General features: G+C 43.1%; 3 protein-coding genes, 1 long non-coding RNA gene, 2 other non-coding genes and 1 pseudogene across 7 annotated transcripts in view; 2 read left to right on the top strand and 5 right to left on the bottom strand.

Moving 5' to 3' along the window:
* The window catches only part of LOC140583064 (transmembrane protein 271-like), a 2,744-nt gene extending 744 nt beyond the window's left edge, over positions 1-2,000 (bottom strand). The window contains exon 1 of the mRNA XM_072707644.1: positions 1-2,000. This exon is cut by the window's left edge and continues 744 nt beyond it. Coding sequence (XP_072563745.1) covers positions 557-1,348 — 792 coding nt within the window. The 5' untranslated portion in view covers positions 1,349-2,000 and the 3' untranslated portion in view covers positions 1-556.
* A 26,150-nt stretch (positions 2,001-28,150) lies between these two features.
* Positions 28,151-32,729, bottom strand: LOC111832808 (glutathione S-transferase P-like; annotated as a pseudogene).
* Positions 32,730-36,694: 3,965 nt separating this feature from the next.
* LOC111832815 (glutathione S-transferase P-like) lies at positions 36,695-43,306 on the bottom strand. The gene is made up of 7 exons (XM_023790524.2): positions 43,152-43,306; positions 42,348-42,383; positions 40,807-40,913; positions 40,521-40,608; positions 40,206-40,309; positions 38,193-38,294; positions 36,695-37,105 (listed from the first exon to the last, which is right to left on the bottom strand). Coding segments are annotated over exons 1-7 (627 nt in total). The 5' UTR covers positions 43,153-43,306; the 3' UTR covers positions 36,695-36,916.
* LOC111832816 (uncharacterized) lies at positions 42,178-65,187 on the top strand. The gene is made up of 6 exons (XR_002835597.2): positions 42,178-42,499; positions 59,214-59,421; positions 59,765-59,867; positions 61,121-61,252; positions 62,968-63,027; positions 63,164-65,187. It is a non-coding gene; the product is annotated as an uncharacterized lncRNA (long non-coding RNA).
* On the bottom strand, positions 45,282-45,353 carry trnap-ugg (transfer RNA proline (anticodon UGG)). Its single transcript has one exon. It is a non-coding gene; the product is annotated as a tRNA-Pro (tRNA).
* On the top strand, positions 45,699-45,770 carry trnaa-ugc (transfer RNA alanine (anticodon UGC)). Its single transcript has one exon. It is a non-coding gene; the product is annotated as a tRNA-Ala (tRNA).
* LOC111832814 (short transient receptor potential channel 3) lies at positions 47,827-71,724 on the bottom strand. 2 transcript variants are annotated; one of them, XM_023790522.2, is made up of 13 exons: positions 71,380-71,724; positions 65,091-65,856; positions 64,724-64,774; positions 61,202-61,387; positions 59,269-59,433; positions 58,644-58,860; positions 53,868-54,101; positions 52,869-53,133; positions 51,693-51,888; positions 50,960-51,166; positions 50,193-50,276; positions 50,033-50,108; positions 47,827-49,520 (listed from the first exon to the last, which is right to left on the bottom strand). In XM_023790522.2, exons 1-13 carry the CDS (start codon positions 71,529-71,531, stop codon positions 49,378-49,380), a joined length of 2,742 nt encoding a protein of 913 aa, XP_023646290.1. In that variant the 5' UTR covers positions 71,532-71,724; the 3' UTR covers positions 47,827-49,377. The 2 variants fall into 2 exon arrangements, with proteins under 2 accessions (XP_023646290.1, XP_023646291.1); XM_023790523.2 differs by lacking the exon at positions 64,724-64,774.
* Between the last annotated feature and the right edge of the window lie 365 nt (positions 71,725-72,089).

Below are 72,089 nucleotides of genomic sequence, written 5' to 3'. Positions count from 1 at the left end.
TCCAGAAGTGACACATGGCTTGGATATGAAATGTTGCTCATCGCTTCAGTTGCACATATTTGAAATTCATTTCTGGTTACAGGGCAATTCTTCGTGCTTTGTTTTACACGAGTTTTGCATATCTGTGGTCGATCTGAGTTTCTGTTTTTATATTATATTATGAGACAGATCATCTATGAATAACGTGATTTTTAAAGCATGAATTTAAGATATATGCATTTTTTTACACTAGGCGTGCGTACATTTATTACTACTGTATGTTATACTTGGGCAGCATTAAATGTCCAGTGATTTATTACCATTTAGAGTAAATGTGCACTTTAAAGATAGTTAACGTATTTTGTTTATATTTGCTGAAATCAATTTGACTAAATTTAGTAAAGATAAAATATGTACCTTCTGTGGGTTTTGGTGGAAGGAGGATATTTCCGTTTTGGGAAGATGGGGGCAAAGACTTTTGTAGCCTCGGTATTGATGGCTAAAGTTAAGTGAATTTTAACAGCAATCCGTGATTGTCAGTGCGCACCTTAGAGAACCACGTCCCAACTTTTACCGACTATTTGTTGCTCGCTTGTCCTGGGAAAACGTCTTCATACGCAGGCGGCAGCTCGTTTGGAAGTGGGTACGAAAACGGATAACAGTGATTTATTTCGGGGTCTGCGGTCGAATATCCCGGGAGGTCGATCGACGGGTGGCCTCCGCTTTGTACTTCCCCACCTGCCTCATCATACACGGGAAACACTCCCAAATTAATATAAGAAACCGGTTGAAATTCTGACAAGTTCAGGTCCTGCTCCTCGCTGTAAACGATCGCCCCGACGCTTTGCCGATGAGTGAGTCTCCGCCGGTAAAACTGCGCCGTTTTATACCTTTTGATGATCACCAAGTTCAATAAGCCTAACAGGCACTCCAGCGTGTTAAGGACTGTCGATATGACCAAACTCCGCTGGTAATCCTTCAAGCGCTCGCAGATGGGATCCTGCTCCAGCGAGTCCAGGCAATAGTGGGAATATTTGCGTTCCACCAGGGACACGGTATCGCCGTCCACCACGGCGCCGGAGAAGGCGGTCAGCACTCCCAGCATGAACACCAGGATACCCAGGAGGAAGAAATTCCGCCTTCTTGGCATGCCTTTGCAGCAGAGCCAGGCGAAACCCAGAAACGACTGCCCGAGTCCAACCAGTATCCCCGAGTAAAAAGCTCCGGCCGCCGTGCCCAGGTGGAAATGCACTTTTACTTCGGAGCCCAGGGAAATGCATCTGAATCCCACCGCTGCTGCGCCCAGGGCGCACAAGAAGAGAAGGCTGCTTGAGACGATAGCACACAGTCCTTTCCCACTCAACTTCATTATATACCTCCTCTACCTCTCCCGCTCCCTTTCCCACCTTCATCCTCCTTTGTCTTCCTCATCAGACCTTCTCGGCGAGCTTTCAGATAGTGACATGATGTGCCGACGACTGCTGGCAAAACGGCGATCTCCGGAGCTGCGCTCTCTCTCACCCTTGCCCGCCGCTCCAGGGACGGATTAATTATTGATAGCAAGAGACGCTGGTTGCTTCTGCAGTAACATCTCCCGAAATCAGACCTATAGGTGATGATACCGCTCATGACCTCCAACCTCCAGTCCACGCCGCTAAGTGCGCACTCGCATCGCAAAAACGGAGGGCAAAGCACATTGATGAAAGCAAGTGTCGACTTCCGACTGCCATGATCGATCATTTCCTTATATACCACATAGGCTATGAAGCAGGCTGCTGACGGGAGTAGCGTCCCTCTACTCGGAGTAACTTATTAAGATGTAAAAAAAAAAAAAAAAACCCCGATAAAGCTGCCATCGTTTCTGAATCATCCAGGCGTTACTCTCGCATGACGACAAAAGCCGCAGATAAATATCACACTGTCCACATCAAGTCAGTCAAACTGTCACGCCGATTGCAGCTGAAATATTTGAAGTTAGTCGTGTTGCACTTTTCCGATGTGCAAACGCGCCTTTAAATTTATCCGATGATTTATACACGTCATAAAAAGAGAAAAATATAGGCTAAGTTATTTTTCTCTTTCTGAAATCATATTAAACCGTTATCCGCTTATAATTATGAGGGAAGAGTGTATTTATCTTGGCCATATTTAAATTGTTTTACGTTACCCATGTATAAGACACCCGGGACATTAGCTTACTCTGAACTTTTTCCTGCAAAATGAGATTCATTAAGAAACGTATACTGTAGCCTATTGTCCTTTATTATGAGTTGTAACTATATTACTAGGGCAATTATTATGGGTATAGCATGGATTAAAAGTACTGTCCGTTTTGCATTTGAAAGGCCTACTATCAATTTTATTAAAATGTTTTTGGATTCCTAGAAGCTGCTAGCCAGGCCTAGTAAGTTATTTGTTCACGTCTACTTCAACTAACTTTATAAAATGATAATTTAACACATGGAAAGAGGGAGATATAGATTATCTTTCGGGATCATTCGGGAATTTCTTGTTAGTGACATTAACAATCTGGGCTAAGCGCTGTAGGTCCATGGGCAGGTTAGCTGGGGAGGGGGGAGCGAAAATCCCGCCAGGTAGATACGCGGTCCAGTCCCACCCTCCGGTGCTGAAGGTTAAACATTAAATTGACAAATTATGGGTTAAAAAAAGTTATTACTCTAAATTTATTAAATTATATTTATGGCAATTACTAGCGAACATACATACATACACACACACACACATATATATAGCGCCTATATATCGTGTGCTCTGCGATGGGCTGACCCCCCGTCCAGGGTTGCTCCCTGCCTTGTGCTCGTTGCTTCCGGGATATATAAAGTATTAGTCCCGCGTTATGTTTTATATATAGGCTAGGTCTATATAGTTTGGCCGATTTCAGTGACAAGCTGTTCATAAATAAATTTATGCGTCAAAATAGCTGAGATAGCTGATTTGTTTAACAAAAAAGCTAACCTACAATTATTATTTGAAGGCAACGTACTTCATATGCTTTGAATCCGGAAATTAATCACAGCTCATAATAGCAATCATACATCTCTGGGCTATTAACCAGTAACACTTAGTTCAATAAAGATATGAGTCATATTAAAGCTTGGGCTGAGAGAAGATGACGCATCCCTAAACCTGCATCGATTCCCAGCGAATGTAGGTGAAATTAAGCCATCAGTGAGTTTGTTCCACTGGTGAACCGGGGGTGTGAAAACTTTCCCTGAAGACGTTTGTGGCTCGAGGAAAAGGGAATAGGCCTTCCTAGACAATATTTAGCTAATAAATAGTGCGTCGTCCTGTACAACACTGATTTTTGGTATTAAGCGCTTAATGTTAATATTGTTATGACTGCGTGCCGGCGAGCGAGCAGGGAAACATGTAAGAGAGCCGTAAATGCGGGTAACGCGGTTTTATTCCGGGCTGACAGGACGACTGGGGCGCACACGGCAAAACACATCAATGACAGACCTGGGGAAACAGACTTGAACGCGGACTAAATACACAAGACAAGCAGAAAACAACAGGCAACAGGTGATCACAATCGGGGTAGCACGCGCAGGTAATGAGGGGGCGTGGCACACACGAGGCAGGTCATGACAAATATAATGGTTTGGGTAAATTTATTAAGTACTCTATAAAGTGATTCAAACAGGTTAAATGGTATTTATTCGTTCCCCCCGCCCCTCCTCTTATCTGCCACATTGCAGGTAAATTTGTTGGCTGCTCTCTATGCGGACGGTGCTACACTTGTCTCCCACGGACCTGCTGCACTTTGCGCAGGTAGCCAGTGCTTTATAACAGCTGCATCTGGAAACTCGCCAAGTTCCACTCTTGCTGTATCTCGGCGAGGTTTCTAACGGTTTTGAATTAGTATAGAGTTTTATACGACCAAATTGACCTATCAGAATCGAGAAGCAAAAAACTGGCTGAATAGTAATAGGAGGAGTAATAGGAAGGGAACATAGAATGTGCCTCCTAGATACAGCCATGGGCTGACTTGCAGCACTGTAAAATGCAGTTGTGCTGCTCATTCTAGAATTGCCAAAGGAACTTCCTCTATTAAATAGCTTATGTACTCCCTGCAGAGAAGGATTGTGTGTGTAACTCTGGATGGATGGGCAAATTAATGTTTGCAACTGGCAGTTGTCTCCTATGTTTATACATTGTTTTATCCAATTCTCAGTCTCGCAGAACGATGAAACCTGTCTGGCTCCGACTTTCTGGGCTTTTTTGCTGTTTGCTAGGGAGGAGAAACCGATGCCCTGAGTGAGAGGTACAGGTATTCTCTTAGAAATCACCGATGCCCTGCGTGAGAGGTACAGGTATTCTCTTAGAAATCACAGATGCCCTGCGTGAGAGGTACAGGTATTCTCTTAGAAATCACCGATGCCCTGCGTGAGAGGTACAGGTATTCTCTTAGAAATCACAGATGCCCTGCGTGAGAGGTACAGGTATTCTCTTAGAAATCACAGATGCCCTGCGTGAGAGGTACAGGTATTCTCTTACAAATCACAGATGCCCTGCGTGAGAGGTACAGGTATTCTTTTAGAAATCACAGATGCCCTTTGACAGTGTCATGTAAGTTATTATGGAGTGGCCTTGAAGCACTATCATTTCATTACAGAGTAACTATCATCACTGCATGACTACAGTCTGACTCACCACACACACTCCCCAAGCTGCTCATGTACTCTCAGGACCATATGCATCTGGGGGGGACTTTCAGGGGGTCACATAATCATACACTTGTGTCATCGATGTCCCATGAATATGTATAAGTTCATTGTAGCACCTTTAAAGAACGCTGACATTTGGCTTTACCTCTGTGGAGTAAGGGCCAACATTTTTCCAGTGTTAATATAGTGTAAAAGCAGATGACAAATGATCATTTTATCAAATTTTCAAGGGCCATATTGACAAACATTTTCATTAGTGTTAATATTGTGTAAAATCAGATGACAAATTATCATGAATGAAGCTACACAGGACACAAAAGTTTCATTTGTTTGTTTGTTTCCATCAATCTTTTCTTGAATGAGAGAAATTCCTATATATGTTTATATGGCAGTTGTTATTTATAAATAATTAGATTTCTGATAATGCAGGGCTGCTAATGACCTTCGTGAATATGATACCCTCTTACCTAAACGTCTGAGAAGCCATGACTGCGGTTTGGGGGTGGGGCCTAATGACAGACCAGAGAGACAGAGCATTTCATTGGACAGTGATCAGGCCATGATCCCCAGGCGTGTGAGAGAGAGAGCATTTCATTGGACAGTGATCAGGCCATGATCCCCAGGCGTGTGAGAGAGAGAGCATTTCATTGGACAGTGATCAGGCCGTGATCCCCAGGCTTGTGAGAGAGAGAGCATTTCATTGGACAGTGATCAGGCCGTGATCCCCAGGCTTGTGAGAGAGAGAGCATTTCATTGGACAGTGATCAGGCCGTGATCCCCAGGCTTGTGAGAGAGAGAGAGCATTTCATTGGACAGTGATCAGGCCATGATCCCCAGGTGTACGGGACTCCTGGTCTTTCTCCTCAGCCTCCACATGACCTGACAGGAGGTCCATCTCTGAGGACCCTGCCTCACAGGACTGTGCCACCCTCGATTCAGTCGACACACAGTTTAGAATGAAAGGAGGAATGAGGAATGCCTGGTGTCCCTGTCACCAGTGCACTTAGACTGACTTAGTCCTGTAAAAACCAAGCCTCAAAGAAGGTTAATCCCTATAAATAAAACCACCCGAACAATGAACAATGATGGCCCAGTACATTTATCACCCCCCAGCTTGTCTAGACACAGCAGGTGAATAACTCCAGGGCTGATTTCAGCAGGAATTCTGCATTCTTTGGAGGCTCATGTGTCAGTCTATGTGCCGGATTTGTTGATTGATCACAAGCTTCATTTTCTTTATTTTTCTCCTGCTGTTCATTTAGTCTTTATGGCAAACACTGTAAAGTGGGCGGAGAAGAGGGTGAGACTAAAACAGGGTTTCTCTTCCTCACCAACCACGCGGCCTGGCTGTGCGTCATTTACGATGTCGGTGCCCCCGGCGGATCTTGCTAAATTTTGTTGGTGTTTTGCTGATATCATGATAAAATGTTTTGCAGAAAATAACTGTTTCATATTAGTCGCCAACAATACTTATAAGAATGTAACTCGCATCATTTGCATACTTGGGGGGTTTATTTTTGCTGAAAATTCCCATTAAATTCATAACATGAAAACGGTGACAAATCGAATAGTCTGCAAACTGAAATTTAAATATTTTAATTTTAATAAATAAATCATACAAAATGGGGTGGCACAGTTGTCTCCCACCTCTGGGACCCAGGTTCGAGTCTCTGCCATGGCTCCGCGTGTGTGGAGTTTGCATGTTCTCCCCGTGTCGCTGTGGGGTTTCCTCTGGGTTCCTCCAGTGTCCCCCCACAGTCCAGAAACATGCTGAGGCTAATTGCATTTACCAAATTACCCATAGGTCTGAATGGTGTGTGAGTGTATTCTGCGATGGGTTGGTTCCCCATCCTGGGTTTTTTCCTGCCTTCTACCCATAGGCTCCAGACCCCCCTGAACAGGACAAGCAGTAACAGAAAATGGATGGATGGAAATCACACAAAACTAAACTTTTTTTATCATAGGATGTAACACTAGAAAACATTGACAGTACGGTTTGTTGATGGGTTTTTTCTCTAACTGCCTCTCTGCTTGTTCCAGGGAATGAGTTGCCACCCATCCAGTACCGAAAAAGAAAACACAATGTTCCACTTTAAAACAATAAGGAATGTAATTTACCCCGAGTTTCTTCAGGTTGAAAGCAGAAACCCTAATTGCTGGTGTTTGTGACGGTATGCACTTCTCTATGACGGTATGCACTTCTCTATGACGGTATGCACTTTTGTTCTTCTTGCTCTAATGGATGGCAGGACTTCAAGTGGTGAAATAACTAATAAGCATTTCCAGGTTAATTCCTGACACAGTTTATGATGCTCGGCACCAGTCTGTTACAGTATGTGTCCTACTTTAAACTGCAAAACGTACCACCAACCGCCAGTGTTTTTTTTTAACCCTGTTTACCAACAACATCCCCTTTTTTAATGGTGTTGTGGCAGCTGAGCTCTTCCCTTCTTCACCGTCACTTTGAGTTTCATCTCAGGAAGCTCATCATTGCCAAAGCAGTAGCATATCGCAACCTCGTTGTTCACTCGCTGGGGCTGTCTCTTCTTAAAGGAATACCATATGATTGGTTGGAATTGTGTTTGTTTCTGTGATTTGTGATCTCAAGAACGCTTGTCATTTGCTTATCATTTAAGTTTTATATGATGTCCATACTGTGGTGGACTGGTGGCCTGCCCGGGGTGGACCCCGCCTCTCGCCCCAATGATGCTGGGATTGGCTCTGGGTTCCCCGTGACCCAGATGGATTACGCGGTATAGATGATGGATGGATGGATGGATGGATGATGTCCATACTGTGGTGGACTGGTGGCCTGCCCGGGGTGGACCCCGCCTCTCGCCCGATGATGCTGGGATTGGCTCCGGCTTCCCCGTGACCCAGATGGATTACGCGGTATAGATAATGGATGGATGGATGGATGATGTCCATACTGTGTCCATGCAGCCACCCATCATGGACTGAACCTTGTTTTCCTGCCATACTAGTGGTTGAGAAACCACTGATGGAGGGATTGACATGCTTTGTGGATAAATGAGTCGATGTGTTTCTTGGCAGCCCGCTCTGTGTGAAGGTACAGGTGTCGTGCATTAGTGAGCCTCAGGCAAATATAATAGATAATAGATAAAGATAATGAGCTGTGCGGCTGTCAGATCGGCTCGTCAGGTCTGACACATGCCTGTCCTTGATGTCTGCCATCTTTATCAGGGGATGTCATCGAGAACCTGCTGACCGTACTTTCCACGTCTCCTACGTCTCCTTTGCTGGAGTAAGCCAGACGGGAATTGCTTTTGTAGTATGCTGGGGTGGGGGGTGTGTTGTACCACTTGAAATTTTTTTTCAGGTAGTGCCCTCTGATTGGTTCAGATGTAGTTCAGTATCAGTTGTGGTTTCCCCAGCTGATGTAGAATCTGGAGAAAGCCCTCCCCCCAAAAAAAAGGCCCAGTAGTGTCACTGGCTGTAGGACCTTCATACTTTAGTGCATGTGGAGAGCTGCTCCTGGGTGATTGGTGATGCCCTTCCAGACTAGTGCAATCTATTAAAATCAAAGGAATAGCAAGTGAAAAGTGATGGGGATCCATCAGAGTATGTTGAGGAAGACACACTCTCCCGGTCACAGTGACACAAGACTGACAGCAGGTCAGTGAGGGTCAGTCTGATCTCATTTCCATCCAAAGAGAAAATGGTCTTCAGATACAATGACTATATTTTGTTACGGTCCTGCCAGAATAATCTATCTAGCCAGATGCAAGTAAAGGAGACTTAATACCAATATGCTGGCGCATAGCATAGACATCAGTTACACTCTTAGTTGGATATTTTTATTGAACTAAAATTACCCTGCTGACACATACAACCTTACTGATGTATTTGGTATTCAGAGTCACTCTAACATCTATTATGGTGTTTTCGTTGCTCAACCACTATTCTCTGTTATTCTATCTAAATTCTTCTCCGAGGATGAAAAGGGTAAGGAGAGAGGGCAGACAGTATAATGTCAGCACATTACACACAAACATCATTTCAGCAAAACCCTGGATGATTTCATAGATAAAAAAAACCACATTAATTTATTTAGCAGTCTGTCCAAAGCAACACGAGGAAAGCTTTGGGTCAGACTGTAGGCAGCCACTGTCCCTGGATCAGATGCGGTTCAGGGCCTTCCTCAAGGGCCTGGCATTGATATGGCTGGACATTACCTAAATCTACTGAGCTTCACACCAATTCCTTTTACCTTTGCTATGGTGGTTGGTTTGAGTGCTCAGTCATCAGAATATCGTTCATGCTGTCATGGTGAAGGGCGCTGTCATGGTGAGGGGGCTGTCATGGTGAAGGGCGCTGTCATGGTGAGGGGGCTGTCATGGTGAGGGGGCTGTCATGGTGAGGGCGTTGTCATGGTGAGGGGGCTGTCATGGTGAAGGGCGCTGTCATGGTGAAGGGCGCTGTCATGGTGAGGGGGCTGTCATGGTGAGGGCGTTGTCATGGTGAAGGGCGTTGTCATGGTGAAGGGCGTTGTCATGGTGAGGGGGCTGTCATGGTGAAGGGCGTTGTCATGGTGAGGGGGCTGTCATGGTGAGGGGCGCTGTCATGGTGAGGGGCGCTGTCATGGTGAAGGGCGTTGTCATGGTGAGGGGGCTGTCATGGTGAGGGGCGCTGTCATGGTGAGGGGGCTGTCATGGTGAAGGGCGTTGCCATGGTGAGGGGGCTGTCATGGTGAAGGGCGTTGTCATGGTGAGGGGGCTGTCATGGTGAGGGGGCTGTCATGGTGAGGGGCGCTGTCATGGTGAGGGGCGCTGTCATGGTGAAGGGCGTTGTCATGGTGAGGGGGCTGTCATGGTGAGGGGCGCTGTCATGGTGAGGGGGCTGTCATGGTGAAGGGCGTTGCCATGGTGAGGGGGCTGTCATGGTGAAGGGCATTGTCATGGTGAGGGGGCTGTCATGGTGAGGGGCGCTGTCATGGTGAGGGGCGCTGTCATGGTGAGGGGGCTGTCATGGTGAGGGGCGCTGTCATGGTGAGGGGCGTTGTCATGGTGAGGGGCGTTGTCATGGTGAGGGGCGTTGTCATGGTGAAGGGCATTGTCATGGTGAGGGGGCTGTCATGGTGAGGGGGCTGTGTCTGTGTGTGGTCCTCAGGATGTGGTTTCAAAGGAGTTGTGTTTATACTGGCTGGTCTAAAAGACGTGCTCTTGTTGCATGTGAGCAGATGTTGAATGATGCTTTCCCTCCCAGTAAAGAGCATCTGGCGATTAGATCACATCTGTTTGCCGCCTTTGAAGTGACGACACATGGTCAATGACTCGAATCTCATTCTACTGTAACAAACGCCACCACCTTCCCACCAAATAGAGAAAAGATACTCATCACACTCATCTGATAAGGCAATAACAAAAGAGACATTCCAAAGGGTGGCCGGCAATCCTGAACACAAGTCAGGGGTGAAATCAGTTGAAACCTACCTAACAGTTTTTCTGTTATTGACATGTGTGCTTGATTCTCCACCCTCTTTTCTCTCTCAGCCAGGCATCACACAACATTTATACATTACCTCACTGCCAGTTGCATTATATGATAAGGCTTTTAGTTGCCATTCCGACAGGTACATTAGTATTCTTATTGCCGACCCCATAGCTTGGGGGGGGAGACAGCACAGGGTCAGCCAGCATGCAGTACCCATGGAGCTGGGGGGGTTTAGGGCCTGGCTGAAGGGCACCCAGACATGTGACTATTCTACCAAGGCCAGGGCTCAAACCAGCGACCTTCTGATCACAGACACAGAGACTTAGCGTGCTGAGCCACTCAACTACACGTATGACTGCTTTGACTATTTGTACATCCATTCCTGATGCACCCTTATTATAGCATATTTATTGTTTCCATCCCCATAAAACACTGCTGCTTATCCAGTATTGCACTGTTGTTGTCGTCTTATTGTCCCTCCATGCGCCAGGTCCCTCCCCTGCAACACTGGCATAAGAATTCCCTTGGAACACATGTTCCAATAAAACTTCTATTAATTTTGATAGACCAGCTAGGAAAACAAAGATAAGAAGACTGCACAGGTTTGGCAAACGTTTACTCAATGAGACCAAGAGAAGGCTTTAAATACGGCAGCTGACTGTCAGAAACGGTGCTAAGGAAGGAGGACAGCAGTACCTTGAGATTAATATGGGTTTCCTGGGGTTATACGTCCTCTGAGGAGATAACAGAGTGGTGCAGTCATGGCAATAACATGAAATGAGAAGTACTGAGGAACGTAAGTGGAGTAGCCTTCCTTGGTGGTTAAATCGATTCCCAGAGCTTCCAAGAGCCATGTTCGTTATCTCCTCTTCTGGGCTGGGACTGGGAGTGGTGTACTGAGCGAGAAGACTGCTTTCAGGGTCTCCGGTTCAACCCGCTACACTGACCAGGTCTGATATCTTAATTGATTTAACTTCCAAACAAGCCTCGTTCACAGCATCACCCACGCAGCCGCCAGAAGGTGCCTAGTGGAGAAGAAAAATAATGACTTATCACCTTTAGACTGTAGACATTATCACCTTTAAACTTTGACAGAAGAAACAGCGTAAAGAGAGCGATTATCTGGTAGGAATATTCAGTGTCACAGAAATGCTAAAGCCAGTCAGAAATCTAGGCCTTCGTTTAGGCATTGTTTTTAATGTTAGTTTGTACAATCCAGCCAACGCTAATTGCCACTTCTTAATTGGTTTTAAAAGAGTTAGAATTCACCCAAATTACCTTTTTTAGGGTTAATTTAATTTTAGCCCCTTTAAGTCGTGTAGAGAAACCATTTAGAAAATAAATTATACCAGTGTCTTCGTTTGAAGCCAACTATGAGAAAACAAGTTTCGATTTTTCATAAATGACTGGTTCTTTATGAACTCAGATTCTGACAGAGTAGAATTTAAGCCACTAAAAATGGACGATGAAATTTCATTAAATTGATTACCATTTAGATATACCCCATTATTTCTTGCTAAATTATTTAAATTGATCTGTCCTGTCTTCATCTGCATCTCTGGATGAGATTTGTTGCAAATGCAGTTGTCTGTCCATGATTTGTTGCTCCAATGCATTTGTTAGAAAAAAACACTTCATTTAGCTGATCAATGACAGGGAGTAAATCAAAGAAGAGATTTAAAATTCTTTTATTTTGGACTATTTGCATTTTCCCTGCAACTTCATTTATACTCAGTCCACAAGAACAGGGGTGAAAAAAGCTGGATTTTGTGGCACCAGAAAACCCATACGGCACGGTGTTAGTGCACTCGCTCCAGAGATCACCCGCTCTGTGACAGCAATACGTCAAAATATAGGTTCACACTCTGTCACACTCTGCGCTCCTTCCTGATTAATATGGGGTCAGGCAGCTCAGCTTAAGCTCAGCGAGAGACGACCCATTAAAGTCGAAAGACTTTGGAGAAGACAGGAAAATCTGCGGCCCAAACGGCTGAGAGAACTTTCCGGAAGACCTAAAGAAAAGAGGCCAGGATATCATCACTGAGGAGCAAACTGTAGATCCAGGGAAACAAGGATAATAGGATTCAAGCTGCTTAGCATAATAATTGGCTATGTGGATCAGTTACCTTTCACTCAGTTTCCGGATACTTGACATGTCCATATACCTGGTATCTATCATAAGAGCACAGGTCACATGAATTGAACACAGCCTGGGATTCATTCATTATTCAGCTGATTCACTGCATCCTCAGAAGTCACCTGCAGTGACATAATGTACCTTCCACACTGTGAAATGTCATACCCACAGGGAACGTGTTCTCAGCGCTTGATATGAGGGATGAGGGGACCCTTGCTGGCCAATCTGCCATTTGTAGGACGTCCTGCAGGAATGACTGCCTTCATCAGACCGCCTTGAGTTGTCACTGATTGAGACTGGAAGCTGCAGACTATTGAGGCAAATGCTGGCATCACTTGGCAGAGAACGACACGCATCGGCTGGCCCGTCAGGTGCCGGCGGCTCGACGGCTCTGGGCCGAGGAACGGGATGAATCGTCAGAGCTGCAGTTGGCTTAGCTGCCCCATGTGGCTTTTGGTGAGAATAAGAGCAGAAAATAAGTGGTCTGGTTTCCATGGAAGCACTGTGGAGACTCAGCTGTCCATGTCCATATATTCTACCCCAGCTGTCTTCATTTAATAGCTCCTCCTTTTTTAGCCAGCTTTTGGAAAACTAAGGCTTCAAAACCAACAGTGAATCGTATTCCTGTGTTCTGCCAATCAACCTGCTCCTCACTGGTTACTTCACTGGCTCCCATTAGGTTAAATGAAGAAGCGACTTGCAGTATAGAATCATCCGTGGGATCTGATTTCTCCCATAACTATTTCTGTGAACTTCCTGCAAGTACAAGATTTGAAATTTTTCATAATATAGCAGAGAAAATGTGCTTGTGTTTCAAGTGAGAAATGCTTGGTGTGACCGGTGCATGATGTCGACAAGCCTGCGACTCTCCGGGTCAATCCTGAGATAACAAAGCTATTAACCGAGCGGAAAACACCTGAGCAGCGCCTGAGATGTGACAGGAATCGCGGATCCGATCTGCCAGAGCGGCGCTCGTCACCCAGCACTTCTGATTTACAAAGGTGGTCGGTGGCCGAAGTAGCAGATTAAAGCAGAAATGCTGAAGCCATGAACTGGGATGTCGCGCATCTCCTCAGATCTCCAAGTGATTAATTGCAATTTCAATTTCCGGCCCTTTGTTCCTCTGGATGGGCTGCAAAGGAGGTTGCCAGGTCACATCAAGACTTGCATCCTGCTACTGTTGCTATTCAGATCTGGTAGCAGAAGCAAAGTGGAAATTTGACTCCTGGCCCAGTTGTTCCAAAGGGAAAATCATAATATCATGTATAATATCCTGGGAGGACGGGGGATTCTGGGCTGATTTGGTCCCCACCATGAAAGGGAAAACCATAATATCATGTATAATATCCTGGTAGGATGGGGGATTCTGGGCTGATTTGGTCCCCACCATGTTGAAACGGAACCTACGGCCTTGGTGTCTCCATTCAAATTGTGATACCTTTACTTTTACGTTCCCTGGGTCTGGATAAGTACCACGCGGGGAAGTGTGGCTCAGTGGGCTATGTCCCTATACCTGCACCGGAAGGTTAGATGTTCGATGCCAGCTTTGGCAAAATAGTCGCATGTGTGATCCCTTGAGGAAGACCCTTAGCCCCAGCAGCATGGGTAACACTGGTGGGGGGAGCCAAGCCAGCTCTCCCCTCCATATGTATCTCCGATTCATCAAGATGGGTAGATGAAAAGAGAATTTCCCTGTGGGCATCAATAAAGTGTCATTATTATTATTCTGTACAGTCAGGTGCAAAACGGATAGTTCCATATCTTACTTCCTGTAAATGACAGCTTTACAGAAACGTGTGCTTTGTGTTAGTCTTCTGCAGGAACATGTGAATCCTGCCAGAGCTTTTGGCTGGTACAGATGAATCTGTTCCAGGGACCTGACCTTTCTATATATCAGACCTTGTACGTCAGAAGAAGGCCGCCTCAAAAAGCATCCATCTGCTACTGAGGACATGTGACTGGATGCAGCTGCACCTTAGAAACAGGAAATCCACGCTGGGGCTCCCTCACTGCCCGTGATGTCATTTGTTCAGGTGGTAGAAGCTTCTGGTCACTCGCTTCTTGGTCTCCACCTTAAAGCTGTTCCCACCACAAGTACAAATCTTGGTGCTTTAGCCTTCTCACAATTTATAGTCTCCCTGCCAGTCAGCCACAGGTGACTTTCCAAAGCAGCTGCGATGGTGGATGTCACACTTTAGACTTCATTAGCGGGATCACCGTCTGCTGTCAGTCACAGCCTGGATTAGACCAGCGGGTACTGATGAGGTGACCAAAGGGAGAATGAAACCAGAGAATTAGCCCAACCATTCCGGTTCTGAAGATTACGTTTTAGGGCACAGAAGATCCCTGACTGCTGGTCGTGAATGTCTGCAGCAACGTGCAGCTGCATGTTACTATCGTGATAAGGTGCCTGGTGAAATACTGCACCGTTAACTTAAGACGAGGTTTTTGTTGGACAAAAGCACAATCACTTGCCGCTACCTCAAATTAGCACCTCTAAATAGAGCCGGTAGATTTAGTATTTTTTTCTGTACGTGGTATTTTTACTGTTAGTATGTGGCTGGGTTCGCCATGGGAACTGCATACGGCTGGCACCCCGGATCGATGAGTTGTCGCCACGGCAATGATGGAATCCAGTCTCCTGGTGTGCATCCTCTTCCAGGGTCACCTCCCTGGCAACAGAGGCGGGGGGGTTGGGGGTGGGAATAATGACAACAGCCGGTCTCCTCTGAACAATGTCCGGCATTCCCACCAGTGGCCGCGACCCGGGTGTCGTTAAAGATACTGGATCCCCATCCCAGACCATTCCTAATATATTCCAAATTTTTAAGGCCCCTTGGAATCATCCTAATGTCCCCCCTCCCACCCCCCAGTAAACATCTGAACCTCATCACTTCCCAGTTTCTATTTTTAGGTTTGCTATCTAATTCTCAGCGATATAAATAACATCACCATATAAAATGTGGAATTGTTCCCTTTTCAAAACGCCGAATGTTGTATTATCTGTCAGATCGCCCCACCCAAATACTTGGAACATGAATGAACATGAATATCTTTTTATATCAGTTGTGCATTTTCCTTATTTTTAATGAGTCAAAACGAAACAAAGTTAGAGCTTCTGTTCCCATAACTACCATATATTGATTGCTGCTGCATATCTCACTTCATCGGGATTCCAATGATTTCTTGAGGTAGACAGCCAGCAGGCCTATATCAAAGCAGCATGGTACCAGCAGGCCTATATCAAAGCAGCACGGTACCAGCAGGCCTATATCAAAGCAGCACGGTAGCGCTTATGCTCAGATTTCGGAACCTAAGTACAAAGTGGTGTCCCAGGTCTGCCTCTTCACATTGACGCTGGTGATATTTATTCTTCAGGCTTAAACTGTGACTCACTCAGTTTGTTATATGTACCATCCATTGCCATCCTGCATTTATTATGGAACCTTAACAAACTGTGACTCATTCAGTTATATGTACCGTCCATTGCCATCCTGCATTTATTATGGAACCTTAACAAACTGTGACTCATTCAGTTATATGTACCGTCCATTGCCATCCTGCATTTATTATGGAACCTTAACAAACTGTGACTCATTCAGTTATATGTACCGTCCATTGCCATCCTGCATTTATTATGGAACCTTAACAAACTGTGACTCATTCAGTTATATGTACCATCCATTGCCATCCTGCATTTATTATGGAACCTTAACAAACTGTGACTCATTCAGTTATATGTACCGTCCATTGCCATCCTGCATTTATTATGGAACCTTAACAAACTGTGACTCACTCAGTTATATGTACCATCCATTGCCATCCTGCATTTATTATGGAACCTTAACAAACTGTGACTCATTCAGTTATATGTACCGTCCATTGCCATCCTGCATTTATTATGGAACCTTAACAAACTGTGACTCACTCAGTTATATGTACCGTCCATTGCCATCCTGCATTTATTATGGAACCTTAACAAACTGTGACTCACTCAGTTATATGTACCGTCCATTGCCATCCTGCATTTATTATGGAATCTGGCTATTTTCCATTGTCTTTTCTTGTATGTTCTTTGTATGAGTTCTTGGGCAAAATCTCTCTTTTGCAATATTCAGCCTCATGAATTGCACAGCTCTGTTCTGGAATACTCTAGGATAGTATTACTATAAAACACACCAGTACCACAATGCATGTGGATATTAACCTTCTTTTATTTGTGCACCAAAATGCATGTTGTTTGATGGTCACCCATGGAAACCGTTTCACTTCTTCAGCAGATGTGATGAAATCTGGGTGGACATATTTATGTAGGTGGTTGATGTTAACAAAGCACAATGGAATTGCCAGTAATATTTCCAGTTTTAGCTCACAGTGGGCTTGATCTGGTGCCCACGTGTGTTGCTTGATGGAAAATGATGAATATACTATTCAGTTCAGATCTTGTGGGGACAAATTAGAAATGAATGCATCGGCGTCAATTTGCCAAAGAGGACAGTAATCAATAAGGCAAATAAAAGGTTTGAGACCATCATTAAAAATCATTATCTCAATACTTCAAAGAGTATACCGTAATGCAATTAGTATATGGGTATATGAAAAACGTCATCAACGAAGAGCTTTCTCTCCCTTTCGACCGAGGCGTTTCAAGTTACTCTGTTGCAGCTGTCAGGTTTTTCACTTTGTAAATATTTGCATGTATTAAATATTCGTACGCTGTTAACCACGTACTGTTTGTGCGCCTTACTCATTTCGGTTACACCGTCAAAGCCTATCGTAGGGTTACAAGACTAGTAATTAATGTTAAGACAGACCCTGGGAAGTTAGGAAATATTAAAAAAATTTAAAAAAAAAACTTTACTCGACGTCCGATTCCTAGATTCTCTCCAGATAACTTTCGAATATTGATGTACATGGAATTACGTGCTGGGGAACATATTATTATACCCCTAGAGGTGAATTTATATCACCTTTATTTTGATCTTTTACACCATCAAAAATAGAGTGAACGCCTTGTGAACTGTCGTCCAGTGAAGCTGACTTCCGCGTTAATGTTTAATATTTAATCGAGAAAATTCTTTGTTAGAGTGACCCAGGTGATGCGGGTTGGGAAAAGTTCGAGAAAAGACGAGAAAATCCCCAAAACTCTAGTAATAATTCACGTTACAGGAAATAATGATTTTGACGTTTTAGCAATGGATTTTATGGAAATACATAGTGTGTTAGTGTTCTAAAAACTGTTTTCTGGGTATGACTTAGATTGAAATAAAAACTTTTGATTCACAGCTTTTGACGTTTTTATTTGTGCGACCCGTTTAATTGCCAGATCTTATTTTAAATGGAAAATGGGGTAGACAGTAATGCAAGGCGTAGTCAACTTGATACGTCTGTTCTTTTTTCAAATGAACAAATCTGGCCATCATTTAATCTGAAACAGCATTTCAGCTTTGCTCCGAAAATTGGTGTTTCAAATGAGATTTTTTTTTGCTTTGATTTCGTTTTTATGCGGTTTTGTTATTTACATAATTTCAGTGTGCTCCCCGGAGTGTTTTACTGCACAACGAGCATGTTTTTCCCGTGTCCGATAGCAGTGGTACCGAATTACTAACAATCGCTATAACAGCCTTTATAACCACATAAACCTATGCTTTTCAGTGCCGGTTAATGCAGGAGCGGACAAAAGCAGAGTACAAAAAAATCAAAGGTTAATCCTAATAAATTACGAGGTGTTTTAACTGTTATTATTTGACTGTTTGTTTGTTTGCTTGCGTGTTTGCTTGTTTATCCATCCATCTGTTTGTTTTATTTATTCAAATATTTATTTTTAGTTTTTGCGAACTAGAAAAGGATGGATATGACCGTTATTCTTTCATTGCTCGGTTTTCCATCCACACCGGCATGAATCACATCGCTGTCGTTCCATTCCTGATGTGACCCAAACCGGACCGGTGATCAGGCACGTAACGGCCACGGGATGACAGTTATTACACGGAAAACGCTTCATCCTCAATAGCTGAACGCGAGCTACATAAATGCATAAATTGCAGTGCCATTTACTGCATTTGGTTGAAAGATTTCAGTAACACTAATAACCCATGAAACTCCGCTGATCCGAGATGACAAGAATATAAAAACGCACCAAGACATTTTTGGAGCAGCGTTCATTGGGGTAATTCATCAGGGTCCTGAATATTTCACTGAATAGTGTTTTTTTCTCACTTGGGTATTTCTCTCTTTTTGCATTCATTCACATCACCATTCTAAACAATGAGCTGTTGCCATGCTAACAAGCCCGGCTTCTCTTCACCGTCAGTCTCTCACGTCCGCGGAGGCGGCTGGTCGGGGGGGGGGGGGGTGCATCCGCAAGGTCTCAGACTTTATAACAGACGTGGGGCCCACGGCACCAGGTACGGATAGGCAAGAAGCAGGATTTGTCTGCTTAGGGTTTCCGGTCCCAGGAGAGGTCTGCTGTACCATGCATCCCCAGACAAGGAGCCTCAGTTTTTGGAGTGAAATGTCCAGCAGTGTCAATTGATATTGTCAGTAAACAATGTATGTAGTGTCGGATTTTCTGAAACAAGCAAAACAACTTAAATTATTAATATGATTACAGGAGCCCTGTGTTCATGCATGTGGGTTCTAGTTTGGATTTGGTTTCCTTTGGTGTATCTGGGGGAGGCACTAATGAAATGGTACATCTTTAATTAATATGTGTTTATTTGTAGAGTGTTCCTCAGAAGAACTAGGGAAGAAACATCTGTGTGAGTCCCTTCAGCAACGGAATAACCCAGCCAAAGGGCCGACAGCTACCAGGACACATTCAAATAAAAACGGCTCATCGCAAGCGAAAGACTGATGGATGGGTCGTGTCCAACACACTATAAAAAGTCTCTGTGGGTGACAGACATTTCGGAGTCTCTCTGGGTTTCAGACTGAAGTCCTGCTTATGAAGCTGTAGAGCTTTGCAACCTCATGGTGGAAATATGTCAGAGTGTAGAAAATCAGTGTTAAAACAAAGTAGAGGTCGACACCCCTAGGCTGCCGATCTTTGCCTTTACCAGAAAAAACACAGACTAAGTATATTGTATTATGATACGTCTGAAATGCACCACAGACTCTCCAGTGGATTTTTTTACACACCATTACTCAAAACTGACTCTCCGCTGTGGCTCCTACACAGACGTGAAATGCGACGTGTGGTTTCGCAAGCGACTGCGATAGAGGCGGTAAAGACCACGGCACTGCCTGACGAGGGAGATCGCGCCTGTGCTGACAATCTGCATGGGCAGCGTGACGATGTCACACCCTCGCTTTCACCACCACGTAAACGCATTGTCTCTGGGCCTCTCGCTAGTGCCGGGGGCTTAGCTAAAGGGGGCGAGTCTTTATGGATGGTTTGTCGTGATTCGAGTAACTTTGCAGGATTCCAGCCTCATAATTACAACCATAGAAATAGCAAAATAGTTTCCATTCTATTAGACTAAGACAATAAGCCATCCTAAAAAAGTCCCTAATGTGTTAATGGCTTAGTGTGTTAGTGTGTTCTCTTACTGGAAAAGAAGTCTTGAAAGATCAATGGATGGATGGATGATGTTCAAGGGATTTAAAACCTAGTAAAAGGTGTCAGCTGTAAACTTTTGGATAATCAGTTGCGCATATTTACTTTTCACCAGCAGGCTCCAGGACAGTGTCAAGCAGGCTGTACTGCGATATGAGGGCCAGAACCAGCAGGCTACAGGACAGTGTCAGGCAGACAGTACTGCAGTATGAGGGCCCGAACCAGCAGGTTCCAGGACAGTGTCAGGCAGATGGTACTGCAGTATGAGGGCCTGAACCAGCAGGTTCCAGGACAGTGTCAGGCAGATGGTACTGCAGTATGAGGGCCCAAACCATCAGGTTCCAGGACAGTGTCAGGCAGATGGTACTGCAGTATGAGGGCCCGAACCATCAGGTTCCAGGACAGTGTCAGGCAGATGGTACTGCAGTATGAGGGCCCGAACCAGCAGGTTCCAGCACAGTGTCAGGCAGACGGTACTGCAGTATGAGGACCTGAACCAGCAGGCTACAGGACAGTGTCAGGCAGACAGTACTGTGATATGAAGGCCTGAACCAGCAGGCTACAGGACAATGTCAGGCAGACAGTACTGTAGTATGAGGGCCTGAATCAGCAGGCTAGAGGACAGTGTCAGGCAGACAGTACTGCAGTATGAGGGCCTGAACCAGCAGGCTACAGGACAGTGTCAGGCAGACAGTACTGTAGTATGAGGGCCTGAACCAGCAGGCTACAGGACAGTGTCAGGCAGACAGTACTGTAGTATGAGGGCCTGAACCAGAAGGTTCCAGGGCAGTGTCAGGCAGACAGTACTGTAGTATGAGGGCCTGAACCAGCAGGCTACAGGACAGTGTCAGGCAGGCAGTACTGTGATATGAGGGCCTGAACCAGCAGGCTACAGGACAGTGTCAGGCAGACAGTACTGTAGTATGAGGGCCTGAACCAGCAGGCTACAGGACAGTGTCAGGCAGACAGTACTGTAGTATGAGGGCCTGAACCAGCAGGCTACAGGACAGTGTCAGGCAGACAGTACTGTAGTATGAGGGCCTGAACCAGAAGGTTCCAGGACAGTGTCAGGCAGACAGTACTGTAGTATGAGGGCCTGAACCAGCAGGCTACAGGACAGTGTCAGGCAGACAGTACTGTAGTATAAGGGCCTGAACCAGAAGGTTCCAGGACAGTGTCAGGCAGACAGTACTGTAGTATGAGGGCCTGAACCAGCAGGCTACAGGACAGTGTCAGGCAGACAGTACTGTAGTATGAGGGCCTGAACCATTAGGCTACTGGACAATGTCAGGCTCTTTGTCGTCAGAGATCACATGATTTAAATCTGAGGGTTGAAGGTGAACATTCTGGAAGCATTTTGATATTGTAAGTGGCCATACAGTGCGTGAGGAACATCTGCATTTTCCCCCTTATTCGTAAGTGCTCTGTGATTTGCAAGGATTTAGTTGCCAACGTAAGCGTGCAAGATCTGACAAAAGATAGATCTCAGCGTTTTGGAGCAGCATGGTCAACAGACCCTAATAGTAAAATCACAGTTCATTTATACATTACATTTTTGCATCTCAAAGAAAAAAATGCCATTAGCACAGAGTTTATTTTCATTTTTAAATCCTTTAAAATCCACCTGTCTATGTAAGATAATTAACCTACTTTTAAAGGCATTTGTTTACCTACTAAATGAAGGGAGGAAAAATCACTGAAAAGGTGAGCAATAGGACCCAAACTAACCTGTTTTTTTTTTCTTTTTTTTCTAATAAGGGCTGCCCTTAAATCCACAAGGAAAACTGTACACAGGAACCAATGTATCTTCGCCATTCATTTAGTGGTAGAAGGTACTGTACACACCCGTAAGCTAGACCCAGCGCTGATGCCTTGATAGCTGGTAATGAGACGTATTTTTAAAGCTGCCAAGTTCAGGGGTGGGACGACTGGGTAAAACAACATGCAGGTCACGTGTCTGTGCCCTTAACCGCACCACTTGAGAAAACTATTTAGAGTGCTTGCCGGAGGAAATTATTCCGCGGTTGTAAATGGATAGTAATAGTATTAATAATAACGTTCTGCCACTAGAGGGCACCCCTATTCCACAAGCCGCATTGATGTCCCAATGCAAGGTGGTGAGACGTAACACTCGCATGCATGAGAATTGTGACGAATTAACAGTAATGAGTATATGAATCACGCAAAGAGCCACTGCAGTATACAGTAATGAGTATATGAATCACGCAAAGAGCCACTGCAGTATACAGTAATGAGTATATGAATCACGCAAATAGCCACTGCAGTATACAGTAAAGAGTATATATGAATCACGCAAAGAGCCACTGCAGTATACAGTAATGAGTAGCCTATATGAATCACGCAAAGAGCCACTGCAGTATACAGTAGTGGTATCACAGTGTATGTCATAATAATTTAAGTTGCAATTAAAGGTTATTCTCTTTTCAGATTTTACCAGTATTCACGTACAGAAAGATTTTATTCATGTGGGGAAGCCTTCAGTCCCACCGAATAGACAGAACTGGAATTCAGTCAGAGATGATGTTTTCACATAAAGAATTGTTACTAAGGTAGGGTTATTGTGGGCTCTCTGCTGGATAAGAATTATGATTTTATGACAGAGGTGTCCAGATGTGTCTAGGTTCCAAAGAGCGCTGGGTCAGATGTCCTTAAACAGCACTCCTCTTTTACCAGAACAGCAGTTATCTGTTAGCAATTAGCCTCTAGCAGACCTGTTGTAACCAGTAATTAATCATGACAGGCTTGAGTTTGAAAGAAGAGAAATAATGAATGTCTTACCATTACATATTAATACTGATGTATTAAACACTGTTTATTCCTTGAGGAGGATCATAAGTACAGTGCAGTATGGAGGGTAAAGATCTTTAAGGGGCAGACGTCACATAAAATGTATACATCAAGACATATGAGAACAATGAGGAACTCAATTCTCTGGTGATGGGGTAACAACAACAACAACAACAACAACAACAACCCAGGTAAGTGAATGGTGTGTCTGCAATGGGATGGGTTGGCGCCCCTCCCTGGATTATTCCTGCCATGTGCCCATAGCTTCCAGGACAGGCTCCAGACCCCCATTACCCAGCAAAGTACAAGCAGATATAGAAAATGGATGTATGGATGGATGGATGGATGGATGATAATAAAACTGTATTTGAACCAGTTGCTTTCATTTATTAATGTAGAATAATCTGTGTTGTCCTCTTGCTGTTTGAAGTGATACAGGTGATGCTATCATTAAAAATTAAAGCTATTATTTTTGCTCTGTCAGCATCCCTTAATCCACTTGACCACCTCAGTCTCCTGCCATAGCTCGTCCCATCGGTGGGGCTATCTGTCCTTCACTATTCCGAATAAACTGTTGTTGTTACTACTAAATCATATCCCGGTGTCACGCATGACTTTAGTAACCGTGACTGTTCTGAAACTTTCCCTCTAGGATTAAATCTGCAGTGATTTTAATGGTTCCCATATTCTCTAAGATATTGTTAGACCGATCACCCTCGCCAGTCCACTGCTAGAAATCCCAACCTATTTGACAAATCTTATGTGACGACTGGTCATTTCTTATTTTCAGAAAAAAAAATAAAATCTGCCCAAAATGCCCAACAGCCAAGATTTCTAACTGTCAAGCTGAAGTAAAAAATGCCACAATATGTAACGTTAAAGTTGTTTTAAATTTACTATGACATATTCTGCACACAAAATGTAAGCCACCTTATAATCTATCTTCCAGCAGCTCATCCTGATCAGAGTCGTGGGGGGAGGGGGGGCCGTGGGATGCCACTCCATCGCAGGGCACATGCACAGAACCGGGAGGCTGGGTTCAGGCTGAACACCCTGTGCTGACCATGTAGCCACCCTGTAGCTCAATCCTTTTTATTTATGGAGTTTTATATATAATTTAGATGTTGAAGAACTTCCTGTGAATTCAATCTAATGTGATGCCAAGAGTGGAAAGAGACTGAAGCTTGTTAGAACAGTCTAGAAGAGTCCGGCCACGTCTGCGGGGGCCAGTGGGTCATCGCTGCACGCAAACATCACTTCCAGCTGACAGCGGTGAATGTTGATCTGAGCCTTGCAAAATAAGCACATTTACAAGAACGTCCGTAGGTAATTAAGACCACGTATCATAAACGGTAAGACACACACGAAAAGCACTGCCAAGATCTTTTATTTTTTGTGAATTTTAGACAGGATTCCAAACATAATGAAAAATGAAAGTCTACCATCTAGTGGCCACGAGTGAAATGTCACTTTGTGAGACTTCTTGTTCTTCCTTCCACAAAGTAAGACTTGAGTTTAAAAGAGTATTTGACTAAATCATGTTCATTAACCTAACCGTTTTGGAAGATGTCGGTGATCCATACTAACCAGTACACTTAAGGATAATATTGCTCTCCATTGCCGAATGGGATCACCCCGCAGTAAACTTCTACTTTGATGAAGGCAGGTAAGCAATGATATGTGGAAAGGACAAGTCAATCTAACCAAATTTAGTTGTGATTTTATTAGGCAGTGAGGAATACTTTGGGTAATATAAACTTTATTTAACCATCTTTTTAGTGTATTTAAAGACTAAAATTTACTTTTTAAAAGCGTCATCCAGCCTCTGGCAGTTTGCTGAAATGCTATATAGTGGGGGGGTGCTAGTTATGATGAATAGATGGGGGGGCTGAGTGTTTACTGGGGAGGGGGCAATGGTAAACTATTCATGACTTAAGCCAATAATTACACATTTATTTGGAGGGGCTAAAAAACATTTTAGGGGGTGATAATCCCCCCCGCCTAAAATCGGCGTAATGAGACCCCGGATAGCAAGCTTCCCAGTGCCCATGTTACTCACCAACTCGGTCCCTTAACTACTGCCTGCTGTTCCCCAAAGTGTCTCTTCAGGAAAGACACATCCAGAGCTTAAACACCTCATTTCGGGAAAGAGCAAATCAGCTTGTCAGCGTGTAATGCGTGCGATCTGCTTTCAGCAACAGCATCGATACCAGCAACGTGTTTACGAGCCACGTGTCTGGATTGCAAACAGTTTGCGAGACCTGATCCAATTACGAAGTTTCGGAAATCTGTGCCGTCAAAAATGTTATGTAGTCCATGCACATTAAGCACGCTGCCAAAGCAGGAGCAGAGATATAGCAAATCTGCTTTCGTGTCCTCTTCTCCAAATCCGATAATTCATTTGACAGAGGTCACCGGGCCCAGTCACCCTGTCTCGGCTCCTACAATACCGCCTGTCAATCAACCGGAGCCCTCGTTAACTTAAGGTTTTACAATGCACTCCCAGCTTATATTAAACAATGCTGCAAGCAAGGGGCTGCAAAGACTAATTTGCACATCTTACTTCAAATCTGTGGGCGGAGAGTGGATGGAGAGAGATGATTGGCTCTGATGTTCTGCACAACATACCTTGATTAGGCCATTCAGATCGGAAATAAGATAAAGGGAGCAGCCTTTAGGAAACTACCCAAAGCGGTAGTAAAAAAAAAATTAAAAAGTAATAATCATAATAAGTTAGAATAATATGTTCAGGCTGCATAAGTCACTGGATTGGTGTGGGCGGCTGTTACCTAAAACTGTAATAGGCTACTGGTGAGCTACATGCAGTGAGTACAAAATCGGAAATTAACTGAAACACTTTTTCTTAAAATTAGTTCCTAGGTTGCAGCTGTTTTGCTTCATAGCTACCTTACACGGCAGGGCTGTTCAACCCAGGCCCTCGACTCCAAATCCAGGCCTTGTTTTCAGTTCTCCCAGGTAACTAGCTTAATAATCACTGATTCTGATTGGTCAGAGGCTTCACACCTGGCTCACAGATAAAGGAAGGCTGGCAAATCAGCAGGGCTCGGACCTTGAGCACCGTGAGTTGCATAGTCTTCTTCTAGGTAGGCCGATATTCCTTAACAAATAACATACTCCTTTGATTAAGCAGGCAGGAGACAATCTGAAAGAAATTTGTAGTGTGTATATTTGTGTGGAAATCGTGCTTCCTTTTTGATACAGTTTAAAGATAAATAATATCATGGTGATTTTCCCCAAGTGGCGATTGGGTTCGCTTCTGTTTGGCAGCTCATTACGGACCGAACCTCATTTCTTTGACAGCTCTGCACCCCACTACAGCCACAGAACTGGATGTGCTGGCTCGCCCTGGGCCCCCCCCCGATGTGCTGGCTCGCCCCCCCGGATGTGCTGGCTCGCCCTGGGCCCCGCCCCTCCTCAGCCACTGGCCTAATGCTAGAATCCCAGTGCATCTTATGCTACGTTCACATTGCGAGCGGCGAGAGTGTCAAAGCGACCGGAAGTCATTCATTCTCTATGGGAGGGAGTGTCGGGAGGCGTCGAGGAGCGGCGCGGCGCGTCGCGATCTGGGCGGCGGGAGCGTCAGACAGAAGTTGAATCCCAGTCAACTTTATGGTAATGAGCTGTGACGCGGTTGGGCGGCAACCAATGGGAATGTAGAGATGCTCCGCTAAAGAGAGCGCCGCAGAACATAAGCGTGGAAACTTTTGTTCCGACCCAACCGTTCCTAGGCACAATGGAGGAGAGACTTATTATTGCTGTGGCCGGGTACCCAGTTATATATGATGTGTCTCTGTTTGCATACAGGGACTTATATAAAAAAAAATGGGGCATGGGCCAGAGTGTCCGAAACAATCGGTGTTCCAGGTGAGATGGTGAAGTGCATAATATATTTTTTTGATCAGTAGTAATTTACGCGCCATAGCAGAGAAAACAGTGCAAATTGTTGGTAATGTTAAACCTATTTATAGCATTAGTGTTTGTCAAAACATAATTATGTGTTTTAGTAGAACTGTCGTGATACATTTTAAGTACTATTTATGTTAACTAAATAAACATAAAGCACAAGCAGCTACTTGGCGATCATCCATTGTGAGAAGGTAAATTTGAAAAGAAGCGCTACACTATTTATAGGTAACATTTTCCCTCCAGAACGCTTGATTTTAAGCGGGAATGCAAATAACTGGCTCACAACAATATTTATTTGACAAATTATGTCCTATCAGGAGTCGGTGCAAAGATATAAGCTACACGTTTGTTTGTTTTGCGGCCCCTTTAAAAAGTTCTCAGAGCCTGGCATTCTGAGCGGCCTTGTCCCCGCCCACTCTGTGACGTCAGAGAGCGTCTCCGGCATTGGCTAGCGTTGCGTTCAGGGCGGCGGGAGCAACGGCTGGCGTCTTTGACGCTCGCGGTGTAAACGTAGCATTAGGCTACCTAACTGCATATGTTTCTCTCATCTACTGCTATGAAGTCATGACCCAGGGTAGTGTTTTGCACTTAACAGAACACAAATTCCCACCTGTTGTAAGTAAAGCTGATATTTTCGTACATTCCGCTGCAGCCTCCTCAAACACCCCTTTCCGCCTATCGTTGCTTTATAGCCCCACCGTTCTCCAGTCTTTTCAGTTTGCTGTCCATCCAAAATGCAGTTCAGTGGAGATGTGCGACTCTATACTGAAATATTGATTCTTTCAATCATGTTTTCATTTTGAAAATCATTTCAATAGTAAAAGTTTTGAGCCTTACCTGGTTTAAATGTTCATATTACTATAGTGAGCAGGACATGAGCTACTGCCAGACAGGGTCCCCTTAAGGGAGCAGAAAGAGGAAGGGGCCCAGACAATTGGGAAATGGAATAATACCCCCCAGCAAAAGTGTTTTATTGTTATGCAATTGATTGGGTTGTGCTGGCACTGAATCGTGGTATTGAGATCGATATCAGCAATACCAAACTTGGCTGCATCGCACATCCCTACAGTTCAGTGTCTCGGCAAGCCAGCTTTGTGAGTTTAAATGTTTTATTTTTGGAGGGGAACCGATTTTTCTCTGCAATGGGTACAAAGTTCAGTTGTACTACTTGGAGAGGAGGATCTTTTCATCAATTTAATGCTTTTATGTGTATTTATTTATGAGAATTTGAAATGCTGTGCAACCAGCCTGGAAATCTATATAAAGTCAGTATCCATACAGTCCCATAATCCTGCACAATGAGACTTTTCCTGTCAGCACCTGATCTGTATACACATGTAAGACAGTCCCTGCCAACAGGGCGCCGCTCTTTTCCTATTTCTTACTGCCGCACTATGAGCCCAGCTCCTCCTAAACCCTCTTCCTCCATTCCCAGAGCAACATCGTTCTCTCTGCCATCCTGACCAAGAGAATGTTTTGTGATGTGCAAGAAAAACATCAACAACACCTAGTAGTAAACAACTCATTTATTCACCTATTTACGTTAAACTGAAAGCTGAGACAACTGTCAGGGAAAATGTTGGACACAAAAAGAACAAACTGACACAGTGACTTCACACATCAGAAGCATCAGCTTCTGCTCGCATGAGGTGCTAATGATTGTAGCTAGTAGCCCTGGTGACAGGAAGTACCCCAACAGTGCTCCACCCCAGGAGTGCATCACTGTTTGCCATTGCCATTGATGGGCAGTTTCTTATAGGAATCAGACTCCATGAATGCTTTGATTTTAGGACGGACAGCTATCTTGTCAACGTAGCTCTTCAAGGCGGAGAAGCTGTCTAGGCAGGGAGGGCTGAGCACCTTCTGGTTAAGCAGGAAGTCAAACAGGTTGTAGTCTGCGTAGGACATCTACAGAAAGACAGAAAAATGGTCTGTTCAAACAATCGTATTGGCCAATCGCTGCCGATCCAATGTTGCGTGTAAGTATCGTGAACTGCTGTTCTTCCTCAGGGATATGAACCTGCAGCTTTTAGTATGCAGGTTCAGATGCTTAAATCACATTGCTGCCCAGAGACATATTATCAAAAGATGGATTAAATCACTTATTGTCAGTAAGCCCCATTTGGCTTACAATAGTCATCGTTTTTCATTATTTACCGTCCTCCTCCCATTATCCTCTATTAATGCACCCAAAAAGCCTTCCTAGGCACCATAACGAAGCCGGGTCGTCATGCAAACAGGGTCAGCAGGTATTTGCCCGTTTAAAGGGGGGGTGCTGTAAGTGTCGCTGCACGTCTTACGGATGGCAAGCCGCCACTCGCATTTCACTGCACGCTCAAATTGCTTTTCATAAAGGAAGGCGACTTAACCTGGAGATTAAACATTCCAAAGTCTCAATTAGAAGCAGAGTCTGGCTTGCAGGCAGGGTATGTTCCCTGAATGCTATTAGTGTTGTACTTTCTGCAGTCTGAACATTTGTCTTATTAGGTTGTTGTAGCTCTTGCTATAATACTGCTTACACTTGCCAGCCTAGCTGCACCTATGCACTATTTAGACAAAAGTATTGGGGCACACCTCTTAATCATTGAATTCAGGTGTTTCATTCATACCCATTGAAATCAAGCACCCAGTCATGCAGTCAGGTTTACAAATGTTTGTGAAAGAATGGATCGTTCTGAAGGGCTCAGTGAGTTCAAGTGGAGTACTGTGATAGTACTGCATCAGATGGAGTGGTGTGAAGCACACCGCCACTGGACTCTGGAGCAGTGGAAACGTGTTCTGTGGAGTGACAAACCACGCTTCTCTGTCTGGCAGTCTGATGGACGAATCTGGGTTTGGCAGATGCCAGGAGAACGTTACCTGTCTGACTGCATTGTGCCAACTGTAAAGTTTGGTGGAGGAGGGATAATGGTATGGGGTTGTTTATCAAGGACTAGGCTTGCCCCCTTAGTTTCAGTGAAGGGAACTCTTAATGCTTCAGCATATCAAGACATTTTGGAGAATTCTGTGCTTCCGCCTTTGTGGGAACAGTTTGGGGAAGGCCCTTTTTGGTTCCAGCATGACTGTGCCCCAGTGAACAAAGCAAGGTCCATAACGACACAGTTGGATGAGTTTAGTGTGTAAGAACTTGACTGGCTCACACAGAGCCCTGACCTCAACCCCATCGGGCACCTTTGGGATGAACCAGAACAGAGATTGCAAGCCAGGCTTTCATGTCCAACATCAGTACCTGACCTCACAAATGTTCTTCTGGATGAATGGACAAAGATCCCACTGACACTCTCCAAAATCTCATGGAAAGCCTCCCCAGAAGAGTGGCAGCTGTTATAGCTGCAAAGGGGGACCCTTTGGGGGGCCCTTTGGGGGACCCTGTCGGCATAATGGCCAGGAGTCCAAATAATTTTGTTCACATAGTGTAAATGTGAAATGATAGAAACTGGAGGAAGACAAAGCAAGAAACAGAAACCTGGTTCTAAATCCTATCCAGGGATATACTAAAGAATCTACATACAGCTGAGCTAGATGGGTGGGGTGGGGGTTTTCATGTTTCCACAAGTTACCTTGTCCCCTACAAGGTAAGGAATCCTGTTGGGCTAGTGGCTCATTTTTTCAAAGTCCTTTATCTGGTCTGGGAGCTCTTTGATGTAACATCTTTGCCATTTTCCTGGGTAGAACAGTCAAGCATCAATACAGTGACTTTTAGCTTTCAGATGTTGCCTAACAATTAACAGTAACACTTAACCTGAAGGGGCGCAAGTAATATAGTATTATGCTATTACTTATGTATTAATTAACCACAATCTAAGTCTTAGTTACATACTGATCTCATGTTAATTCATCATTAATGAATTGTGACGTGTGTTTTATGAAGCAACTACAACATTTGTTATTATATCTGTTAATTCTGTAAACTATTGTAAACTACTGAAGGAACTACTGAATTAACAAGTAATGTATAACACAAGTGAAATACTGATCTCACTTTTGTTCATCATTAATGAATTTTTTATCTGTTAGCTTCTATATTTGTTCATAATTTCTTGATGATTTGTACTTCAGTAGTAACAGAGTTACCATGTGATCGATGACCTACTGTAGACTCCAGAAATACTGGTATGAGGACTTGACATAAAAATCTAGCTACTCATTAGCGTTTAGCATAACTGCCATTCCTAAGGTTTTGTTCAATGCATAGAACTGGACGTTACGTAGTCATAGTAAATCATGCGGATGTATTTAACTCACAGGTCTTTCAAACTATCATTCATCATGTCGATGAGTGAAGCCTCAGAAGGTCCATTATCCCTCCTCCACCAAACTTTACAGTTGGCACAATGCAGTCAGGCAGGTAACGTTCTCCTGGCATCTGCCAAACCCAGACTCGTCCATCAGACTGCCAGACAGAGAAGCGTGGTTTGTCACTCCACAGAACACGTTTCCACTGCTCCAGAGTGCAGTGGCGGTGTGCTTCACACCACTCCATCTGATGCAGTAGAAGAAGGCTAAAACCGTAACAGAAAATGTGAGTGCATGAAATTCATATTGGCTATCACTGTCTGAAGATTACAAAAAACTACACTAATGTGCTAAAGACTTAGGTGGTCGAAGAAAATGTTTAAAGCTATTTTTCTCCATAGAAAGTATATATTTGCTACAGATTATCATATATGCAATTGAGCAATAAAAAATAAGAATTTCTTCTGGCTTCCAAAAACTCAGTGATATCTTGATGGATGACTCCACTGAAGTTCCCAAACCTCTCCTCAGGGGCACCCGAGTCATCCCATGTATTTGTTCAATTTCATCACCAGCTCAATCAATTAATTAACATAATTAGTTTTTTGCCTTGACAGGGTAGCGATTAGCACAAGAAGGCTTTGAAATGGGTAATCTAACACAAACAAAGATCATTTAAACATATTTTTCCTTGACTGCCTAAGACTTTTGCATAGTACTGTATGCCACCTGATGGAGCAGTAAGAGACTGAGACGTGGCTACATTGTTCTGGAGATGAGCACTTTAGCTGGTTACGATGTAGCATCAGCAGATAGAGGCAAGTTCACAGTAAGTACCATGTATGCAGCCAAAGTATCTCAGTATGGCGTTGGACTGGAACAGGACCAAGCTGCCGTCCTCAAATTTCGGAAGCTGGACAAAGAGCTAATAGGTAAAAAAGTTCATTGCTTTAGTTATGAAAGAGTCATTTTCCATGCTGCCTACAAACAGCACTACATTTTCCTTTTCAAATTCCAACTATATCTGAAAAAGTAAAACCGCCAAATAGGAATCTGGAAGATTTATGAGAATTCACCATACAATATATAAAGTAAGACCACCATACAACTCTCTGGAAAATGTATGAGGCTCCACAGAATTCACCTTATAATTTTAAATAAATTTTGTTATATCAAAATTAAATCGGCCATGAACAAAGCAGTTGTACTGTGTTTTCATATACTTATACATATCATTATAAGACATTTCTGTTAATCCGTGGAGAATTACATGTATACACCCCCCAAATCGACAGAATCTCCTTCGGTCAGCATGTGCTTAATTTCCTATGATGACATTCCTTAGTGATGATGCTTGCACAGAAATATGTGCATCATGGCACAGGTGGTAGAAAGGTGATTATCCACTTAAGACAAAGGGGTTTATTAAACAAAACAGAACAAAAAAAAACTCGAGAAATCATAAATTGAGCAAGACCAGAAGTGGGACTAAGAAAGCAGACCTACAAGCAGAGTAACATTCAAAATGGCAGACTGTGGAGCAGGACAACAGCAGGCACTTAAATACACAAATAATGAGGACTAACAAAAGGCAGGTGTGAATCATCAAGACAATTAAGTAATCAAAGAAAAAACAGGACAACGAGCAACAGGTGAAGCTGATTAACAGAACTATAAGCTTATCAGACATCAAAACTAGGAGACCTAAATTAGACACTAGTACTACATGCCAGGAAAGAAACAGTAGGAAGATTGACTCACAGCTGAGGACTAACACTCCAACAGATTACAGCCTTGGTGCCACATGCTCAACCCACTGAGTTATGTGGCAGCCCAGTGAACGAGGAAAACACACAGAATGGCCAGCAACACCTGCTGGCCAAACAGGGACCGAACGCGCAGGACAGGGATGGATGGGCACCGACCCTGATACTCTCATCATCAGTAGACCTTTCCCAGTCCTCACTTTTCCATGCCACTTTGCTGAACTTAAAGTATTTCCCATGAGCAAAATACAGAAAATTGTGTGAAACTGCAAATATTAACCATTTTTTTAAATTCTGAAATTCTTTCTGAAGACACGACATAAAAATAATGTATACAATTCCTCCTGTAGTAATTATTGCCTTCCAGTGTAACTTCAATGGCAATGGAAGATTTAGAGAAACAAATTTTAGGGTGCTTGAATGCAAAATACAAGCTAACCTTAAACGTGTGGCTTGAATGTAAGGTGTGTCACATGCAGGTCAAATTAGCACCAATTCATTGGAAGTGAGGCTTATGTACCTTTATTGCAAGATGGCAAACAGAACCATGTGACCTAGGAACTTTATCGGTGGATGGGAGTGGAGGCAGGTTTAACAAAGGCAGCAGTAGGAATGTAAATAATACAGCTGCCAGTGTCAGTGGGGGGGAAAGTGCTGAATGGGTTACAGGTCATGGAATGGGTTACAGGTCATGGAATGGGTTACAGGTGAGGTCAGGTATCTGGGATTGTGCACGTTTGCAGCCAAGAACACACACACATCTTGTTCAAGCCTTGGTCCAATGTCATCATAACAGAATATGACCAACTACACCGAAGCCAGCAGCTCCTACTGGCTTGCTCACTTGTGTTTTTGGATTGTGATTTACTCTGATTTGCCTACTTGTGTATGACCTCTGTTTGTTGCATGGTAACTCGCGTTTTGCTTTGCCACTGATACTATCGCTAACCTCTGCTTGATTTTCTGTGTACCGACTTTCTAGCTTTGCATTCCGACTATGATTAAGCCCAGCCCTCGGCTTTGATGCTTTCAGAGAGTGATTGTGATAGACTCTATGTAAGGAGTGACTGCCGTTTGTTTTTGGTCTGTTTATTCTATGCATTGGCTAGGGAGATTAGCAGAAGTGATTGTACTTTTGTTTTTGTTCAGGAAAGGTATATTAGATTTGTGGCATTAGCTTGTTTGGTTTGTTTTGCCGTGGGTCACTCCGAGTCCTGTAAATACATTGTTGTGCCATCAATTTTTGTAAATACTGCTGTACTACGGGACTCGTTTGTTCTGTTCTGAACAAGCACACACACACACCGACACACACACACACCCATTCTGTTACACCCCAAACACCTAGACTGGGGGATCGTAACAGAATTTGGGGGCTTGTCCGGGCTACTAAGATCCATCTGGACCTTTGTGTATCATGTATTTGTACCATGGCCCGTTTTGACTTGGTGGGGTTTACTTTGAATCCCACCCTAGAGCAGTTCTACCGCTGCCAGAAAGATGACCTGCTGGTGATAGTGGGGTTCTTTAACGTGGTGGTCCCTAGCGGTGCCACCAAACAGCTGATTAGGAAGGTCCTGCAGGAGGAGCTGGTCCACCTGGGGATCCTGCCTGAGCTTGGGGATTCTTTGGGGGCTGGGGTGGCTGAATCGTTCCCAATGGCCTCAGGGGTCGATTCTGATGACATTTCTGAGCCAGAAGTCTGTGGGGACTTTGCCAATGTCAGCTCACCTAGGGAGGACATCCTGCTTACCATCCATCTCCACAAGTTGGAGCTGGAAGTAAAGAAGCAGGAGCATCAGGCCCAGCTCCTGTGCCTGTAAGCTTTGGAGGTTGAGGCGGACAAGGAGATTACCCTAAAACACCTCAGTTTGGAGCAGTAGAATCTGGTGCTGCTTCCATGCAAGGTGAGCTCCTCTATCATGGCTTCTCGATCTCTAGACCGGTTAGACCCCAACGCCATTAAAGTGTCTGTGGAAAGCCCTCGCTAGCGTTCTACAGGTAGTTCCTCCACACCTCAAAGTATGAGATTCTATCTTAGCCGTTATATTGGCCTAGTCCCTGTGTTCTAGGAGAACGAGGTAGATGTGTATTTCCCGATCTTTGAGCACAATATCACCAACCTGGAACGGCCGATAAAATTTTAGTCGCTGTTGTGGCAATGGAAGCTTGTGGGAAAGGCTGAGGAGATTTGTTCACCTTTGGCTCTCAAGCAGAGCATGGATTATGAGTTCTTGAAGGTAACTCTACTGAGAGGATACAAGCTCCTGCCAGAGATTTACCGGTAGAACTTCCAGCAGCTCCATAAGACCACCAGCAAGACTTACTTGGAGTTTACTCGTGAAAAGGTGGTGTTATTTGATAAATCGTGTACTGTTAGTGGGGTTACTGACCTTGAGCAACTTAAAGAACTCGTGTTGCTGGAGGAGTTCAAAAATTGTGGTCAACTACTTAAATGAGCAAAAGGTGACCTCTCAAGGAAGCAGCTACACTTGCTTTTGAATTTGACTTACTGTGGAAGTGATGTATTGGTGCAAGGAATTAGTCTTTGGGTTGATGCCATCCCCTTGCATGTGTATCTTGGGACGGACAATTTTTCACGGTACGTAAGGGTAGCTGTCCAGCCGCAACTTCATGGAGTTACTTTTATCCTGGGGAATGACATGGCACGAGGCAAGGTTGTGCCTTTGCCTAAGGTTGTTCCCAAACCCGAGCTGTGCCCTATGATGTCACTTAAGAATACCCCACGTTGTTTCCAGCTTGTGTCATGACCCGTGCTCAACACCGCAAGCTTGCTGACATTGACTTGTTGGGTACCTTTATGATCAACCCCTCCTCTGTGAAGTCCCATCCCCTTACTCCCCTTGACTTTGATGGTAAGGACCCTTGGGCTGTACCCTACAGTCGAGAAGCTTTAATTGTCACTTAGGAAGCCGATGCACACATGTGGATGCCATAACTAAACTGGGCACATTTCCCCTCCCCAGGACTGAGGATTGCGTTGGCCATATCAGACCCGCTCGCTGTGTCACCAAGCTGGACCTCCTAAAAGGTTATTGGCAGGTGCCCCTAATGCACTGGGCATGCAAGACATCTGCCTTTGTCACGTCAGACACCTTCCTCCAGTATGCTGTCATGCCCTTCGGTTTACGTAATGCGCCAGTCCCGAATTGTGAGGCATACCTCGCTGATGTTATTTATTCTGATACGTGGAATGAGCACCTAGACACTCTGAAACAAGCGTTCCTCCTGTGACTACAGTAAGCTGCGCTGGTCTTGGAAAAATGTCATTTTGGGTAAGGTACTGCCACATACAGTATCTCAGAAAGTTAGTGGTTCAGGGGACTGTAAGACCACTCAATGCCAAAGTTCAGGCTATTGAAGCTTTTTCAGTGCTTACAACCAAATGGGAGCTTAAACGTTTCCTGGAATAGCCATTTATTATAGATATTTCTATCGCATTTTTTTCTGATGTTGTTTTACCTCAGTAGTGTGTCAGTGTAACGGGACTGAATATTCTCGGGCTCTTAATTGGAAGCTTCAAGCTTTCAGATTCGCTCTAACCCAGTTGGCTGGCCATGATGATTTGATCAAAGTCACTCAGGTCTTTACCCCGTGCTCAATTCTTCTGTATTCAACATGTCATCTACAAGTACCGAATGTTAGCTTCTCGTCTCATATACTCTAGACCCTGACATGTATCGTTCTTGCAAGAAAGTTAACATTTTTCACATTAAATGGGCATGGTCATGTTGTTTTGACTCATCTGTATATATCACGACATGTTAACTCATATAAATAGTCAGAATCAATTAACTGAATTCCAATTCCTTAATCTCCAGTTCTGTTTCTTGTAGTTTTTGTTTAAAACCATTACCATTTCTTTGTTTGAATTGGAATTGTTTTCATTCATGATTGACCCCCCAACCCTGATCCACAGTCCCATAACCTTTCCTGTCCCCACCTGACCTGTGTATGTATGTAAAACTCCCTGCCAACAAGGCAGGGCTCTTTCCGTATTTGCTTACTGGTGCACTATGAGCCCAGCTCCTACTAAACCCTCTTCCCCCATTCCCCACGTCCCATCATTCTCTCTGCCATCCTCCATGTTTTGAGATGTACAAGAAAGACATCATCAACACCCAGTAAACAAGTAATTTATTCACCTATTCATGTTAACAAACTGAAAGGCAAGTCATCTATCAGGGAAAATATTGGATGTACACAAAAATTACACAAGAAACTGACACAGTGACTTCACACATCAGAAGCATCAGCTTTTGCTCTCCTGAGGTGCTAATGATTGTAGCTAGTAGCCCTGGTGACAGGAAGTACCCCAACAGTGCTCCACCCCACGAGTGCATCACTGTTTGCCATTGCCATTGATGGGCAGTTTCTTATAGGAGTCAGACTCCATGAATGCTTTGATTTTAGGACGGACAGCTATCTTGTCAACGTAGCTCTTCAAGGCGGGGAAGCTGTCTAGGCAGGGAGGGCTGAGCACCTTCTGGTTAAGCAGTAAGTCAAACAGGTTGTAGTCTGCGTAGGACATCTACAGAAAGACAGAAAAATGGTCTGTTCAAACAATCGTATTGGCCAATCGCTGCCGATAAAATGTTGCGTGTAAGTATCGTGAACTGCAGTTCTTCCTCAGGGATATGAACCTGCAGCTTTTAGTATGCAGGTTCAGATGCTTAAATCACATTGCTGCCCAGAGACATATTATCAAAAGATGGATTAAATCACTTATTGTCAGTAAGCCACATTTGGCTTACAATAGTCATCGTTTTTCATTATTTACCGTCCTCCTCCCATTATCCTCTATTAATGCACCCAAAAAGCCTTCCTAGGCACCATAACGAAGCCGGGTCGTCGTGCAAACAGGGTCAGCAGTTATTTGCCCTTTGAAGGGGGGAGGGCTGTCAGTGTCACTGCACGTCTTTCGGATGGCAAGCCGCCACTCGCATTGTAGTAACCAGCAGTACAGCTGGAAGTGGGTATAAAGGTCAAAATGGATTTAACGTCTTGCTCGGCATATATCGTGAGTACAGAACCGATGCAGAAATAGCATACTGTAGCCTAGAAACATCTTATAACAAACCAAATAATCTTATTACATGTCAACGCAGAAGAACAGTTACGTCCATACTGCTGAGTGAAGCATTAACCCACAGGCACAACGACTTGGAATACGTTGAAGTGAGCATTAGAAGAGATGAAAAATCAAATGATTTGCTTGGGTGCTGTACAGTCACTTCTCTTTCATTGTTAAACCCATCAAAAGACCATTTTTATGCAATGCTAATTTAAACTGTGTTGATTATTTCTTTTCAACTATCAAATCAATGTGCAACCCCACAGTTACCCAGCCAATCACTTCACAGACTCATCATGTGGTCAGGAATTGGGCTGGGCTATATGGCAAAATGTTAAAACTTTACTTGAAGGGGCACAAGTAACTTGGTGAGTTGAAATACAATACCGTTATGATTGATTAATGAACGAAGATGGGATCAGAAGGTAACTAACATTTAGTTTCTGATTAATTCATTGCAAGACTATGCATTTGCTAGCCATAGATAAGAATCTACATACAGCAGAGTGAGGTGGACGTGATTTTTCTTGTTTCCACAAATTACCTTGTCCCCTACGAGGAATCCTTTTGGGTTACTGGCAAGGATTTTTTCAAAGTACTTAAGCTGGTCTGGGAGCTCTTTGATGTACCTGTCTTTGCCATTTTCCTTGGTAGAAGAACAGCCAAGCATCAATACAGTGACTTTCAGATGATGTCTAACAATTAACAAATGACCACATGTAATCAATTTATCTAGACCTCAGTACCTTGTTTCCACCAACACGGAGCCGGACTGGTTCTCACTTGGTGCCTTTTGAGAACCAACTTGCATTTCCACCAGTTTCAAAAAATAATGGAACAGTAATGTTATGTTTTTTTTTTTTTGAACAGTAATGTTACGTAGGCAGAAGTGAGAGTAAAGTTTGCAACTCAAGTTGCTCTTAAATTGACTTCTAACTTGCAACTCGTTATTTTTTGACTTGGACTCAACTCCAGCTCATTGATAGTGACTCGTGAACAATAAGAGCCTGGCTTTGTTGACATTTCTACACATATGAAGCACTGAGTGTACAGCTCTCTCCAAACCATAAAGGCGTTAAACACATCAGGATGTGCGGCTGTGCACAGAGCAGAGGTCCTAGAGCTGGAGAAACTTGATGTCAGGCGATATCAAAAAATAACAGTTTTTCTGTTTTGCCACTGGTACAAATTGTGGACTCGATCTGACAAAGCACAGGATATTCCGAATCTTATTCCTTATATGAATCTTATTTATTAACACTTAGAAAGAGACGTTGCTTAGCCTGTGTCGTAAATTATATATATAGTGTTTTTATACAGTGACACAGTTTGGCATAAATTGCCATAATGTGATAGTTTAGCAGATATGTCCGAAAGATAGCTTTTCGTTTCTGACATACCCTTCCAAGTTCAGCTATATTTTCTTCCAATTTGTCCCGCATTCAATACATAGTGTTATGTCAAATTATTCTGAGTTTTGTCACACATAATCGTTTATTAAATGACGAGCTGAGAGACAAATCAATTTTATTCATTAATTGGATATTTTTACTTTTGAGTGATGTGTAAAAATGAAAATTGCAATGTACTGTAAACTGGCATGGTTTGGTCTGGCTCCAGAGAAGAACCAATCTGACATGCTTTCAGCACAGCGATTTGTGCGTATGCATATGGTCGAGCTCAGGAACTGATGCGTAAATTCCCGGCAAGGCATGTCTTCATCATTATGTTATTTTTGAGAAAGTATTACTTTTAAAATCTACATTAGAAAACTACTTAGATTCTTAGAAAAATGTTATTGCTTCAAAGCCGTTTGAAATAGCGATTACTTTGAAAATGTATATAAGCCTAAGTAAATATGAAACATGCAGTTTTTTAAATTTTCAAGTGGTGATTTCCATTTAGTCATATCAGTTACTAATAGAAAGAAACAATTAGGCAGCTACATTTTTGATAAATGAGACTAGAGACTTGACTTGGAATTTTGTGACTCATAAACATCTCTGGTATTGATCCCTATGAATTCTGTTTTTTATTATTATTTATTTTAATCTGTTTCAGATTTAAATTTTTTATAAGCTGCCAACCCAAATAAATGAGTGTTTTAGAAGGCAAAAGTCTCATAGTTTTCAGAGTATGACTTGTTGCACTATAATGTAATAAGCACTGGCAAATTGTTTCAGTGTCGAAGATATTCGACAAAACTATTATTATATACTATTGTATATCGATGAAATTTTCTGGCCATGTGGAGGATTTGGACACCATGGCCAGTCCCACTTCTGCTGACGTTATGGTTCCAAATTCTGAGCCCAGCTATTCTGTGCTGCTATAGCCATTTTTTCTTGCCCAAGGCCAGTTTTTTGCTGTGGAAACTCACAGAACCAGTTCTGGATTGAGAAAAAGAATGGCACCGACTCCAGCACCACATTGGTGGAAACGGGGTAGAGGAGTATGGGTATGAGGATGTAAAACAAAGGTACCTGTTAGCGTTTAGTATTAATTAAACTTATTCTCTTAAGCCTTTGTTGAATGCATAGAATTGGATGTCACTTACATAGTCTTGGTAAATCAGGCGGATGTATTTAACTCGGAGGTCTTCAATGCTGTCATTCATCATGTCAATGAGGGCACATTCGGCATCGTCCTTCCCATAAGCCCCTGCACAACAAATGCTAGAAGATTCAAAATGCAACCGAAAACCTTAGCACATGAAAAACATATCAATAATCCCTCCAACCAACTGTACGAAGACTAATAATAAAACTGTCGTCTGACAGAGCAGTAAGACAGGAGACTAAGACGTTGCTACATTGTTCTGGAGATGAGCACATTAGCTGGTTATGAAGTAGCATCAGTTCACAGTAAGTACCATGTTTGCGGCCTAAGTATCTCAGTATGGCGTTGGACTGGAACAGGACCAAGCTGCCGTCTTCAAATTTCGGAAGCTGGCCAAATGTCTAACAGGAAAAAAAGTTCATTGCTTCAGTTATGCTGGAGTCATTTTCCATGCTGCATACAAGCACTGGTAAGTGTGGCCCTTGTCTAAAATTCAGTGAAGAACACTGCACTACACATTAATAAGATAAAGCATTTCATCTGTTCAGACATGGTAAGTCTTTCTGTGCCACAGGTTCACTCGGCATCCTGAGACTTACTAAGGTCTTTTTAATGTCACCCTTCATCCAGTCCTCATAGCTGACATTAATGTCCTTCCACTGTTGGCCATGGTCAGACATCAGCATCTTCATGGCACTGCAGCGGCCTGTAACAACACAAGGACAGACTGAGCCTGTATCACAAAGCCAGACTTCTCACTTAGCCAGATAACACGTAGGGTTGAAGGTACTCCAGCTTAAATGGACTTTATCTACTTTCACTTACATTTAGCTCCAACTACCTAAGACCCGACAAGTTTTCTTGCCAACCCACAAATCCAGCTTCGTGACAAGGGCCTCCTTTGGAAGTTTTTCGAAGTGCTACACCTGCATGATATTTGAAGTGAGTGCTATGGCAATCAAGCAAGGCGGCAAGGTCCAGAAGAGAACCCAGGCAGAAGGTCCAAGTGGATCAGCCTTTTTGTTTTTGTTACTCAATTTACGTTCCATTGAGCTTTCAGAGAATTAAATGGTCAATTCCATGCAAAGTTCTGTTTCACGTCAATGACACTGATGAAAAGCTATTTATTTCTAATATGCGATTTAATATGACAGCCCAAGAGTTAACATGAAGAGATGCTAACAATCATTGACAGTAAGCCTACCCGAGCTCGAGGCATTTCGTTTGCCAGTATGAACGTCACATCCATAACACTGGAATTACCAACTCTGTCAGGATGATGAATGACTAGGTACCCGGAAATACCTTTCTGGATGAAACAAAGGTGTTTTCAATTTATTTTAGGGCTTATCCTTAATGATGTGCATGGACAATTCAGAATGTTTACAATTTCATTTAATTTTTCCACGCCACGATGGTGCAGTGGTTAGCACCCTGCTGGGACCCGGGTTCAAGTCTCCCCCAATGTGTGTCACCTATCCCCTGTCACCATGCGTGTGTGTGTGTCTTATGAAGGGTTGGCACCTTGTTCTGGGTTGTTCCCTGCCTTCTACCCGTAGTCTCCAGCAAGGCCATAACTTTGGTTTGAACGTGGGGAGGGGGGGGTCGTTGAGGTCTCCACCCACTTAGGAGGAAACATGATTATTGGGGGATTGTACAGTATTAGCCGCCTTTGATTTATTAGGTGGGGTTACAGCCGTTTTTGAACATTTTGGTTTCCCCATAAATTGCACCAACCCAGGGCAGAGAGTAATGGAATTTAAGGCGCCTTTGCCCAGAAATTCAGACCGGTCTTTAAAAAAAATCTACGGCTGTAAGGGTGTTGATCGCTATAGAAACGCGACCGTACGCGACAATACAGGTATGATTGGTAAGATTCGATCCTAGTTTTGAATTTAAATTTGACATATTTATTTTTACTAAGTGCAAATAGGCGTTTCTTATGTTTTGTTATTCAGACACGTCGACAGGCGCATTGCCTTTGTGTTTACACTTTTAATAATAAATATTTTCAATACAAAATCTATTTCTCCCACTGCACCGAATCTGCACCGAACCGTGAACCCAGAGGCTTGCACCGAACCGTGAATTCACCCCTAGTTTATTTACGCCTGTAGATTAATCGTCAGGGGGTACATACCTCGAACAGGAAAGTAAGTGATCGTGTACGGAGGCACTGCAAAAGATATGACAATGAGAGATTAATCTGTGCCCAGCAAATTTGCTGTCTGAGTTTTACCTGTGGGATTACCAAGAATAATGAAGGCACCAAAATCAGATGTTCATCGGCAGGTAAGGAACAAGAAATAACAGGCAAAGGGGCAGTTTGTGCGAGAGACAGAGCAATTCTGAAGGATACAGTGTCGTACGCTTTCTGTAAAAATATACGACACATCAGTAGTTTACTTTATAAGTAAAAATTAAAAGTTTTATGTACAACTTATAAGGAATTCCTTAACGACGCACGCACTGCATGAACATGCTTTTAAAACTGCATGCTCTGACGGTATATGCCTATATGCATTTCATAACGTTTTGTAGATATAAACCATAGTTGTGTGCAAGGTTTGTTCTGATAGCATGTGAGCTAATATATGAAAACTTGCCGGGAGTCTTTCAAGTCTGCAGACTCCTTGATTAGTGTTTATTTTACAAACAACAATTATTACATACTTCGATTTATTACAGTTTCTTGCACTCATTTAGGCTCTTATTAAAAGTCTTAAACTTCCACAAAGGCGCCTGAAACACGCATATATTCTGGTGACAAAGATCAAACTAAAACACCACTATGAAGAATACGGAGGTGGAGCCATATTTTACAACTATTTCATATAGCACCATACATTTAAAAGATTAAAGGCTATGCAAAATGCTGAATAAAATGCAAGAAGACAGAAAAGGTTCACGGATGTTACGGACGACGATGGCGGATTTTTCTTACTGATAGGGGTCGCCGGTTGTATTAAGGTGTAGCGTGTATATGGTTTGATTCTGCTCAAATGCGAGAACTGTAATGTGTATGTCAGGCTGGCATTTTATACACGCCTCTTTCTACGTTTACTGCTGAATCACGCTGACTATTTATATTGCTTTGTGTCTTTATGTGGCCGCTGATCCTGGTGGGAAACAGTTCCCTTAAAGTTAGGCGCGGCAGCGGGGCAATGAATGAAAGGCTTACGTTACGCTCGCCGAAGGGCCGGGATAAAAAAGCAGCCTCCTTCGCAAGAATGTACACTTTCATTGTCACCGTGACTTCGCAGATCGTATGTAAAAGTGCATATTCTCACCAGGGGCAACGAAAAAATCTTATTGATCAGAGGTGGACTTTACCATTAGGCAAGCTAAGGCAACCGCCTGTTGCCCACGAAAACTAGGGGCCCTATGAAGATTACATTTATTTAATAATATAATATAATAATCGAAGTGTATATATATATATATATATATATATATATAGCGCAACAAGTGTATATATATATATATATATATATATATATATATATATATATATATATATATATATATATATATATAGCGCAACATATCTGTTACTGGCATTTTTAGCGACAGTTCTCTGCATAGTCGACGTTGCCCCCCCGACTCGGCTGTAATGCACTTTTCTATATTGAGATTTCTTTCTTTTCTCTTAACACTGGAGTTTACCGGTTATTTCACTGCCGAGCGATCCGGCGTCAAGTCTCCCGTGTATCGGATATACTATCCCGCTAGAATGGTAGACAGATTGTGAACAAACGTGTTACATCATTTTTAATTCTCTCTCCTTTCTCTATCGTATCTAAAATGTGCTCAAATGCCCCCCCCCCCATGTCAGCCTAGGGCCCCTAGAGAAGTTAGTCCGCCCCTGCTAATGATCATCATAATCATATGGATGAATTATTTTAATTCGCTGGTAAACAATTAAACCATTATACAAGATATCCATAATTGCTCGGAATAATAAAACGAACTATTTGCACCCGGGTGCGAATATCTGTCCAGATATTTACAGACAGTGTGTGCTCAGTCCCCGCCCCTGGCTCCACAAAACTGCCAAGAAACCGCTGCTTGCATGGTGTGCTATTGACACCTGGGTGCAAATAGCATCTGTTTGCTATATTCACTACATTCGCTGTTGTATGCATTGTGTGCGAGACTCATCGCCAGCGAGAGGTACGATCAAGCAGAAGGAGGGCGCCTTTGCCCCCCCAGAGTGAATGCATGTGAAGTGTGGGGCGGTTATTTGCCGTGTATACTCTTATTTATTCTGTGCCCATGTGATATGCTGGCCCAGTCCCTCCTCCACACCGGCTATAATCGCCTAACTAATCTGATGAATTAATAAAATATGTGGCGTTGGGTGGCACACAGGACGACGCCCTTTAATCGTAACTCGGGCCAACATTACAAGTTTACGTTTTCTGCGTGTGAGTTCGCCCCCCAGCACTTGTGATACAGTTCGCTGCGAAAGTGGTTAACTGTCTTTAATTACGGGTGTTTGCTGGATGCTGGGGTTTACTGGGATAGATTTAAGTACTATCTGACTTGGGTCAGCTACTTCGGGAAGTTTCTTACAGTGATATTCATTATATGCATGGATGTACAGTATGTATGTTGTCTGTATTATACCTATGCAAATTTCAGCAGTTTGCCGAACCGCAGCATTACATACTATGCGTTTACTCTGTATTGTGCATTTTGTGTCTTGTATTTGTTCTGTTTGTAATTATTATTTGTCCGTTTGTCGTGTCCCTAACAATATCCAGCTGTGTCAACAAAAATTTCCCCACCGGCCATAATCGCATGACAATAAAGATTCTGATTCTGAACGACAGCCCTGAACAGGGATCAAAATCAAAATATTTTGTTCAGTGGCAATTTATTTTATTTTTTGGCATACAAACTAAAGATTGTCAAAGAATAAGTGTAGAATTGAACTAGGGCACAGGATGTTTCTGTATAAGTGAATGTCAGTGTATGTAATTTACTTTATGCTAAGATAAATATATGGGGCGGGGGGTTACTGCGTACTGTTAAATAAAGATTGTCTCATTTTGAGCTGAAGAAAAACAACGGGCTCGTCCGGGATTTGAACCCGGGACCTCTCGCACCCAAAGCGAGAATCATACCCCTAGACCAACGAGCCGCACGCTTGGTTGTCTAATGTCTTACAATAGTATTTGTGTATAACCAATAAAAAAAATGTATTCATGAATCTAAGTTATTTTTTTCCTACTTTTGTTCAAGCGGAATTGGGTCTGTGACCTAAAAATAGGGAAACACCGTTTTGTTAACTGCTTTTGTAGACAGTTTTTTTAAAAAAAAAACGTTTATATATACCATTGTCACAGTTTCAAACTCTATTAAGGAAGTAAATGATGATCCTAAAATACCATCCGTTTTATTGTATAATAAATTCTATGCTATTTTCCGTCATAAGATACCTATTCAATTGTCTAAGTATGCTTTTCCGAAGCTGGTGTATTCGCTAGGGGATGTAGCTCAGTGGTAGAGCGCATGCTTTGCATGTATGAGGCCCCGGGTTCAATCCCCGGCATCTCCATTTTGTCTCAATTATATCGAGGCCTGATTATCTGATCAGCTGTGAAACTAAGAAATAGTTAATTAGTAAAGATGGTTTAAATGTCGTTTACCAAATTAAATATGATTATTTTGAAAATCACGATATGTGTCATCTACTTAAGTATTCTCATTATCTGTAATTACATCAATCCACCCATCAAACAACTCTGATTTCCCCAACATAAAATGTTAGCCTGTACGGAAAGGAACAGGCAATTTTTTATTCGAAAACCTTTGACCAAAGCGATACTGTTCTTTTCACTGTTAAAAGTAAAATATGCTACCACTTGGGGGCAGCAAAATACAAAATATAGTTTTAAAACGTTTTCTTTAACCGAAGCCTATTTTTAACAAGGTGATTTCGTGTAATGTGTATTTAACCATCACTCTTTATAATCTTTTAAAATAATTAAATGTTTAAAAGCATGTCTGGCCATTTCCATTCATAAAACTGGAACTATTTGTAAAATGTTCTTCATCTGCTAAAAAAGAAATGGGAAATTAGCTGTTTTGGACAAACTCAGGTGGCCGGAACCCTCATTTACCTGTAGCTGTTTGGGACAAACTAAGGTGGCCGGGACCCTCATTTACCTGTAGCTGTTTGGGACAAACTAATGTAGCAAGGACCCTCATTTACCTTTAGCTTTTTGGGACAAACTAAGGTGGCCAGGACCCTCATTTACCTGTAGCTGTTTGGGACAAACTAAGGTGGCCCGGGACCCTCATTTACCTGTAGCTGTTTGGGACAAACTCATGTAGCCAGGACCCTCATTTACCTTTAGCTGTTTTGGACAGACTCAGGTAGCCAGGACCCTCATTTACACATTTTTCTTCTCTGTTAAAGCTAAAATGGTATCTCTTATTTATTTTTGTTCGTTTAAATTGTTTTTTTTTTTTGTATTATGTATGCATGAAAGTATAGGATATTTTCTTATAGTTTATTTTCAAATGTAATTCTCACTTTCAAATATCTAGAAGTAATTCAAGATGTAACTGTATATAATATTGAAAAATCGGTGGATTCATTGTCAGTAAAAACTTCCTCTCAATATGATATATTGTTTATTGTCTGCAATGGGTTGGTGCCCCGTCCTGAGATTTCCCTGCCTTCTGCCCATAACCTCCGGGATTGGCTCCGGACCCCATGACCCTGCATAGGACATGTGGTCACAGAGGATGGATGGATGGATGTTTATTGCACATGTAGCTATGATGGCAGAAATGTCATCACAAGGTCCGGAAGTGTGCTAGTCCAAGATATAATATGTGCCTTGTCTCCTGATTTAGGTCTAGGCCTGCACCCATGGCTTTTGGCATAGACGCCTGACCCACACGGCCCTGGACAGTGCAAGTGGGTATGGAAAACGAATAGATGGATGGTGTGAGTGACCAAAGGGATGTGCAAAAAGCACTCCACAGTAACACTGTAGGAAGCAAACCAATTATGTTGCACATTTTTTCGGGCCCCTGTTATTCAGGGGCCATTGGAATCTTTGTGGTAATCTCCCTTTATGGCCCCCTCCTGCCCAGAGACACTGGTGTCCTTTGGCATGCCTTCAGCACACTGCATGAACACACAAGACGTGTGTGTTTGCTCTCCAAGCCTTGAGCAGCTCCGCACCTTCTTGGCCCAACATGGAGTTCTTGCTGGATCCTCTTCCTGCATTTCATGGCTGTGTATTTTTCCCATGTGCAACACTGACATTTACAGACTCCAACCAGCTTCAGGTTTCATCCAGCAGAATTCACACCGTGTTAGAACTGACAGAAGCTATATGTTTTATTTATGTACAACAAAAAAATTATGACATAAATAAACAGATTCTAGAAATGCCACTCGATTATTGTGCTTTAATTGGATTACCCAGTACATATGTATTTTGCCTATGTGCATTTACAAAACAGAAACAAACATATTTACATATTTTCCTTTTTTGCATTTTATTGAGATTAAAATACGATACATCATTGTTAGCTAAAAATCTCAAATGAAACAAATGTCCTGCCAGTTGATTGGTACTCATGGCAGAATTCTCATAAAATTCAGTCAGACCCTTTGAACCGCAACCAGTGACCATTTTGCCTTTAAACTCGTATTCAGCTCATAAACAACAGCTGTTACTTTTAGTATAGCTTGAAAAAAACCCTCTTTTGAATAAGGGTCATTTTCCAAAGCAAAACAAACACCATCCACATAATTAAGTAACCGTATTAAATCCTCGCCACATCACTCACTTGTTTTTCTATTATTTATAAACTTAAACCTTTCAGATTTTTTCAGTAACTGCAATTTTAGAGCACAAATTCATGTACAGAGATTCCTATATATTATATATAATACAAAACTATACTTTTGCACATTTCTTGACTGTTAACCTGTTCAGTAGCATTTCCATATTTAACCTGCATAGATTATTTCAATAGAAAAGTTTAGCAGTTTTGCTACAGTGAACTGCATCTTTGTGTTTGTGTGTGTAGGGGGGGATTCTTCAGTTCAAGAAGATTAAAACCTTATTTTAAGCAAAGATTATAGGAGAAAAAGAGTACTACACTTTACAGTAATCAGCTATGGAATTAAGCTCATTAATAAAACAAAACCATCCATAAAACAAAACATTGTAGGAAGTCCTATTTTTTAACACAGCACAAGTTTAACAACAGTTTCAAATATAGGCCTAAGTTAACTCAGGGATTCTCAGCTCTACTTCCTGTAGGTCACAGTCAGACTGTTGGCTCTCAATGAACCAGTTTTGTTAGGATAAATAATTGTTTCACTCTGAATAAGAAGAAGAATAACCATTTAACAAATACAATCACTTAGGTTACTTTTTGAAAGCTTCTTTATACTGCGAGACACAGGTGTGGTATTCATTTATACATTTCTTGTTCAGTAGTGATGATTCATATAAATTATAAACGAAACAGAAAATAAATTACAAGACAAAAATCACAATGCATTTTTATAGGAAATTCTAAAATATTTGCATTGCTTATAAAATGCAACATAATAAACTATATCGCTTGAAAAAGGGCTTAAGTTCATGAAGCATTTTACAAATAAATAAAAATAAATAAGTAGATATGTAAATGGCTTGCTAATCATCCCGTTAGATCAAAAATCGAACAGTTGATAGTCTATTTTAAATCGTGACTTACAATGTCTTATTGCCATAATTTGTGCTGTTTAATCAAGTCCATGCGTGAAACGTGCAAGCTGCACGCTCTATTATACTGAGTGCTTAAGAAAGTTGAACGCTTTCCTACTGCGTGATTGTTCTTTGAGATGTTGTGTGCTGCCTTCCCTCCATCTTTTTTCTCTATTGCACAGCTCTAAAACCACACCTGGGTAGGAATTAATCTCCCGCACATAAAAATAGTAAGTACGAAAATAATCGGGTGGGATTAAATGGCCTTAAATTCTGTTAGCGAGGACTTATAACGTAGCAGCTTGTGACTGGACTGCAGAAAGCGAGCGGTCTTCTTTGATGAAGCAGGCAGGAGAGGCGCGATAAGGTGACTGCATGGATTCTCGCCGCTTTGGTAAAACTGGGGGGTCCTGCGATGCAAGCCTGGGTGCGCGCAGTCCCTCACTCGCAGCGCGTGGCGTTCAGGCTCAGCTTGTCGCCCAGCTTTTGTATGAGCAGCGACAGCTCCTCCGTAGCTTGGGACTTCTCCTCCAGCAGCTCGTAGCGCAGGCTGGAGATGTCCTGCTTGATCTCCTTCAGCTCGCCTACGGAGGGGACGAAGTGTGATGCCAGGTGGTCTATTCCATACTAATAGATCTATATGTTCTTTATGAACTGTTAAAAACGTATCGTTGGCTGGACTATAAAGTCACCACATTGTCATTGCCTATGTAGTGTGTGTTGGACTGAACTGAAAGTTAACCTGTCACTGTTACAGCTGTTAGATACTACAGTAATGCTCATATAAAAGAGGCGAACAACATTCTGTCATCAGCTTCGGTAATAAAGGCCAACACGCCATTGGCTATTTGGATAACACACGGTATGTCATTGGCTGAAGTACCCAACATGCCTTGCGTAAACCTGTTATACATTAATTATTCATTAACGTGCCATTGGCTGAACCGTTAAGTAATCAACACGCCATTCGGCCAAACTGTTCTGCATTAATTATGCATTAATATGCTATTGACTGAGCTGTGAAGCATATGTGTGTCATTTGTCAAGTTATTAAGAGGCAGGAAAGTATCTGGAAAACACGTGCATAACATCCTACCTTCATTTACTTCGTCGTTCTCTTTATCAACTTGAGCTTTCAGCACGTAACGTTTGATGAGTCTCTTCATTATTTGCTGTGAAGCATATGGGGGTGGATTAGACGTGAAATGGAATGAATCTGTAGCAGAAGGGACAGGAGGTCGGTGCTGTTACTGTACCTGATGCCGTGTGGGCTGGTTCAGGATGCTGTTGAAGCTGTGCGACTCCGTGATTCGCATGTTCGACTGGCTGCACAGATTGAGCTGTGTACCGGGACACAATGCGTTAAACCATACTGATCCATTTGGGTAGCGTCTCTCTATGAAAATGTACACACAAGTTTAAGAAAAAAAGTAACTGCTCTCAAAACCCGTTATTTGTGAAAAGATATTTAGATATACGAAAACATATTATACTGGGACTGGCTGAAAATTTCCAGTTTTGTTGTTTTTCACTGTTTCGGCTTTTATATTGTTTAAAAATCAGGTTCCATCATGTGAGTGAGCATCTTTCCTAATCGTTGTAATACATTTTCTTGTGCTGAAAGCAACCTCTTCACTACTAAGGCCTGTGCTGTGGGTAAAATATGCTGGAATCCCTCCTGTCGGCCAGTGAGTAAACACCGGAACGACCTGTGGGATTATTTGCGGACATGGTGGCTTTCTGTCCAGCCCAGCCGCCCAGGCGGAACGCTGCAGAATTCTGCGCCGCGGCTACAGACCCTCAATCACAATTTATAAATGACACGGTCCAGGCTTGGGCCGTAATTTGGACTGTACCGGCAGCTGATATAGGCGGAAAGCCTTCGCTGGCAATTACGAATGCCGCCGGCTCGCTCAGTTTATTTTGATTGCACGGCAGCCAATCAGTCTATCATCAGCATCTCTCGGAACGGATTGGTCAGGTCGCCTTCCCAGCCTAGCCCTGCTAAAATGGCTGCCCATACCCTGGACTTGGAGTCGACCCCCAGCTCAATGTCTTTCTTGAGCCTCCGCCGGCGGCACCTAAACAAGCCCACGAGCCTCTTGATGCAGTGGAAGAAGGATTTGGGGCTGGGCACGATGCTGTAGGGCGGGGGGAGTGTCTTCCCATTGTCGAAGTAGGACAGCCACAGCTTGGAGCGCGCAAACTTCCACTCCACGTCTGCGTCGTCCTGCGGGGGGGTGGGGGAGGGGGGACAGCCCTCTAACTCCTGCGTTCCCAGTCTCAGTTTCAAGGCAGGTAGGAAAATTGCTTTATAACCTTTATGCATATTTACAGTCTATAATTGGTAGGGTGGCCAGGAGGTGGCGTTGCGGTTAATCTAAATTAGCTAATTTTCGAACTAAATTTAGTCATTTTAACTTCCCCTCCAGGCTGGTCCCTGGCCTTATGTCCACTACGTCCTCACATAGGTTCCAGGTCCCCAATCCCTCGCCCTGATCGTGACAATCATGATTATCTGCTTTGCATTTTCTGCATTGTATTATATACAGTATATAAGCATGTAATGTAAGTGACCAAATACTCCATTACCTGAGGTGATTATCTTACTGTAAATTTTTTAATTAAATTCGATAGTATCATTAAATATTTCATAGCATCAATATTCCATTTGTGGTCATGTTAAATGTTTCAAAATTGCAATGTAAAAATCGTAAATCTGATTCTCCCTTTCCAGCAATAGCCTGGGATCTTACCTCGATCTCCTGGTATGAGCTGTTGATCATGGCGATGAGCATGTTCAGGAGCACCACGACCATGGTGACGTTATAGATCCCATACAGCACGTAGCCAATGTTCTCGATGAACTTGTGGTCATATTTCAGCACCACCGAGGACACCTCCGACAGGCCAAATATAGACCAGAAGAGCGTCTTGAAACTCTCCTCAACCCTTACACACATCGAGAGAAAAAATGAAAGGGCACTTACCTCTCAAATCAAACAGTGTTAATGTACATGCCTGGTTAACATATAACACTCAGTGGATGCAAACCAAGGCCATTGTCATTAAATTAGTGGAATCCTCTAAAACAGGTTGCTTTTCACACCCTCAAGGAAAAAAAAATTCTACTTAGCTATAACAAAAAGAAAAAGTGACAATTGTTTTTCTTGCGACTATAAAGACTAAAATGACCCTGAAATACATACATAAAATTGCAAAAACAGGCAGGTCTTCACCCCCAGAGGCTCCATGTACAGTTAGTAAATTTCCATTTAGATAGATGTTTACTCTTTTATTTGCTTTGATATCACGTAACTACAGTACTTTATCTCAATGGCTATGTACAGGTTAGTATTCCGGGGCGTCCATGCTCTGTGAAGTTTCATTTCACAGTGCACTGGAATCCTCTTCTGTGCAGATTTATGTCTGGCCTGGGAGAGACTCAGCCCTAAGAACCTGAACTGGGTGGTGTTCATTCCTTCAGCCATCCCTCACAGACAGCTACAATCAGCTGCAATATTCATCATCTAGTCTTTTTCATTTAGCTTTATCAGAAGTGGAAAGTTCAGGTCCAGAAAGTACAAACCCAGACCAAGGGTTTGTTTGAGCCAACCGGTTGATATTCTCTGTGTCCGTAACTCTTTATGTTCAACTGGTTGGTTGAAACAAAATCTTGGTCTGGATTTTTACTTTCTGGACCTAAACTTTCCACCTCCAAGCTTTAACCTTACAGCCAGCCTCTGGGGGTGGAGTTAACTGAAGATGTGGAGGGGAGGCTTGACATGAAAATTTTTTTACTGATAGCCAGAGCAATTAGCAAAACCATATGCATTGAGAAGACTTTGAATGATGATCTCTGTTCTGCAACCCAATGGGTATTGATTAAAAAGAAAACGTACAGTGCAACCAGCCAATAGGAATGCACTCACGTGGTAAAGGCGGGGTTGACTTTGGCGCCTAGATAGTAAGAGTAGAGGATGAACATGCCGATCATGAAGGCCAAGAAGACCATGATGAAGAGGACCATGAACTTGAAGATGTCCTTGACGGTGCGTCCCAAAGAGATCTGTAACGGGCCGAAGCTCTCGTTGGCAGGCAGGATGTAGGCGATACGGGAGAAGCTCAAGACCACGGCGATGGCGTACAGTCCTTCCGAGATCAGCTGGGGGTCAGAGGGCAGCCATTTGTCCCGGGCTGAAGAAACCAGAATGAGTTTATACTGGTTTGTGTGTCATTAATACCAGTGTCATACAACAGGACCAGAATGGGTATACAGTGGTTTGTGTGTTATTTTGGTTTCACAAAACATGACCAGAATGAGTTTATCCTTCTGAGGTCCATGGCTACAGTAGCACTGGGAACTGGCTCAGTGAGCAGTGCAATTGAAGCGTAACTTCCAAAAGCCACTCAGTCCATTGTTTGTGGTTTTTGAGATTTGACCGCCAATGATCTAAAGCAGTAGTTCTAAAATCTGTTCTTGCCCCCCCCCCACAAAATGTTATTATTCCAACCCATACTGCTTTCATACCGCCACGTTCATGATTAGCCTACTAAGGACCATATAAGCCTGATTAAGGTAGGGTTGGAATAAAAACATTCTGGCAGGAGGGACACCAGGAACATGATTGAGAACCACTGATCTAAAGTCAGACTTCCTCATCATATGTTAAAGCATAGTCACTCCTCATGTAATTCAATGAAATTTACTCGCTACAGTGCACAGAATTATTCTCAAAAATGTATCCCATGGACAGAGTGAGATTTGGAAACTTGCTTCTTAATTATGGTCAATCACGGGTGTTACACACTGAGGTATACTGAAGAATGTAAATGCTGCGATCCATCAGGATCACACCTGCAACCTTCTCCGAAGTTCAGTCAAACTGTCAAGTTATTTTGGTTGACAGCCAGCAGGTAAGGGGACTCACCGTAAGTGAAGTATTCGATGTCAGGTGGCAGTGTGACCAGGGAGAGGTCCGTAACGTGGATCTTCTCATCCACGTACTGCTGCGCTTTGGTAGCCTCGAGGAAGGCGAAGAAGCGGGCCGTGAAGGCGGCGATGAAGATGGAGAGCATGCCGAAGTCCAGAACATTCCACAGCTGAAGGATGTACTCACGGGGACCCTCGCTCCAGAGCTCCTTACACTCCGACCACATCATCCCTGCAGAAGGGGCAGGAGGTTCAGCCTCTGCAGCCGTTTTCAACGCGCAGCATAATGCCAAGTCAGCAATGGTCACGATGTACTACTGAACACGGAACTGTGCATAAGTGTTTGGCTGTCAAAGCTATTTATCTGAGGAGTACGTGTATGTGCTCAGAACAAAAAATATACAATTTAACATTTTAACATATGAAAATTACCAGCACCATAGTAAAACTTTACAATAATTTATTCTGGTCTCCAAAAAGTGACTGATATCTATGTAGTTGGACGGCTAGATGAAGACCGGATCCCAAACCTCTCTTCAGGGGCACCCCAGCCATTCTATGTATTAATTAAATGTAGAGGTAGTGGTCAAGTCAAAAAATACATGGGTGTATTGGATGGTTGCTGTAAATACTGGGGTGGTTTTAGCTGAGGTTCTGAAATGGCTAAGCTGACACACTTTGACAGACATAATATCATAGTTTAACACCAACATGAAGATCATTTAAACATCATTTTCTTTGACTGCCTAAGACTTTTGCATATACTGTACATTTGAGATTTTTTTTTTCCTATAAAAGCATCATGTGTATTAGCAGTTTTATATAGTCTTGCATACGGTAACCAACAGTGTTAATGAGTATTAAAGTATTAATACTAAATCAAGGCATTGTTTTTTTTGAAGAGCCTGTAACTATAATAATATATAAAGAGCAATTATATATTGGGTATACCCCCCCCCCCAAAAAAAAAAAAAAAAACACACACACAAACACACACACATACAGTAAATATTAACACCAAGATTTCAAAATACCAGAATAGCACAGCTTTTGAAAAGTACTGTCGAAATGCTATAGGCCACGGTTTGATGTCTGGAAGTATGACGGAATGAAAAATTTGATACCGTCCAAGCCTAGTGAGAAGTTTCTTTTACTTATAGATGCACTTTATCTGTTGGTTATCTCTTGACTGGACATCTTTTAAATTGTTGTAGTTGGCTTGCTATCCTGGTAATATCAATCTGCTCAGGAAGTACATTCCTTTAGCATTTAGCTATATGCTTCGCCCCTACAAATAGGCAGACCGAATGCTGCTTCCAATCTGTGCGTGTGAAGTATTCAGGTTTCGTTGTTTGGGAAATGTGAGCCTGACTGTGCACAGCTGTGGCGCCAAATTAAATCAAGGGCTTGACATGCAGATACAGGTGATATATAACAGTCGCTGTTAGGGCTTGGGAGGTTCTATGGTAGGAAAGGCTCCCAGCCAAAATATACAGTCTATTGGACTCCGACATTGTGGTGTCTATTTTATGCTTTGAATTCTTGCAGCTCATTTTTTGGAGGCTACAGCTTACATTGTATTGATTTTTTTGTATCCTCATGGCCCATTTGCAGCCTTTCTTAAGAGCCGACATCTGTATTGTATCAAGCTGTCACCTGATTGACATGTCTATGGCTAACATCAAAAGACATTGCATTGTCTCTCCTCTGCACTATGTCAGGATCAGATCTCACGTCCCTCTGGTACCTGTGAAAGAGATCACTGATCTTCTTTCAGAAGGAAACCACGTCACTCTTAAAATGGGCCAATATGGTAGTTTCATCTGAGGATGACATGGCTGGTAAGCTTCTTCTATGTCAGGCCAGATCTGATTGTGTTTGAAATTTGGTCCTTGTGTTTCTACGCCTACTTCACATGTATAAACACATCTGGCAATGGTATGACCCGGGAAAAAATTAAATTGGCACCAGGTATAACTGGGACGTAAGAGGCACTCTGGGAATCATTCATATATTCTTGTTAATATTATATATAACAGGGCTTCATAAAACTTAAATCAAATTTAATGACCATTTAGCCATGTAAAGAGGACCATCACCTAATCCTTACGCTTTGTAATGGTCTTAAAAAATAATATGTTGCTGTGAGATAAGCTGCCAGAAAGTGGATTATGTAGCCAAGGCTTTTCTCACTATGACACGTGAGATGTACATCTGGGGGTCTCACAGTCATTTTTCAAAGCTCCTTGACATTAAGGGAGACCAATCTTGCTCAGACCTGTGAGCTGTCAATGGCAGGTCTGCTCATATCACCCACCAGACGAGCTTTGCAGAGTACAAGGACTCCCGTTAGCCAAATCATGCTAACTTAACCACTCAGAACTCCGGCTGCCATTCACTTACATCGAACAGGATTAAACCCTAAAGAGCAGGACCTCGGGAAACAACTGTTCACCGCAGCAAACTGACAGCAGAGGCGCATGCAGCTCTCCACATGATCAAAGTCTCCCCGCATGATCAAAGTCTCCCCGGATGACTTCTGCCTGTGGGTTTTAGGGCCGCAAAGTAGGACAAGCAACCGGGGAGACGTGAGTTTTGCTTTCATAGGAAATGATGACCCTTTCCCCCTCCATATTCTGGCCATTCTACAATTCAGTTCGTAACTTTCCATTTTCATTTCCATGCTGGTAATAATGTGGGGACTCAGACGGCCGGAGTCCTTTTATGTGTCCGCTATGTTGGCAGCTTGGCTCATTTTCATTAGAGTACCTGCTGGGAAAGCCACTAAAGCTGAATTTGTTGGTAATGGCTGTACTTCCTTTTCATTATGATAAATCCCTATTTTTGTTATTAGGACAGAGGGGTATAATGCCTCAGGAATCAATTACAGGAAGCTTATCTGTTTATATTTTTTGAGCGATGTTCAGTCTCCCTTTCCTGAGATTTCAGATCTTGTTGATGAAGCTCTAAATTGAATTTACTCTGTTTTATTTTGCTTCTTAAAAATTCCATCTTGTGCTTGGCACAATACTGTAGAATGTTGTTTCAACTGAAATGCATTTGGATGCAGCGAGGCCTTTACCAGCCCTTTCTTAAATACAGAAGGAACTCATTCAAGCAGAGCACACACAAACAGACTATACAGCAGTGCCTTTCGTTCAAGCAGAGCACACACGAACAGACTATACAGCAGTGCCTTTCGTTCAAGCAGAGCACACACAAACAGACTCTACAGCAGTGCCTTTCGTTCAAGCAGAGCACACACGAACAGACTATACAGCAGTGCCTTTCGTTCAAGCAGAGCACACACGAACAGACTCTACAGCAGTGCCTTTCGTTCAAGCAGAGCACACACGAACAGACTCTACAGCAGTGTTTTTCGTTCAAGCAGAGCACACACGAACAGACTCTACAGCAGTGCCTTTCATTCAAGCAGAGCACACACAAACAGACTCTACAGCAGTGCCTTTCGTTCAAGCAGAGTACACACGAACAGACTCTACAGCAGTGCCTTTCATTCAAGCAGAGCACACACAAACACTACAGCAGTGCCTTTTGTTCAAGCAGAGCACACACAAACAGACTCTACAGCAGTGCCTTTCATTCAAGCAGAGCACACACAAACACTACAGCAGTGCCTTTCGTTCAAGAAGAGCACACACAAACAGACTCTACAGCAATGCCTTTCGTTCAAGCAGAGCACACACGAACAGACTCTACAGCAGTGCCTTTCATTCAAGCAGAGCACACACAAACACTACAGCAATGCCTTTCGTTCAAGCAGAGCACACACAAACACTACAGCAGTGCCTTTCATTCAAGCAGAGCACACACTAACACTACAGCAGTGCCTTTCATTCAAGCAGAGCACACACGAACAGACTCTACAGCAATGCCTTTCGTTCAAGCAGAGCACACACTAACAAACTCTATAGCAGTGCCTTTCATCTTTGAGTTAAGAGGACAAATATAAACTGGGAAGGCTTTTATGGTGAAGGTGGACGATGCATTTCTCCCTATTTCAGCTGGACTTTCACATATTTGACCCCAGCATAATTCTCTGAAGTCCATGAAGACTTTGGACCCCCAGAGTGATGTGGAAATCTATGTACCTTCATCACAGAATTCCTTAGCAGTACATCGTCTTCATTTCTGCAAGCAGAAATTCTCATGGCTCGACAACACCAATGCAATTTCTTGACCAAACTCTAGAGCCTATCCCCTCTAAATCTAAGACCTAGTAACGCTGAGGCAGTTACAGATCTTATACTCAAATGTCCCACATTGATATAACACTTGATTGGATCCTACACTGACCAAGAGAACGGTACCCTTCCTGACATCACAGCTACAAAGATAAAGAATCCCTAATCTTAAAATTCAACACCGTGATGACAAATATATCATACCCACAGCAATTTTTTTGAGAGTAATATGATATTACACACTGAAAAAAGTATTAAATAATTAATATATGTCATCACTGTTTCAAAGTAATGGGTAAATGGAGAAGATGGATAGATGAGAACATGGACAAATTAGAACACTTAAGAAGCACTTCATACACTTGAGATATAAAAACTGCTGCTTTGAAGTATGGAAGGTTTTGAAAACCTTTTGGACAATAAATAAGAAAATAAATGTAGATTCCTAAGGTCCTAGAAATGTGTGTGATTAAGGACCTCAATAAAAATCAAACAAGGAATCAAGCAGTACTTCCACGAGACCAAGTGTTCCAGCAGCCACCACCAGCCCTCTCGTGAAGATACATCACCTGTGACCCACACCATGATGAGAATCTCTGTCCAGGTGAAGCGAGTGGTCTTCACCCTGAAGATCTGCGTGGGGTAGTCAGTGACGGTGACGTTGGGCAGGGTGGTGATGCCCTCGAATCGGTCCGAGGCATTGAAGACGAGCAGGCACAGAAAGATGATGAATGAAGCAGCATGCGCTACAAACTTCATGAAGGGGCTGCGGAGGACTTTTCCCAGCTTATGGGGGGGGGGGGACAAAAAGTTGAAGATTAAAGAGGTATCACTGCAGTAGAATCTAGAGTCAGGAGGTATAGTACCTTCTGTTATCTTACTAAATGCTTTAGCAACATCAGAAAGGCCAAACGGACACACCATGAAGTCATAAGGCAGTTTTAGTAGCGATGTCCTAGAATATTTATCCATGTTCATCTTTCCAAATTTAGGCTTGTTAAATATTCTCTTTGATAAATCTCTACTGATATCATACTTTCCATATATTAACGTGCTCAAGTCAGTTTTGATCCTCTACTATGTGGGTCTTTCAGTTATGTATTCTTAATATTTTGCTGCCAAAATATTTTTTCATCTAGATTCTGTGGATCCATAATATGCGGTGCACTTGAGGTTTTGGAGATATATCCATACCCGGCTGCAGGGAGCGAACCAATAGCCGACAGCCAGCAGGGGAAGCCCCAAGGCCACCAGGAGCACCACCAGACATTTGATGGCGATGGCCTGTTCCCGGAGGCCGGACAGGTTCTCGTACCAGATCGTAAGCAGCTGCTGCTGGCAGTTAGGGTGAGCCACAAACTGCGGGAGGGGAGAAGAGGCACAGCTCAGCGTCACTCTCGGGGAAGTCAGGGGCATTTCACTCTTGAGTGGGTTCTTCTCAAGTTGTGCTGGGTAATTATGTTAACACTGTCCATCCAATCTAGGCAAACCCCTTATGAGCCACAAATATGATGGGATAATTCAATTAAAACACAGAGAGCCCTCACAGAAATTAAAGAAGCAGTTGCAGTTTAACTCAAGGGCTTCGCTGTCACTCTCCAAAGAGCTTTGGCCCCTAATATTAAAGTATCAGTATCTCTTAGTTTGCCACAACATCACTGTAAGCTGAGTTATTTCATATTCCATTCAGGTTCTTGACAGACAACAAAGATCCATGGAAGAACAAACAGAAGATCTCCTCGTGCACCTGGGGCTGCTATAACGCAGCGTCTGCCAGTAAATTCACCATAAGCGTAAGTTCGTGCCATTTCTGTGTCTGAGCAAAAGTACAGTGTCACCTGTGGAGAGAACAGAATCAACCCCCAAGTGTATACAGCAATTTGGACTCAACTAGTAGGTTAATTAATAAAACTCCTCTGGGCACTTGAGGTGTTATATTCATGGCTGTCCTACATAATTATTCATAATCTATGTAAGGCAAGCTGCAACTAAATTGAAAAAAAATGACCAGCTAATTAGGTCTACCGGTTGAGACCTGGGCAACACTCGTATTTTATCCAGGGGAATGAAACACTATGAACAAAGAGTAGTGACTCTGCTATTGTGGGTTCTATAAAGAAGCCGGCCGCAGTGCTTCAGGCAGAGCCAGGCATGGTGGCCCCTCTGTGAACAGCACCAGATTGCCGACATTGCATCGTCCATCAGATGGCGCATAATAGCCCAGGGAGAGTCTGATTGCTGCTACTGATCCTGCAACCGAGAAATCAATTCCCTCCGCTGTCCATTCAGACTAATGTGGGCTAATTACAGTGTCCCTCTCACCTTTGTCTGTGGAATGGATAGCTTAGCGTTAGCATTAGCTGTGTTAAGCTTTAATTGTATAAATTAAATATTTAGGGCAGTAAAAATAGTCAATGGTTCACATATGTGTGTTATTGATGTTTAAAATGTTTTCAGTCATGTTTCCAAATTCAAATTAGACAGCAATAATTTATGTGATTCTCATAAGTTGTAAGAACAGTTCAGGCAAATTCGGGCAGTTTCTGGATGCTGTGAGCATCCAACTCAACTGATGAACTGAAGAGAGATGCATGGCAGTACTTTGGTTTGCATTTAATTTGTATACCATTGTTTCTTTGTATACAGGGGACACCCATCATATATGGGGGCAGTGTGTGGCTCAGTGGAAGGTCACTGGTTCAAATCCCAGGGTCAGCAGATTGCTGTTGTGCCCCTGAGCAAGGCCCTTAACCCATACAGAGTTTATAGAGCTCCTCGTGGTAAAGCAAACATGTTTGGCACAGCAGTGCATTCAGACCGTGATTCAAGCTGCCGGACAAGACAAAAAAAATGTTGTTTGGTTAAAAGCATCTGCTAAATGTGAGAGTTTATCAGCCCCTGTGTGGGGCTTAGTGGTGCCTCCCAAGGACAAGCACACTCTGCCCCACCGTAGATGTAAGGACAAAACACATGTGACTCCAGCGAGTAGAACGCTCCCCTCCCCCAGCAGAATAATGTCGGTAACATTCTCCGACAATCTCCCCAGGGTTTGCTGTGGTGTTACTGGACTTTGAGGATTGAGGAGAGCGCTGCGGGGATCAGCATTGTTTGGAGGACGCCCACTGACCTTCTTGACCTCGTACTTGATGGCCAGCTTGACGCGGCTTAGCAAAGCTCGGTGCGTCTGCCCCTCCTCCAGCTCAGCGCTCACATCCCCGTTCAGGATGGCCTCCACCTCCTCTGTGTCCCGGCACAGGTCCAGAACCCCCACCACGAAGTCCTTGCACTGCATGGACAGCTTGCGGTAGTCGTTCTGGGACAGCGTGCAGGGGAGGGGAGCAAGATACCCAGACCTTGGAATTAATGGGTCCTTACAATCATTTCTGTCAGATATGGATTAGCGCTCTATTTCTAACTTTCTTTAACTGTATAATGTTAACATATTTTGTCAGAGTTCTTTCAAAGAGAACTTCATCCCCTACATCAGCACTAGCGCTTGACAGGCTTTGTAATGCCCAAAATTTATGAAAAATAGATGAAAATTGCATGAGAAACATTTAATAAGTACAAAGAGTAGCGTGAATCTACATGGGACTGGCTGGAGAGTGACAATGGGACACCGGGGGTGTTATTTTAACTGCTGAAAAATTTTCAGATATTATTTTGCCGGATATTGATATTGGTGTGGGGATGGCGTTCGATCTACACGCCCGAGTGAGCGAGCTGTTTGTGCCCGGTGACCCGAGGGCATCGCAATCTGTCTGACTCTGTCTCTAAGCCCCTAACATGATCACGAGGAGGTCCAGTTACTTTCCAGATCCTTGGCCGTTTTATTCGCGTGTTGCAGCGACACGTTGGGGAGGGAGGATTTCCAGGTACAGCTCAGGGTCAGAGCCAACAGCTTTTCACCAAAAAATGCACGATACTTAAACTTCAGACATGCTTGGAATATTTTCTGGAGAAAAAGCTCGTCGTCGATGGATTCCTGTCATGAATATGTCCTTTCTCCACTGACAATGCCAGCCAAAATGGGGTGTTTGAAATGGACCCTCACAACACAGAATGCATCTCACCCCCTCCCCTTCCTTTCCGCAACAAATCACCGCTCAACTTTCACCAAACCTTCCTCAAAGGCACAGTCTCATTTGGGTCAGGACTGAAGTGCCATTTGTCATATTTGTGCAAGTGACATTATTGGGGGGGGGGGGGCAGTCTACTAGTTTTCTGATTTAAATACATACATCACAGAGGGGTTTCACCCCCCAAAAAATACAGGACCAGCTGCTAATACTGATAAGTATTATCACATTTTTTCATTTACAGTGTGTGAATGTATTTGGGGGGGGGGCATAATGTCCCATTCTGAAATAAACCACAGTCATCTCTGTTAAGGAGGCAGTGAGTTATTCTCTGTTATTACATAGCAATATGTTTAGTTTGTGCAAAATATCGGAGGATAGAAGCTTAATTTGGAAAAAAAAAATGTATACGATCCAGTTCTTGTCATCTTTGAGATTAATTATACACCAGCGTCACTGTGAAGCTGTTTAAAGCAGGAAGAAAAATGCACCAATTATAACAAGGTGGAAACCAGTGATGAGTAAATGCATAACTGATTTTTTTCATGGCGAGGATTGCAGTGTGAAATTTAAAGCGGTAGATAATCTGTATTTGAATACAGCCAAAGGTTGATGGTTCAAGTCTCAAATGGGACCACAATGTTTCATGAGTGAGACAGGGTGCTAGTATGGATCTCTGTAATATTCACATGCATAATGAGATGTCGCAAAACCTTAAAGCATTTAAATGACTGTGCAGAATCGTTTAATAAGCACAAAGGGATTTTTCAGGTGTGTAATCGGGGGTCTTACTGGGTAAGTCTGTGTATTACAGTGTCGTAGGAAGCTGGCAAGAAACATGGCGGACGTGCAGATGAAGAGCGGATCGGGCTTGGTGAGTGACTGACAGCTCCCTCTCTCCTCTCATAAAAAGCACACCCATTATCACCATCTCTGCGCCCTACAGAAAAGCCGCGTTAAGCACCTGCCCGCCCCCACGCTAACGACAAAGTTATGTTTCTAATTAAAAGCCTCTGACAGCTAAAGAATGGAGCGCGACAGCAGCAGGACGCGAAGACCATCAGCGGGAACCCGTGTCTGTCCCAAAACAAGCAGTTGGAGCAGGAATCTATATCAGGAAGCCACTTTACCAGCCCATTTCAAGAAGTCAAATCCATGACTGATTTATTGACTCCATCTTCGGAGGCACAGACACTTTCAAACTCAATTGATAGAGGCTTTTAAAGCATTTGAAGCCATTTTAAGCCATCCTGTAGGCATACTCATTAGCCACCACAATGCTAGCAACAAAAGTGTCCTTAAACATTATTACTAATAAGCTCAGTGGACAGAGGTTTTGCAGACTTTTTTTTTTGGTGACATGTTGTGTTTAGGTTTTGAATATTATGGGATGTACTTGTATTGATGGTTTCTTCTTAGCAAAGATCTGTACTGGTGCTACCATAGAATACTATATGGATTGTGCTGTCAGTGTGAAGCACACTATACAATCAGTGTGAGGTACGCTATACAGTGTGAGGTGCGCTATACAGTGTGAGGTACGCTATACAATCAGTGTGAGGTACGCTATACAGTGTGAGGTACGCTATACAGTGTGAGGTACGCTATACAGTGTGAGGTATGCTATACAATCAGTGTGAGGTACGCTATACAGTGTGAGGTACGCTATACAATCAGTGTGAGGTACGCTATACAGTGTGAGGTACGCTATACAATCAGTGTGAGGTACGCTATACAGTGTGAGGTACGCTATACAATCAGTGTGAGGTATGCTATACAGTGTGAGGTACGCTATACAATCAGTGTGAGGTACGCTATACAGTGTGAGGTACGCTATACAATCAGTGTGAGGTACGCTATACAGTGTGAGGTACGCTATACAATCAGTGTGAGGTACGCTATACAGTGTGAGGTACGCAATACAATCACGAACACAGTATGTCTGCCTCCCTCATGGAACCTCGATCTTTACACCTCACACCTCCTGCGTCCTAAAATCCAACAAATGACTAACCACAGACAGCCTCTCCCCATTTACCTCATTACTAAACTCCCACTGGTTACCTTACAAACATTCTACTGCACCGCAAAATCATTGGCTGTTTTTTTTTCCAGCAAGTAAAAACACAAAGAGGATTTTTGATGAAGAACCAGGGAGAGGATGTTCCACTATGCCAGACATTAAAAATAAGCGGCAAAGGCAATCAGAAATTAGACAGATGCCCCTACTACATGCCCAAAAATGTGATCTATCTAATTTCCAGAGGTGCTGATGGAAACTGCCCGCTTTAAAAACTGATTATAGATGGATGATGATTCATGAAAAAGGAAAATTAAAACCTGGACACTGACAATGCAGTGCTGAGGCCGCGTGGAAAATAGAAACGTGAAATCGCATATCTCCATCATAAATCTGACCTTCAAGCTGTAACTGGAAATTCAGACCCTCTGCTGGACTCCGAAACCTGCCAGATGTCCAAAATGATGCTATGCACCCATAGCAATGTATCAGCCAATACAAAGCTAGACCTTCTTAATGCTAATGAAGTTATGAAGTTAAGGATATTTACCAGGGAGGAGCAATTGTTCTGCATCGTCTCTTTTATTTGGCTCTTTTTAACCTGGTGGTGACATCAATATACACAAACCCACACACATATACACAGAAACACAATGCACGGATGACATAAAGCAATAGTTAGTTTAAAAAGCGTGCCGAACATAAAGGAAATCACAGAGCTCAGATCAGATGCAATGCTATCCATGCTCATGTCAGTGCTCGCTACATCCAGTTAGCTGTACCTCATTAAAAAAAATTTCTACTTCTGATTTAGAAAGAAGTTATGGTGTCAAATGGAATATGTGACTAGTGGTTGAGTTGTAGCGGTATGTGTTAGTCTAGCGAGTCTTTGGGGATAAATGGATTCAACATCTTACTTTGAACTCCTTTTCGATGTTGGCAAGCTTGGCCAGCTCGTTGCTGAGCTCCAGGGCAGTCAGGACGGGATCCTCGCTGGCTAAGGAGAGGTAGGCGGGGCTGGCCAGCCCGCGGTAGGCGTTGATACGGGAACGAGAGTGGCTGAACGAGTCCTTGCGCTGCTTCTCGGCGCACTCGGCGCACTTGCAGAAGTAGTCGTGCGGCCGCTCGATGCGAGCCCCCTTGGTCAGCAGCATGTGCACCACCTCGTACTTCTGGCAGTGGGCGGCCAGGATGATGGGCGTGATGTCGGGCGAGAAGCGTGTGCCGTCCTCGTCGTACGAGTAGAAGTCGTCGTCCTGGAGCTCCCGGGGGCTCCGGGTGAGCCGGTCCCCGGCGGCGAAGGACGGGTGGTTGAGGATGGCCTCTACGATCCTGACGTAGCCCTTGCTGATGGCCAGCAGCAGAGCGTCGCCGATGCGGGCCAGGTTATCCCGTTTGAGCAGCAGCTCAGTCACCTCCAGGTGCTCGTTGCCCACGGCCAGCTGCAGCGCACTCTGGCCCATGTAGTCCACACAGTTGACGTTGAGCGTCTCCGACTCATCCAGCATCCGCCGCACCACGGGGATGTTGCCGTACTCGGCGGCATCCAGGAAGCGCTCCTCTTCGGCTGTCAGGCTGGTACTACGGTTGTTGAACATGAAGGCAGGCCCCCGCACCGCTTGCCGCCGACCCTTCTCCCGCGACGCCGCCAGCCGCCACTGCGCCGGGTTCTCCAGCGGCGACCTGGGAGAGCCGGGGGGAGAGGCTTCAGTGACCACGCAAACGTGCTCCATTACGCGGTGGAGGACAGGCCTGGCTGCAATGGAGTGCCGATCTCTCTGCCCCAAAGACTTCCCATGCTACTGAACGGTCTTCTTGCCTCACCCAGATCTTTGTAACTAACACTGCTGGGCCGAGGCCAGCATTTCTGACGTACGCGCTAAGGCACCGTCTCGGATAATTACGGCTTCGGCTAGTCGAGTCCACAGGTCCCGTGGAGCCCGTTGACTTGCGGCCTCCCTCACACGGCTACCTGCGGAAGCTGTAAACTCCCACCGATTTTTAATTACTTTGTAATGAAACGCCACAGATGATATCCCTCGATAAGGGTGTTACTAATGTCTGCGGCCACATGGAAACGGTACCAAGCCCTGCTACGGTACCACGGCTGCACAGTCGCATGTGACCGCGTGTGTTCAGGTCGGCCAAGGTACGAGGGTGAAGTACCCTTCGGTGCACTTCCTGTGTAATTAAAATCCACCTCTTGACGTCACATAATTCCTCAGTTTCCATCTCTTATTAATCACGGGTGAAAATCCCAAATCCCAACGTGTACTTCAATATTCCCGGCATTCCTCCTTAATGAATAATAAAGCTGTTTCGCACATAATTACACTAAATTACATTGTGGTGGTACAATCCCAATTATTAATAAAGCATATTGATAATATGGTCTTGCAAAAGTTTTTATTCAGTTTTTTAGTAATAAGTCCATCTGTCTTCCAGTCGCATATCTTGGTCAGGGTTACAGGGAGAGCCTGGAGCTCACATATACTCTGGATGGGATGCCAGTCCCTCACTGGGCACACATACATGCACACGCATAACACAAGGAAAACATGCACACTCCTTACAAACAGAGCCTGGAGGTGTGAAGCAGTGCTTATGAATTCAAATTAATATAAAATATTACAACCCTAAATCTATATCTGTTTACAGAGCTGTCAAAACAGATTTCTGATTTTATGCCTGCTAACTAATTTGAGTCTTCATTTGGGATTCCTTTGCTTTGTTTAGCTTTTTATAATTATTCATATGTGGTGGGTTTCAGAGATATACGCCTACTTTCCGGGAATTGTTATGCAGTTTCAAACGCCCCATATATAATCGTCTCTCACTTTTTATGACCTTTAACTTCCATTTATAGCAACACACCTTAAACACACAATACACTGTAAACAGTTTAAATAAATGAGCATTTATATTAACCTGACATTGAACTACACGGTGTTAAAAATCCTTTGTCAAGCACCCATTATAACACATGCTAATCAGCACTGCTCAGTTATGAACTATGCGATTCATTAGCCAATCACGCGCAGCCTAGGATTAACTCCGAACCCCTGCATATCACACGGCTTAACAGCAAGTCTGCACCACACATACTGATGTCAATGTCCCATTATGATGTCTTTAAGCTAACCACTTATAGCTAAGCATCATTGAATTCTTTGAACCCTGGACTGGAATGTGAATATTCTTCTCTCCCCCCCCATCACACCTGAATTGTATTCACTCAGGCCTGGAATATTTCTGAATTTTTAAAATATTGAGTATTTTTTACTCCAGGATTTTTATTTTTCATTTCTGGCCTACAGATACAGAAGCCCACTTATAATTCTCTGGGTACACCAGTCCAACCTTTTCTAAACCGCACATTATTCATCAGATATTTGCCCCGGAATACATAATTTTACATATGTGTCCAACTATATACTTGAACAGTACCTAGCCCACCATTATCTCTGAACAAAGTTTCTTTAATATTAATTTTAAATAAAGGCATTTCACTACACACATGTACAGTGTATGTTTGTTTATGTCACAAATAAAACCCTTGAATCACATGCTAATCGCACGTAGCCCAGCACTTGTTCCACTTTTATTATTCGGGTGCATCAAGGCGATGTCATTGGCCAAGTAGAAGGCATTCCTCTATAATGTCTTTGCAGCAGCTCTAGAACAAATGAATCAAAAATACAGGACAGACATCTATACAATTCAAAGGCTACGACCATCTATCCTTAGCAGTAACGCAGAACCATACAAGCATCACACACAACCAGCTGTGATCCCAATACCTAAATTTGCAAAGCTAACTGTTAAGCTATCCCTGCAGACCACTCACGGTAATTGGGAACCAATCAGCATCAGGCGTATTTGTCATATGTGTGTGAAACATAAGTGCCCTTTGCAGCCATTGGCAGGAAAAATCCAGCTAAGACTTGGTTCTTCTTGATTCACATGAAATTACAATCATGCGTTGCTGAACGATGAGGCTGTGTTCTGAGAAATGTGTTATTAGGCGATTTTTTTGTTATGTGAACATCATAGGGCATTCTGACACAAACCTAGATGTATAGCCTTGTAGACACCTGGTATAGCCTACAAAATGATAAAAGTACACTATAGTAAATACATCAACTAGTATCATCATTTTTTATTACCATTATCAAGTATTATAGTATAGTAGAGTAGTACATAATTGTTGCTGTTCTTTTATACAACTGGCAGCACGGTAGGTTCATTTACACCAGCATCACCACAAACACCTGAGTAATGCATTGCCCTGTGGTTATTTCAGCTTTGTTATAATCTTACAGGACCATGTATGCAGCCCGTCGCTGACCAGAACGTCATTACGCGTCATTACACTACGATGTAGGTGGATTAGCTTCTAAAGCCTTGGGAGCTGCTGCTGATTCCTCCCCAGAAAAGCACAGGATTTGTGTGCTAATGATTCCTTTTTGCAGATGATCTTTACTCCCGTACAAATTACATGTATCCAACTTGAATACCAGCTAAAACCTTCCATTTAGCTTTACTGAAGGAATCACTCACATACAACTATGACGTATCTCTCAATGAAAAAGTTTAGGACTTTCACTGATTTGCAAACCACTTGGCTATTTGTCACCTGTCTCAGGGGTGAACGGGAGGGTCTTCTAGAGACGACAAAAGTTCGTACACAATAAGATCAAGTATACAGAGGTCTTTATACAGTATAAAGTTCAATTAATATGCATGAAACGTCAGTACTACAAAATCAACAACAGCATTGAAAAAAGAACAACACCAAGTTCAGACATTGATGTTAGAAAACCTTTGACTTTTCTCCACGCTCCATAGCTGACAGCCAGTGCTTAAAAGACAGTGCGATTACCTCAGTTCTTTCCTCAGTTCAGCCGGTAGAACAATTTATACATTTCTAATAATAAAGTCTCCCTTAGGCACTAGGAAACGGGACAGTGGAAATGGCAGCCGTATATGCTGAGATTGGAAGGGATCGACTCCGCTGGAGAGTTTGCTTTTCAGGATATCAGCACATCTTTGAGAAGTTCATCTGCCACGTCTTCGCAGAAATCTCTGGCACTAAGTTAAGCAACAAGCTTTAGTCAGCGTAAGCTGGTGATGTTAGACAGCTGGAAAACCGAAATGTTATCAGTCATAATCAGTGTGACAATCTATAACTACAACCCGGATAAGCAAAACAGAAAACTGAAGGGTGAACACAAGACAAAATATATAAAATATACATACTATCTTTTCATGCTGATTAATAATTTAGATAGACCCGAGTAAGAGAGGAACAAAATTTAAAATGCTACTGTTTTGTGCTTCCATTTATTTTTTTAACTAGTACCATACCTGCAAGGACATTTCCCAGATCTTTTAATATTTAAAGAAGTACTGGAATAAGGAGTTGGATTTTTTTTTTCTTCTGCACAATAATATATTTTTTCGGAGGACTGGAGAATATCTTAGGTTTAGGGCTTGGCAGTCATGTTATGTTATAATAATATACAGGTAACTATAATTAATTGGATTTAAAGAAGAACAGGAGAAAACATGAGTTTGATGTGCATGGAATTGTGGGTAAAATGAACAGTCCAATCAGGTGGCATTAGATCATCTGAAAAACAGACCAGCTCCCCATCCAGTGTGTTTTGCTGAATCTCAAGTCATTCGATTCTGTGGCACAAATGAGGGGCTGGATATAAACGTAACTAAATGTCTTTGCACAGTGGTGTTGGAACTGTTAATGATTCTCTGGTTGCCTTCTCCGTGATCCTTAAAATCTCCCTTTTTTAATCTATTTTTGGTTAATGAGACTTACTGCTGTTTTCCCATAAGGCTGTGGAGATACGGAGGAAAGGGCATTTTGTGACCTGACTTTCTACAGAGGAAGGATTGGGAGTGAAAACACCCCCTGGGCCTTTGACTTATAATCTGTACAAAACGATAAATCGTAAATACATTGCCAGATCGTCAGATATTGTCAGTGAGTTTGGTATGCCCTGCATTTTTCAGTAGGAAGATGTGGAATTCTTTGAATAAGTGAAGGCCGTGCGTACTGGCTGGTGATAGGGATTTGTGTGTGTGTGCGTGCGTGCGTGTGTGTGTGTGTGTGTGTATTTGTCTGTCTGTGTGTTTGCGTGTGTGTGTATGTTGTAGGAGTGTGTGTTACTGTTCGCATGCCAGGGGTTGGGTTTTGTGGGTAGGATCTGACTGAGCCAGAATAGTTAGGTTACATCTATGCCCAATCGTTTCTAAATCTTAGCATTTAGACTCCAGAGGAAGGATGGAGATAATGCACAGACATGTCAAACGTGTCATGATGCGAACCCCGGATAAAATCCTAACTTATCTGTTTTCCGAAATCGGCATCACGTTTGTTACATCCCGCGATTTTAAAGCATGACGACCACTGCATGCGTATTAGTTCTGTTCTAATTTTTAAATATTAGCATCAATTAACCTGATAATCAACCTGTGTGTAACCTTGTACGTGTGATGCTACTGTTGTACATTTAAGTGAAATGAGTTCCCAGACAACAGGTTATTTTATTCTATCACAATGAAATAATTAAACATCTCCCACATCATACCCTAATAATAGTATGCATATTAACAATTAACTCGTTTCCAATTTGATAGGAAGGAAATAGGCGCTCGTCTAAATATTAGGGCGTTTGCGCCTTAATAACTAAACGAATTAATCTTAAGTGCTAAAACTGTTTTTAAAAGAGTGCTGATTAAGTAGAGTCAATAAACAGTTAACAAAAATGCAACGACAATGCATGATCTATCATGCAGTGCCCAACAGTAATTAAACAGCGTAATCCGCCCAGTGGCGCTAAAAGCAAGGCAAATGATCACTGCCAACATTAATCCAAAATGTATTTCAATTACTCAAGTAAAACGTGTGTATTTTAGTTTGTTTTTCAGCTTCATTATGCAACGGCATAACAGACTGTCTATTTAGATAAATTCGTTAACAAGTCAGTCTTCGGAGCATCATGCAAGTTTACTGCAGAAGAAACTGCGAAATTTAAAGAAAATATTTTTTTATCTGTAACAGAAACCGAAAATATGTACAAATGTTCATAATTTAATATAGCACAGTTACTTAATTTTTTTCGTCGTAAAAAATGAGTTCCTATATTTTGTCAAACTGTTTTTTTCCTGTTATTACTACATACTCACATATTGTGATGATGATAATATCCAGATGCATCTCGGACCGTTTTCACGGATTTTAAGTAACGCGCATCCACGCCGCCGTTTTCTTCTTTACACTCATTTTCCTCCTCGGAGAATGACACGCGTTTCTGGTACTTTCTCGCCTTCGTGGACATACAGACAGCCTCCGATTCCTTGCTCCAATATGCTGTGATTCCTTCAGCTTTCTGTGCGCCCCCGGCAAGCGGCTGGACGTGCTATTTCCCCCCGCGAAGCGCGGCGTCTCCCCGCCACCGATGGGTGCCGTTCAGTTTGCAGAAGTGAACTGCAGGGGGATACGGTGTCCAGACCGACAGGCACGGGACTTCGTAGTTCACATCATCATCATCATCATCATCATCATCCACCGAGAGATACGGCTACCTGAAGACCCGCGTTTTCAGACACATGGGGGCTACATGTGAGCGCGAAGTGACCTTCATTCACGTATCTGCTTCCTTTCCACTATATTTACAGAATTCATGGTAAAGTGATAAATGTCCTTATACCTCTGGCCTGGAGCTAGGTGTTCCATATAGATTCTTTAAAAATGTGATTAATGCCTGCAAATCTGAACACTTTGAACACAGTATAGCTTATAGATCATTTATTCATGCCATAAATGGAAGTCTAAGGTTGGGAATGAAAGTAACAGTGTGGACACTGTGTACTTGAAAAGCTTATACAGTATGTTT

This window comes from Paramormyrops kingsleyae, chromosome 25 (assembly GCF_048594095.1).
Source record: "Paramormyrops kingsleyae isolate MSU_618 chromosome 25, PKINGS_0.4, whole genome shotgun sequence".
In the NCBI taxonomy this organism is placed as follows: Eukaryota; Metazoa; Chordata; class Actinopteri; order Osteoglossiformes; family Mormyridae; genus Paramormyrops; species Paramormyrops kingsleyae.
This window is presented reverse-complemented; position numbering and strand designations above follow the sequence as displayed.

Coding starts and splice junctions, on each gene's coding strand:
- LOC111832815 (XM_023790524.2), bottom strand. Junction 40,914..42,347: donor CACTTACTTTCCTGTTCGAG/GTATGTACCCCC, acceptor GTGTTGTTACAG/GCCGCTGCAGTGCCATGAAG. Junction 40,310..40,520: donor ATACTTAGGCCGCAAACATG/GTACTTACTGTG, acceptor TTTGTTGTGCAG/GGGCTTATGGGAAGGACGAT.
- LOC111832814 (XM_023790522.2), bottom strand. CDS start 71,531: ATGTCCACGAAGGCGAGAAAGTACCAGAAACGCGTGTCATTCTCCGAG. Junction 65,857..71,379: donor TATTATCATCATCACAATAT/GTGAGTATGTAG, acceptor CGGCTCTCCCAG/GTCGCCGCTGGAGAACCCGG. Junction 58,861..59,268: donor GGTTCGCTCCCTGCAGCCGG/GTATGGATATAT, acceptor CCCCCCCATAAG/CTGGGAAAAGTCCTCCGCAG.